The sequence below is a fragment of the Chanodichthys erythropterus genome, chromosome 10 (assembly GCF_024489055.1).
Source record: "Chanodichthys erythropterus isolate Z2021 chromosome 10, ASM2448905v1, whole genome shotgun sequence".
NCBI classification, from domain to species: domain Eukaryota; kingdom Metazoa; phylum Chordata; class Actinopteri; order Cypriniformes; family Xenocyprididae; genus Chanodichthys; species Chanodichthys erythropterus.
In genome coordinates this window covers 46714250-46786338 of record NC_090230.1, presented here as the reverse complement: position 1 = coordinate 46786338, position 72089 = coordinate 46714250, and the positions used below count along the sequence as shown (strand labels likewise).

Here is a 72089-nt window from a genome sequence, read left to right as displayed (position 1 = left end):
GAAGACTAGAATAATGAAGCTGAAAATTCAGCATTGTCATCACAGAAATAAACTGCATATATACAATAATACATAAAACAATTTTTAAATTGTAATAATATTTCAGAATATTACACTTTTTAACAATACTTTTGATCAAATAAATGCATAATGAGAGAATTCTTTCAAAAAATTAAAAAAATAAATCTTACAAACTTTTGAATGGTAGTGTACATATAAAATCAAATTATTATATAATCTACTTATGTTTGTAATTATTACTTTTTTATTTGTATTTTTATTTAAGAGTCACTATGTTGGCTGAGAGTCTGGGTAGGGGTCTATGGTTGTCCTCTCGCTGCTTTCTTTCTCAAAGAGAGAACAGTTCTTAGGATAGAGTAGTTTGAGCAGTACAGCTCTTAGTAATTTGATACTCGTGTAGTTTTTCCTTGGTTTCACTTGTGTTTGTGGGTCAATGACAATCCATTGTGCTTTAAACTGAACTTGACTTTCACAGATTTTCATTTTCTAATGGACATTACTGACCATTGATGTTTGTAATCTAACTCTAAAATCTTAAGAAACAATGAGAAATCCACACCCAAAGAATGTTTTTTCACTGCAATACTCTGTAACATGGATCTCTCAACTTGTGATGGGATGCACAGAAACTTCACAGAGAACTGAGACTGTTTAATTCTGTTCTTGTTCACAGTTCCACTAAATCAGTTCCACATATCATGTCAGCAAACGTTTTTTCCTGGCTCAAAATGAGGTGGAGGTGGTAAAATCCTGATCACGGCAGAAGAAAACACTTTTTACAAGCACATATTTTAGATATTTTAATATTAAAATAGTTAGATTTTTATTTTGAGAACACTATCATATAAATAGTGTTTCCCACAGGATTTTGTGTTTTCTTTGGTGGGTGTACCTCTATCCCTATAGGGGGTCCAGAGGCATACTCCCCCAGAAAATTTTACATTACATTTCCTTACTAGCCTAAACACAGGTTTTACTCCCTTCAAACTTAAATTGTCTCTGTTTCATTACATCATTGTTGAAAAAAAACACTCATCAGTACCATGGCATAGTTGAATAACAAGAGTTCAGTACATGTAAATGACATACAGTGAGTCTCAAACACGATTATTTCCTCCTTCTTATATAAATCTCATTTGTTTAAAAGACCTCCAAAAAACAGGCGAATCTCAACATAACACTGACTGTTACGTAAGGCATTACACAAGGGCAGGCAGTAAAGTCTGGATGTGCACAGCTGAAGCATCAGACTAGGTAAGCAAGCAAGGACAACAGTGAAAAATGGCAGATGGAGCAATAATAACTGACATGATCCATAATTTCATGATATTTGTAAATTGTCTTTCTAAATGTTTCGTTAGCATGTTGCTAATGTACTGTTAAATGTGGTTAAAGTTACCATCGTTTCTTACTGTATTCACGGAGACAAGACTGTCGTTATTTTCATTTTTTAAACACTTGCAGTCTATATAATTCATAAACAACTTCATTCTTTATAAATCTCTCCAACAGTGCGTAATGTTAGCTTTAGCCACGGAACACCATCAAACTCATTCAGAATCAAATGTAAACATCCAAATAAATACCATACTTACGCAATTAGACATGCTGCATGACGAACAGTTTGTAAAGATCCATTTCGAGGGTTATATTATCTGTGTGAACTTTGTTTATGATGTTAAAGGCAAGCGTGAGCTCCGGGGGAGGGGAGCACGAGAATTTAAAGGGGCCACAGCATGTATCAGCGCATATTTAATGATGCCCCAAAATAGGCAGTTAAAAAAATGAATTAAAAAAAAAATATTTTTTAGCTGAAACTTCACAGACACATTCAGGGGACACCTTAGACTTATATTACATCTTTTGAAAACATGTTCTACGGCACCTTTAAGCAGTATCTCATGTGGGTTTTTTCCTTTTTGTTTTATATAATGACCACTAGGAGGTGCTCTAGGCAAATACTTTCCTTGATTGGTTTTCCCTGAGTAGAAATATGTTGTTGTTGAAAATGAAAGAAAAAGAGTTATGCACGTTCATTGCGTTTTAACAAATGAGAGTTTTGTCTTAAAATCAGCACATTCATGATTTATCTCTTATCCACCCGCGACCCACCTGCAATTAATTGGAATGTTATGTTGTACTACTTTGCCCACCCGTTCGAAGCGGGAATGAAACTAATCTTTCCGGCCCTGAACCGCATTTTCTGCGGTAGAGATGGGCGGAACGGTTCAAGAATGGGCACAGGCCAGGAAGCCGCAATAGAACCATGGAAAAGGGGTATCTGAGCATGTGAGTGACTGCCTGCCTGTCTGAGTTTTGTTGTCACTGCACGGAGGCAGCACTAAATTTGATGGAGGCGGCCACCTTGTAATTCTACAAACAGTGCAAAAAACAAACAGTGAACTTGTATTTTGCAATCACTGGTTAACACTGAGTAATGAACGTCTGTGGAAATGAATCTAGAGCAAAGCTTATAACTAACTATACATCATTTTCTCTTGCATAATAGACAGGAATAGACACTCTGGAAAACCCCACAGTTGTAGAAACCAAGATTAGTGGGAAACTTCTCCTTTCTGTTCCTTACCATGACACTCTTGCTGTTGAGATAATGCCGAGGAATCATCGGCTCCAGTGTGTGCAGGAAAGCCATTCCACACGCTATATCCAGGGCGAACTTTACTGCTTGCGTCTGATCCACAACAAAGTCTAAATGGACGAGAGAAAGAGGAAGATACAAGAGAAGACTTGAGTAAGACATTTGAATTTACTTATGCTGAGTCAGGGAAAAAAAATCCAGTATGTCCAGAATTTAAAGAGCATGTAAGCATAATTTCAACATTAAATGTTTAATAACATTTAAATGAACCAGACAAACTCATGAACATGAAAACACCAAATGATTTGTGTCAGACAGTAATGTGTGTTTTACTCACTGGTCCCCTCGTGAAGCACATTGTAGAGGGAGCCATAGGGCATCCAGTGTGTAATTATGACTGGATGAGGGGCGGGAGGAGCCTGACACGCCCCCAACACAGGCAACACGTTTGGGTGGGAGAAGATTCTACAGCAGGGGAAACATCAAGGTGGAGAGGGACGCATGAACACACAGATACAACAGACCGCTAACATGATGGAGACATTTCACAGATTAAAGGTAACAGATCAGGACTGTCTTCTCTTTTGGAATAAAATAGTTCACCTAGAATTTTCCTTTTTTTCAGTTTTGACATTCTAGTGTCTCTGCTTTGAATCTTTAAAGGGTTAGTGAACCCAAAAATGAAATTTCTGTCAGTAATTACTCACTCTCATGTTGTTCCAAAACCGTAAGACCTTCATTCATCTTTGGAACACAAATTAAGATATTTTTTATGAACTAACTACTATTCAGGAAATTTTTTTCTTCAAAACATGTATTTTTAAATGATTAAACAGCTTGTTGTCAAAGTTAGTATTGGCCTTATGGTCAGACTTGCATGCGTCATTAAGCCGAGTTCAGACTGCATGATTTTGGCTCGCCGACAGGCTTTGAGAAATCGCAGACAAATGCCCGAAATCACAGGCAAATCGGTGCTTGTTCACGCGAGTGAATGAGCAAAGACGCAATCTGAGAGAGTCGCCGACACCCGTGAGATATTTGGCATGCTAAATATCTGGACCTGTCGGCGATTCAAAATCCTGCTGTGTGAAAAGTGTTCTGACTGAAAACTACATCGGCGATGACCGACAGCCAATGAAAGAGCAAGATACAGAGCAGTGGGGAGTTCGGGGAGGAGTTATAGACCACAACATCAGCAAGCATGGCTTCATTCACATAAACATTACAATTCTATCAAACGGAAACAAAACACAAACATTTGCTTGACCATCCGCAACAGCAGCACATTGAAAAGTTATGTATTTACCTCCAACTCTTGTTGCAGAACACACAATCCACAGTCTCCCCAACCATTTCCTCCTCCATATTTTTCTTTTCTTTTCTCTTTCTTGTTTTCGCTGCAAATCAGCGCACCGGCAATTCGTATTGCAAGCTTCTTGCGGGCTACCGTTTTTAATATAATAACAACAACTCCGGTGCTGCACGCGTGATATCGCGTTGCTTCCTTGTCACATCTCATGTGTGTTTGGTTGTGAAACGTAGTTTGTGCTTATTCAAAGAACCTGTTTTTATTTACCCTTATACTGCAAACAAGCAGAGAAGGTCTCCAAATTGCATGCAGGACTTCATTCATGATTGAGACTTGTATGAGGTGTAAGAGGTTTTGCTGCTGTATGAGGTTTGCTGACAGTTTAAGGATCTACTCGAGTTACGAGGTTTATTCACAAGCTCTTAGTATAAAGTTCAGTTCAAGCTCTGGAATTAAAGTAAAGGCTATATATCCCCATGATCGAAAGGTGCGTTTCATTTGAACGCAAAAGGACTGCGAAGTGGACTGAGATTCCATTCCGAAGGGAGCGAACACGTTAGTTCGAAGGGCACTGCGAACGGCATAGGGAATAAGGGAACATCAATACATCACTTCACAGGAAGTAGAGGTAAAATCACCCAACTGTCATTGCGCACCGCGTCACCAGTGAGAACTACGGTGGAGCAGAGCCGTTGAAAGAGTTTTTTTAACGGCTCTCCGTTCTCTTGGGATTTTCATTAAGCCAAGTTCAGACTGCACGATTTTCAAAGTAGTCGGGTCACTGATCTTTTCACACTGCATGACTATCTTGGCCAGCATTCAGTCGCTGCTGTGTTCAAACTGCACGATGGATCGGCGACAGAAGGTTTCACACTGCATGACTTTACAATAGGAAGAATTGCCGACAACTCTGTCTGGCACGCAAACTATGTTTCACAACCAAATACACGCGAGATGTGACAAGGAAACAACGCGATATCACGCGTGCAAGACCGGAGTTATTATTTTTATTAAAAATGGTAGCCGGCAAGAAGCTTGCAATATGAATTGCCGGTGCGCTGATTTGCTATAAGAAAAAGAAAAGAAATATATGAATATAAGAAAAAGAAAAGAAAAATATGGAGGAGGAAATGGTTGGGGAGACTGTGGATTGTGTGTTCTGCAATGAGAGTTGGAGGTAAATAAATAACTTGTGCTGCTGTTGCGGATGTTTGTGTTTTGTTTCTGTTTGATAGAATTGTAATGTTTATGTGAATGAAGCCATGCTTGCTGACGTTGTGGTCTATAACTCCTCCCCGAACTCCCCGCGCTCTGTATCTTGCTCTCTCATTGGCTGTCAGTCATCGCCGATGTAGTTTTCAGTCAGAACACTTTTCACACAGCAAGATTTTGAATCGCGACTCATCTGCGATTTTCTCAGATCGCGTCTTTGCTCATTCACACTGCGTGATTGTCACTCGTGTGAACAACCACCGATTTGCCTGTGATTTCGGGTATTTGTCGGCGATTTCTCAAAACCTGTCGGCGAGCCAAAATCGGGGCTAAAATCGTGCAGTCTGAACTCAGCATTAGTTGTCAGTTATAATCATCAAAATAAGAAGAAATAAACATTTGAAATATATCAGTCTGTGTGTAGTGAATGAATATAATATACAAGTTTCACTTTTTGAATGGAATTAGTGAAATAAATCAACTTTTTGATTATATTCTAATTATATGACCAGCATCTGTATATAAAAAGTATGTTTTTCTAAATCATTTCCATGTGTTAACAGCAGTATGAACTGACAGCATATTTATGTACTTTTAAGGTAATCAGTGAAACTACCTAGTTCACATTGGTATTGGTGTTTTATTCTATTAAATATGTAAACATTAGTGTGAAGAAAAATGAAAAAATTTTAAATATCAATTTGCATATGCGGGGGACATCAGTTATGCTCATCTTTGCTCGCTCCTATTAAGTTAACTTGAATAAAACAGCAAATTTTTTCATGAAGCAAATACAAAAGACCTAAACCAGAAGCGGTCTGATCTGTTTTACAGAATACGGAAGTTATATTGCACATAACCCCTATTAGGACCTTCTCTAAACATCTATGTGTTCCACAAAAGAAAACGTCATACAGATTTGGAATATTGCCATTGTAGTATCAATGATAAAAAATTAGACAAAATTAGTTTTTATTTTAATATTTTTTGTTTTCATTTTAATTTCAGTTAAAGCTTTAATAAATTTAGTTGTGTGTTTTTGTCATTTTTATTAAGTTTTTTTTTTTTTTATATATACAGTTTTTATGAATTTCTATTTCAGATTTAGTTTTGGTTATTTTAGTACATCAAGTTAAACTAAAATGAGAAAGGTTTCCTTGACAATTAACTGAAATAAAATAAGTTTCTTTTATTTTTTAATATTTTCTTTTATAATTATATAATTTTTTATTAAGTAATGGAATTTTTTTTTTATTGATTTTGATTTGAGGTAACTATAATAACCCTGATCTGGAACAAAATGGAACAGTACATGATGACAGAATTCATTTCTGGGCAAACTGTCCCTTTAATCTGTGTAATCTGGGAACACTGGACTCACCTTAGTTTAGGATACTCCTCATTGAAGTCACGGCTCTTTCTAGTAGTCCAGTCCCGCACATGAAGCATCTTGACCACAATCTCTGTGCCCTGCCAGCGGCCCTGCCACAGCTGCCAGACAGAGAGAGAGAGAGAGAGAGAGAGAGAGAGAGGAGAGAGGAGAGACATCAGTGTTTCCATAAAGAGACATGGTTTGGGTAGCTACTGTGGTTTGGTAAATGAGCTCACCTCCCCAGAGTGATTCTCGTTGATCTTGGCCAGCATGGAGAGCTGCTTATAATCTATGCCAGCGGTTTTGTTTAGTGTGCCATTACCTGCAGCCATTATGAAAAAAAAATACAACAATCAAACCATGGTTGTGGATAATTCATATAATCTTATATGACAACCTATACACAGTTACACTGAATGACAATAAAATGCTTGTTTGCCAAAGCATCTGCGTTATGAATGTAAATGAGAATCAGATGTTCTGAGGGCGCTTACGTGGTCTAGTTCGAGTGGTTCCCTTCCAGAAAGTGTCCTTGAAAGGAACTTTGGTCAGGCTCTGTCCCTGTTTCTCCGCCAGCTCTGATTCACAAACACAACAGAATTATTAGGGCTGATGCAACATTAGGGCTGATGAAACAGTTCTCTGAAGCTTCACAATGTCAGCAAACAGTCCTCCAACAAATCCACTGCTGACGTCACATTTGCTACATTGCTACAAAGAAGAGTTTACCTTTCAGATTTGCAGCAAGCGGTGGTTTGGCCTTGTCCAGTGGAGTTTCTCCATATTTGTTGCAGATGCTCACCTGAGCACCATTATTGACCAGATCCTAGAGAGATGATGTACGATAACATATCTGGTACAACGGAAACTAAATTCAGGGTTCCTACATTTTCAATTTAAAAATTCCATACTTTTCCATACTCAAATCTCCAAACCAAAAGTAGATTTTTAAGACCATATTTAACACAAATTGTTCATACAGCATTATATTTAGTATATAGTACAAGCATCTGTAAAGGTTTTTTTCAGTGGTTTTCTTGAAGTGATAACGTGCTCACATGATGAGAAGAAACCTAAAAAGCTTTATAACGTGCATATATCCACATCTGACACATTAGTTTGATACTGTAATCATAGTTTAATGTTGCACGATCACTAAACAGCAAAGTACCGTATGAATAAAATGATGGTTTGACCCTTTATCTGTTGCTGGTTTGAGTGGCATATACACATTCCTTTAGTGAAGTTCAAAAGAGACTTGCTTATGTTAAAGTCAAACAGTTTTGTGTCAAGAAAATGTGCGCTTTGAATTCATTCAGTTGTGTTCGACAAGCACTAAACGATCAGTAAACTTTTGCCATAGAATTACTCTGCTTGTATAATACATTTATTTAATAGAAACTCTAATTTGATCTTTTAGAAAACTGAATAGGGGAAGTAGTCTGGAAACAATATTTTCCCATACTTTTCCAGACCTGCAAATTACTCAAATCAAATTCCATACTTTTCCAAAATGCATAGGAACCCTGTAAATTACCTTTTGAAACCACTGAATGCCAATGTTTAAAACATTTCCAAGTTAATTCTGCTCAAATGTTAAAAGAAAAAAAAAAAATATATAAAGTGGCTGCATTTTTCAATCAGTGTTATTTTAGGTTTATTTATGTACTATTGCAATATTTTTAATGTATTTTATTTAATATGTACTTTTTAAAATCGTTTTCATTTAAATTTTTATTTTAGTCATTTTGTTAAGTGCATTTGTCATTTATTACGTTTTTTTTTTAATCCATTTACTTTCGTTTTTATTTACTTCAATTTATTTATTTCAGTTGCAAAGTCAACATTTTTTGATTTTTAATTTTAATGTAAGTTTTTCAAGTTTAAGTTTTTCATCTTTTCATCTATTATATATTTTATAATGAAAAAACAAACAAAACAATTTTAATAGTTTTAGATAACAATAACACAGTTTTTGATGCAATAAAAATGAAGTGGCACTACAGAGGACCACTTGTGGAGCGCTTGTTCGTCAAATATGATCAATGTTGAAAATATTCAAATTAATATTCATACGTATTTTTATCAGTTTATTTTTATTTTAAAAAATTATGGTTTTGTGTGAAAAGTTCAGGGTCTAAGCTTTGTAATGAAACCACACATGACTGTTAATGTTCTATCAGGACTTTTTTATATCAAAGGATTTTTAAAAGTCCTGTAACTACATAATTACAGATGAGTTACCGGGTATGACCTTAAGAGGTTAATGACAATTTTATGGTGCTTTTCAAAGCTCTTGTCCCCATTCACTATAATTACATGGATAACAGCCATTTATTTCCCTTCTAACAACTGAAAGGTTTTCTAAACAATCTAGAATTTCTCATTTTTCCCAGCAGAGGGCACTTCAGACTAACCTCAGCTACCAGGTCATGGGCCCAGAAGCAAGCATAATGGAGAGGGGTGTTGCCGTGCTCGTTTGCCGCATTGGTATCTGCTTTACACTGGATCAGCTAGACAACACAAACCACAATATGATTCAATATCCAGAACAGCAAACACAAATCATTCATTTAAAATCTGTTTTATAGAACTAAAATGTATTGTCAGTTCCTTTATCCCTTCTTAAGAGTGTTTAAAGTGTGTGAGAGTATTTATAACTCTGGGAGCTTCAGTTTGTAGCTGTGTGTTTGTTTACACCTTTCCATGACCGTTGTGGTCACTGTGGTTGTTCAGGTGCAGATGTGTGTGTGTTAGTGAGCATTTATCCGCTACGATCTGATCGCACCTTGGCCAGAATGTCACGGTGCCCGTGGCTGGCAGCCAGGTGCAGGGGTGTGTCGTCGCCGCGGTTCATGACATTGATGCGCGCCCCTCTCATGATGAGCATATCCACGACGCCCGAACGACCCTCACGGCACGCCCAGTGCAACGGACTGAACCCGTGATCATCCCTGCGAGAAACAAACACAAACAAAAACGCACATGAGTCAGTAGCATATAATTATCGCATGAATACTTAATATATTTTTTTGACTTTTATGTCTAAATTTAAGATTGATGTATTTAAATTGCATTTAAAATTTCCATGTATTCAGATTACACAGTTTAACAATCTGATATTAGTTTGTTTAAACTGTCTAATATCTTACCGTTTCATTTATGTATGACTGACAGATATAGCTCACATTAAGTTTATTTGTTCGTTAAAACTGGTTAAACTAATCCAAATGGATGGAAATTTTATATGCAAGTTAAATGGATATATCTGCATACGGGTTTAGAAATGATAACAGAAATTTCATTTTTTGGGTGAGTTGTCCCTTTAAATCAGCACTTTTTTTAAAGCAGTGGTTGGTGGTAAACTGTCTCCAGTCAGGCTAGTGTTCTCTCTCTCAGCTGTCTGTCTCCAGCCAGTTAAATATAAACAGCCGTTAACTGGCCCTTTCCTCTAGATTATGTATATCCCCCTACCCCCTTCTGTTTGAGTCCAAGATCCGTTCTCCGGCCTTCCTATTTCCTTTTCAAAACCACAGTAAAACTCACACTTACTTCAAGTCAATGGTGACGCTAAAGTTACAATAACAACACAGTGATCAGATCAGAGCCTGTGCATTAGCGCTACTGTCAGCACACGTGACTGATCCACATGAGGTTCTTACTATTTAAACCACTGAATGCAACTGCTGTGAAAGTATTATATAGGTAAAGTCTGCGGTTGGTGCTTATGCTCATCCCCACAGAGATTAGTTGTAAAGTCTGCAGTAATGAAGTGTTTGTTGAAGAGCTGGGTGTGTGCAGTAGAGTAGGAAGCCTCTGGATAAATAGTCAGGCCAGTAGCATGGCTAAACTTAGGATAGCTGCTGAAACTTCTCACAAGGTCCTGCCGGAACAGATCAGACCAGACCACACACACACAAACAAACACACACACTTACTGAGTCAAATGGTGGTTTGGTCACAGCTGAAAGGACTAGAGACAAAAACTTGTATAAAATAAAAAAATAAAAATAAAAAATAAAAAAAATAAAGACAAAATATAGCTGCGAGCAGCGATGGCGGGCCCAAGCCCGGTGGCACCGCCACCCCGGTGGCTTCAGGGCAACTGTGCACAGCGGGCAATAGGCACTTAAAACGGTTAAACATCAAAGGACTATGTCAAATTCACTCCACATTTACTGCACTACAAGGTGCCGCTATAGAGCCCCTCCTCCCTGCCCATTTTCAAAGGATTACATGTGCCAAGTTTTAACATTATTCTGATGAATTTTGAAGCAAATCAGGTAAAAATAAGAGGGTGATCTCAATGTATGCTGAAAGTGACACATTTTCTGCTTCCAGTTGGTGGCGCTATGACTTTGAATCACAATACTCAAATCCATGTGATCAGCCTTGTACAACGAAGACTAAGCCAAAGTTTCATCAAAATCAATTAATGTATGCAGAAGTTATAACACTTTGTTTCCCTTTTCTCGCCATAAATTCGTTGCCTCGCCACGGCCAAACCGTTTGAGATATCCAAAATCCGTTTGCAATTAAACAACTTCAATGTGTTAGCAACAAGTTAAAAAAAGCTTGGTGTAAATTGGATAAACCCTGTAGGAGTAGTAGTATAAAATTCATAGCCTGTTTTTTCAAAAAATTAACATTCAAACCAAAATAGCTGACTTCCTGTTGGTCGGAGCTAATGAATGTAAATTAGAAAATTGTCCGGCTTGATGAGAATAATATGTGTACCGAGTTTGGTGACTGTAGGAAAAACTAACCCCCCCACTTTTGTCAAAAGGTGGCGCTACTGAGCCCCTCCACCACGCCCTTTTCTATGGCTTTGTCCATGTCTACTGGTTGACAATATTGATGTGTGTGTCGAGTTTCATGCAATTTGAAGCATGTTAAGAGCCTCAAAAACACTCAAGAATATTATTACAGTTTGACCTGTTGCCATGGCAACAATATTTCAAATATCAAAAATCCTGTCATAGGTCTACATCTGCTGTGTATTGACATTACACTGATGAAGTTTGAAGCAAATCAGGTAAAAATAAGAGGGTGATCTCAAAGCATTTTAAAAGTGATACACTTCTTGCTGCCATTTGGTGGCGCTATAACTTTGACTCACAATAGTTACATCCATGTGATCAGACTACTACAACCAACACACTCCTGAAGTTTCATAAACATCAATCAATGTATGCAGAAGTTATAACACATTTCCTGTTTCCCTTTTCTCGCCATAAATTCGTTGCCTCGCCACGGCCAAACCGTTTGAGATATCCAAAATCCCCTGGCAATTTTTAATCATCAGTGTCTTGACTTCATGCTGACCGAGTTTGGTGGCGATCGGATTAATCGTCTAGGAGGAGTATATCAAATTCCAGAGCATGCGTTTTTCAAACAACCCTTAATAGCTGACTTCCTGTTGGCGTGGCGATTAACTTAGAGCGCGAAAGTTGTTCGGCCCGATGAGGTCTATATGTGTACCGAGTTTCATACTAATACGTGCAAGCATGTTTAATATATGGACCAAATTTTCAGACTTTTTTCAAGGGGGCGCTGTCGAGCCCCCCTGCCACGCCCGGGTACCAGCCTCTCCGGCGTCCTAATGGCCGCGGATTCCAATGTGTGTGCCAATTTTCAAGAGTTTTTGAGCATGTTAAGGCCCCCAAAAAGCCCCGGAAGACGAAAAAAAAAAAAAAAAAAAAAAAAAAATAATAATAAATATAGCTGCGAGCAGCGATGGCGGGCCCAAGCCCGGTGGCACCGCCACCCCGGTGGCTTCAGGGCAACTGTGCACAGCGGGCAATAGGCACTTAAAACGGTTAAACATCAAAGGACTATGTCAAATTCACTCTACATTTACTGCACTACAAGGTGCCGTTATAGAGCCCCTCCTCCCTGCCCATTTTCAAAGGATTACATGTGCCAAGTTTTAACATTATTCTGATTAATTTTGAAGCAAATCAGGTAAAAATAAGAGGGTGATCTCAATGTATGCTGAAAGTGACACATTTTCTGCTTCCAGTTGGTGGCGCTATGACTTTGAATCACAATAGTCAAATCCATGTGATCAGCCTTGTACAACGAAGACTGAGCCAAAGTTTCATCAAAATCAATTAATGTATGCAGAAGTTATAACACTTTGTTGCCCTTTTCTTGCCATAAATTCGTTGCCTCGCCACGGCCAAACCGTTTGAGATATCCAAAATCCGTTTGCAATTAAACAACTTCAATGTGTTAGCAACAAGTTAAAAAAAGCTTGGTGTAAATTGGATAAACCCTGTAGGAGTAGTAGTATAAAATTCATAGCCTGTTTTTTCAAAAAATTAACATTCAAACCAAAATAGCTGACTTCCTGTTGGTCGGAGCTAATGAATGTAAATTAGAAAATTGTCCGGCTTGATGAGAATAATATATGTACCGAGTTTGGTGACTGTAGGAAAAACTAACCCCCCCACTTTTGTCAAAAGGTGGCGCTACTGAGCCCCTCCACCACGCCCATTTCTATGGCTTTGTCCATGTCTACTGGTTGACAATATTGATGTGTGTGTCGAGTTTCATGCAATTTGAAGCATGTTAAGAGCCTCAAAAACACTCAAGAATATTATTACAGTTTGACCTGTTGCCATGGCAACAATATTTCAAATATCAAAAATCCTGTCATAGGTCTACATCTGCTGTGTATTGACATTACACTGATGAAGTTTGAAGCAAATCAGGTAAAAATAAGAGGGTGATCTCAAAGCATTTTAAAAGTGATACACTTCTTGCTGCCATTTGGTGGCGCTATAACTTTGACTCACAATAGTTACATCCATGTGATCAGACTACTACAACCAACACACTCCTGAAGTTTCATAAACATCAATCAATGTATGTAGAAGTTATAACACATTTCCTGTTTCCCTTTTTCTCGCCATAAATTCGTTGCCTCGCCACGGACAAACCGTTTGAGATATCCAAAATCCGTTTGCAATTAAACAACTTCAATGTGTTCGCAACAAGTTAAAAAAAGCTTGGTGTAAATTGGATAAACCCTGTAGGAGTAGTAGTATAAAATTCATAGCCTGTTTTTTCAAAAAATTAACATTCAAACCAAAATAGCTGACTTCCTGTTGGTCGGAGCTAATGAATGTAAATTAGAAAATTGTCCGGCTTGATGAGAATAATATGTGTACCGAGTTTGGTGACTGTAGGAAAAACTAACCCCCCACTTTTGTCAAAAGGTGGCGCTACTGAGCCCCTCCACCACGCCCATTTCTATGGCTTTGTCCATGTCTACTGGTTGACAATATTGATGTGTGTGTCGAGTTTCATGCAATTTGAAGCATGTTAAGAGCCTCAAAAACACTCAAGAATATTATTACAGTTTGACCTGTTGCCATGGCAACAATATTTCAAATATCAAAAATCCTGTCATAGGTCTACATCTGCTGTGTATTGACATTACACTGATGAAGTTTGAAGCAAATCAGGTAAAAATAAGAGGGTGATCTCAAAACATTTCAAAAAGTGATACACTTCCTGCTGCCAGTTGGTGGCGCTATAACTTTGACTCACAATAGTCACATCCATGTGATCAGACTCCTATAACGAACACACTCGTGAAGTTTCATAAAGATCAATATATGTATTAAGACGTTATAACACATTTCCTGTTTCCTTTTTCTCGCCATAAATTCGTTGCCTCGCCACGGCCAAACCGTTCGAGATATCAAAAATCCCCTGGCAATTTTTAATCATCAGTGTCTTGACTTCATGCTGACCGAGTTTGGTGGCGATCGGATTAATCGTCTAGGAGGAGTATATCAAATTCCAGAGCATGCGTTTTTCAAACAACCCTTAATAGCGGACTTCCTGTTGGTGTGGCGATTAACTTAGAGCGCGAAAGTTGTTCGGCCCGATGAGGTCTATATGTGTACCGAGTTTCATACTAATACGTGCAAGCATGTTTAATATATGGACCAAATTTTCAGACTTTTTTCAAGGGGGCGCTGTCGAGCCCCCCTGCCACGCCCGGGTACCAGCCTCTCCGGCGTCCTAATGGCCGCGGATTCCAATGTGTGTGCCAATTTTCAAGAGTTTTTGAGCATGTTAAGGCCCCCAAAAAGCCCCGGAAGACGGAAAAAAAAAAAATAAATAAATAATAATAATAATCCTTAGAAGAACAAGAGGGCCCTGCGCGAATTTTCGCTTGGGCCCTAAATATAGCTGCGAGCAGCGATGGCGGGCCCAAGCCCGGTGGCACCGCCACCCCGGTGGCTTCAGGGCAACTGTGCACAGCGGGCAATAGGCACTTAAAACGGTTAAACATCAAAGGACTATGTCAAATTCACTCCACATTTACTGCACTACAAGGTGCCGCTATAGAGCCCCTCCTCCCTTCCCATTTTCAAAGGATTACATGTGCCAAGTTTTAACATTATTCTGATGAATTTTGAAGCAAATCAGGTAAAAATAAGAGGGTGATCTGAATGTATGCTGAAAGTGACACATTTTCTGCTTCCAGTTGGTGGCGCTATGACTTTGAATCACAATAGTCAAATCCATGTGATCAGCCTTGTACAACGAAGGCTAAGCCAAAGTTTCATCAAAATCAATTAATGTATGCAGAAGTTATAACACATTTCCTGTTTCCCTTTTCTTGCCATAAATTCGTTGCCTCGCCACGGCCAAACCGTTTGAGATATCCAAAATCCGTTTGCAATTAAACAACTTCAATGTGTTAGCAACAAGTTAAAAAAAGCTTGGTGTAAATTGGATAAACCCTGTAGGAGTAGTAGTATAAAATTCATAGCCTGTTTTTTCAAAAAATTAACATTCAAACCAAAATAGCTGACTTCCTGTTGGTCGGAGCTAATGAATGTAAATTAGAAAATTGTCCGGCTTGATGAGAATAATATGTGTACCGAGTTTGGTGACTGTAGGAAAAACTAACCCCCCCACTTTTGTCAAAGGTGGCGCTACTGAGCCCCTCCACCACGCCCATTTCTATGGCTTTGTCCATGTCTACTGGTTGACAATATTGATGTGTGTGTCGAGTTTCATGCAATTTGAAGCATGTTAAGAGCCTCAAAAACACTCAAGAATATTATTACAGTTTGACCTGTTGCCATGGCAACAATATTTCAAATATCAAAAATCCTGTCATAGGTCTACATCTGCTGTGTATTGACATTACACTGATGAAGTTTGAAGCAAATCAGGTAAAAATAAGAGGGTGATCTCAAAGCATTTTAAAAGTGATACACTTCTTGCTGCCATTTGGTGGCGCTATAACTTTGACTCACAATAGTTACATCCATGTGATCAGACTACTACAACCAACACACTCCTGAAGTTTCATAAACATCAATCAATGTATGCAGAAGTTATAACACATTTCCTGTTTCCCTTTTCTCGCCATAAATTCGTTGCCTCGCCACGGCCAAACCGTTTGAGATATCCAAAATCCGTTTGCAATTAAACAACTTCAATGTGTTCGCAACAAGTTAAAAAAAGCTTGGTGTAAATTGGATAAACCCTGTAGGAGTAGTAGTATAAAATTCATAGCCTGTTTTTTCAAAAAATTAACATTCAAACCAAAATAGCTGACTTCCTGTTGGTCGGAGCTAATGAATGTAAATTAGAAAATTGTCCGGCTTGATGAGAATAATATGTGTACCGAGTTTGGTGACTGTAGGAAAAACTAACCCCCCCACTTTTGTCAAAAGGTGGCGCTACTGAGCCCCTCCACCACGCCCATTTCTATGGCTTTGTCCATGTCTACTGGTTGACAATATTGATGTGTGTGTCGAGTTTCATGCAATTTGAAGCATGTTAAGAGCCTCAAAAACACTCAAGAATATTATTACAGTTTGACCTGTTGCCATGGCAACAATATTTCAAATATCAAAAATCCTGTCATAGGTCTACATCTGCTGTGTATTGACATTACACTGATGAAGTTTGAAGCAAATCAGGTACAAATAAGAGGGTGATCTCAAAACATTTCAAAAAGTGATACACTTCCTGCTGCCAGTTGGTGGCGCTATAACAAAGACTCACAATAGTCACATCCATGTGATCAGACTCCTATAACGAACACACTCGTGAAGTTTCATAAAGATCAATATATGTATTAAGACGTTATAACACATTTCCTGTTTCCTTTTTCTCGCCATAAATTCGTTGCCTCGCCACGGCCAAACCGTTCGAGATATCAAAAATCCCCTGGCAATTTTTAATCATCAGTGTCTTGACTTCATGCTGACCGAGTTTGGTGGCGATCGGATTAATCGTCTAGGAGGAGTATATCAAATTCCAGAGCATGCGTTTTTCAAACAACCCTTAATAGCTGACTTCCTGTTGGCGTGGCGATTAACTTAGAGCGCGAAAGTTGTTCGGCCCAATGAGGTCTATATGTGTACCGAGTTTCATACTAATACGTGCAAGCATGTTTAATATATGGACCAAATTTTCAGACTTTTTTCAAGGGGGCGCTGTCGAGCCCCCCTGCCACGCCCGGGTACCAGCCTCTCCGGCGTCCTAATGGCCGCGGATTCCAATGTGTGTGCCAATTTTCAAGAGTTTTTGAGCATGTTAAGGCCCCCCAAAAGCCCCGGAAGACGGGAAAAAAAAAAAAAAAAAAAAAAAAAAATAATAATAATCCTTAGAAGAACAAGAGGGCCCTGCGCGAATTTTCGCTTGGGCCCTAATAATCCTTAGAAGAACAAGAGGGCCCTGCGCGAATTTTCGCTTGGGCCCTAATAAAGAGGAAGACCCACTTCCCCAACATATAAAATTAATTAAATGAGACAGTGAATCATAAGCTTCCCAATGCGAATTCCGGAATGTTCATTATTTCTGGCCAAGTGGTACATTTCAAGGAAGGAAGGAGGGGGGAAAAAAAAGAATGCAAGAAAGGAAAATGTCAAACAAAGCAGGAAAGAAATCAGCAAAGAAAGGAAGCTTAAAAGAAAAAAAAAGGAAATAAAAAGGAAGGAATAAAGAAAGTACTGAAAAATAAAGCAGAAAGAAAGAAAGAAGGAGGCCAACAAAAATGAAAGGAAAGGAAGAATCATAAAAAGAATCAAAAAAAGAAACTGGGAAAGACAGGAAGAAAGTTGGAAAGATGAAAGGAAGGAATTAACAAATTGTGGAAAAAGTGGAAAAGGAAGAAAATGGGACAAAAAGAAAGCCAGTGGAAGGAAGGAAGGAAGGAAGGAAGGAAGGAAAGAAAGAAAGAAACAAAGAAAGAAAGAAAGAAAGAAAGAAAGAAAAGTTGGAAAGATGAAAGGAAGGAATAAAGAAACTGAGGAAGATGTGGAAAATGGGACAAAAAGAAAGCCAGTGGGAAAGAATGGAAGGAAGCAAAAAGAAAAAAAGAAAGGAAAAACAAAGTGGCAAACAAAGCAGTAAAGAAAGAGGCAAACAAAGGAAGCGTGAAAGGAAGAATCATAAAAGAAAGAAACTGGGAACGGCAGGAAAAATGTTGAAAAGAAAAAAGGAAGGAATTAAGAAAGTGGGGAAGAAAAACAAAGCAGAAAAGGAAGAAAAAGGGACAAAAAGGAAGGAAGAATGGAAGGAAGCGATTCATGCAAAATGAAAGGAAGGAAAAATGGAAGGAAGTGAAGAAAGGGCAAGATATTAGGACATTAACAAGAAAAATACAAGGAAGCAGGAAAGAAAGCAAAGAGAAAGAAAAAGAAAAAGAACGTAGGCCAATGAAAGAAGGACAGCTGGTAAGAGAGCTTTCTGTGGTCAGAGCGTCAGAGCTCACTCTTATCACATCCTTCAGAAGCTCAATCATACAAATGAAGCAGCAGAGGGCTGCACTGAGGAAACCAGAGCGGGAACGACAGGAAATTATATTCAACGCTCTCTCTTCCACTGTTAGCAGCTCCCTTCCTTTGCCTGTGTGAGTCTGAGCCCTCTGGTCAATTCATACCCAGTTAGTTTCTCTTGTCCTTGTAAGGACGTGAAGTATGCGCTGTTAACAAGCACACACACAGAGAGAGAGAGAGAGAGAGAGAGAGAGAGAGAGAGAGAAAGGAACGTTTACACTAACAGACTTACAAACGTACAAAGACAGACTACGTAAACATTGATACTAGAGTCACACAGCTGAAAGATTACGTCTTGAGTCTGCGGTTATACCATCGAAGAGATGAAGGGCTCTCATATTAAGGCCAAAAACCATTCAGAGGTTGTGTTGGTGATGATTTAAATGTACCACTCCACATCTGAGCTCAGGTTTACCTTTCAGCACCAATCAGGTTGAGTGAAATCTCAGACTGAATTAGATCATAAGCCACACATCAGTGAGGCGCCACAAACTATAAACATCTGAGCTAGCAGGCTAGTGAAGTGGGCCAAATTGAGGCATGTTACGGGAAATGTAACTGAAACAGGTCAAATAATATCGCTGGACATCTAAAAGGTACTTTCTGATTCAAACCGCACATCAAAACGGACGTACAAGTGATATATTTTTAGACAGTGCGGTTAAAATTAAGGAAGTATTTTAATAGTAATTGATTTTAAATGTACTTCTGAATGGCTTTGAGCTGCAGCAGCTTCAATGTCTGTTTTAAAGCCACAGAGACAAACACGGCTGTAAACTGGCATTTTGTTTGCTTCAGTCTTCTGCTCTTCTACTATCATTAGTATCTCTGAGTCCTGTCCAGAAAAACAACCACAAAATGTCTCAGTTCCTCTTTGATTCAAAATTTGAGAGCAGACTCAGACAACTTGAAATGTCATTCGCTACTACAGAAGCACAGATGCAAAATTTGGTGCTGATACGGACATCCGATCTTCAAAACAATTTGCACACAAGGTCCCTACAGGAAGATCATTTCAAAAGTGGAGTAAGTTTAGATGAAACTTTGAGTACTAATAAATCATAGTAAGTTAGGTAAATATTTTTTAATTACATGTTGACTTTAAAGCTTAACGGATAAAACCAATCATTTCAAAACTGAGGCTTCAGGCGTAATGGTCAAAATTTCAGGACATTGCACATTCTAGATAAGTTTAGATAGACATTTAACAAAGTTCAGTTTGCTGACTGACATGCTGTAATGCAAAGCATAAACAACACCCATGTATGTCTGCAATTTCCTGTCTCCTCCCACAAAAGCGTAAGGTCGTGACATCTGAAGCCATACTGAAACTCGTCATGGCCCTTAAGAAAAACTGAATCACACAGCACCACTCCTCATTGGCCCTTTTCATAGCAGCAAAATCATTTTATTAGGCAAACCTCAACAGGCTGAAGCGAAAGGCAAATCCCTTAGCTGGAGTTTTTCTATTTCTGGAAAAGGAAAACACTTTGAGACGGGTAAGAAGGGAGGGAGAAACAGAGAGAGAGAGAGAGAGAGAGAGAGAGAGAGAGAGAGAGAGATGACACAGAGAGGGCTGGTATGGATCAAGTCAGCATGCTTTGCTTGGTGAGCTCATCGTATGGAAACTATTCGTCCCAACCATTTCATTTTAGCCCAGACTGCTCTCTCCTCCCCCTCTTCCAAGTCACAAATGAGACATAGACTCCTACTCACACAGATTTGTAAAAGATCAGCTGTTGTTTAGAGTAGGGAATTGACATTTAGCAGACAACGTGTGCGCTAACATAAATAAAAATGAAGGGTATTGTCTTTTTTTCCTCTATCTGAGTTGGCATTTTCCCCTGCTGGCTGTTTTACAAGCCAGTAAGTCAAACATTTCCTTACACATAGTCACAAAGTCATAACTTCAGCCACGTGAAGAGCGCAGGAAATGCCTAGATAGCGATCTACATCGGACATGATGGCACGCCTCCCTAAATGTTTCATCCAAACTAGCCACTGCCTGCAATCTGCTGATTTCGTGCTGATTCGGCACTGGCAAACCATTCGTCTCCGAGCCGCTCCTTTCAGGTAATAATTCTTGTGGCTGACAGCAAGAAAGCAAATCCAGAACAGATTCCTTGCAGGTTCTTGGAGATCTACCTGAACGTTTTCCTCTCTTTTGTGCGTTCCAGCTGTTCTGGGATGTGTTAGTGAAGGAAGGCAGGCCAAGGCTGCTTGTGAGAAGGAGCTTGGCAGGGGTGGAGGTATTTGAAGAGGGTGCATGGATCAACTCTGTGTATGCTTTGCACCATATAGGGCTAGAAGTGGAATTCTGGACTTTAACGCATGTGGAATGTTTTTTATTTCGTTTATAAGACATAGATGGGATATTTCAGGTCATATTTTCTTTAAACCTAGGCTAACAATGATGAGTTTTCCACAAAAGGCATGCACAATGTAGAGTATGAAAAATTGATCTTGTTATTACATTTTTAGTGTTTTAATAAATGAGCGTTAGATGTGTAGAAATGTAAAAATAAGGTAAATTGCCACAAACGAATATCAAATATCAACAAGTGATGCTTCGATCGAATGGCCGCAGATCGGTATCGGCTGATAATCAAATTCTTTGACTCGATCGTGAGTTCGTAAATTTAGCCGATCTTTTGAACCGATCGCAATTTGATGAGGTATCATGACGCACTTTTTTCCAGCATCATTTGAAAGTTCAACCAATAGAAAATGGAAGTGTCGAGACCAATCGGACACTTTTACAGCCGGAGTGCATTTGAATTGGATTAATCGCTCATATTGACAGGTCTTGATTTAGAATAGGAGTGCAGAGCTGAAACAGTGTTTGATTTTTTGGTTAAAAGTGACAGTCAACAGAGAGCTTACATTTCACTTATATTAAGCTTTAATGATCAGGATCGGGCGATCACGATGAAAAAATAAAGAAAAATAAATAAATAAATAAAACAAATCGGTAGTCGTATTAGCTGCAAAAATCCTGATCAGAGCATACCTAACATCGAAAACACTGATAAATTACAGAAAATAAATATATTGGCCAATCATTAAATTGAATGCATTAGCATCCTATTTTAAGCTTTGGAATACTTAATACTATATTATAATAAACATTTTTAAACACTTTAGTGAAAATTATTTTAGAAAATTAATTTTAATACAAACAGACTTATAAACATACAACAACCTGGCAACATGGCGGTACGTTTTGCATTTGTATCAAGAATATAAAGAAAGTATAAAAGAGTAAATCTCCTTTAAGGGATAGTTCACTCAAAAATGAAAATTCTGTCATTTATTTACTCCCCCTCAAGTTGTTCCAAACCTGTATGAGTTTCTTTTACACAAAGGAAAATATTTTTAAGAATGTCAGTAACCAAACAGATCTCGCCCCCCATTGACTACCATAGTATTTATTTTTCCTACTATGGTAGTAAATGGGGGGCGAGATCTGTTTAGTTACTGATATTCTTCCAAATATCTTCCTTTGTGTTCAACAGAACAAAGAAATTCATACAGGTTTGGAACTACTTGAGAGTGAGTAAATGATGAAAATTCTCATCTTTAGGTGAACTATCCCTTTAAAGCTTCCAAACCATCTGATTGAAATATATAAGCGGTTTATGCCACAACAGGCCAAATAACTGGATGAAATCCATGACAGATGAAAAGTGATAAAATCTACCCTCTTCGTCTTTCTGAGTCACTACTCCACTGCGCCCAGGGATTAGAAGACAGATAAAAGTGTGAGGGGTGAACTAAGGGACAAGCCTTGACAGAATATCCATCTCCATGTGTACACAAACAGGACATTTTCTTTATAATACAATCAAAGTTAGTAGGGGGTGTGACCTCCAGGGATCCGCCCCCTACAGAGAGCATCAGTTCATCTTTGAATGAGAAAATAAGGCAACTGCTAAACCAAGACTGTACAAAAACGCAAATAAGCAGTCTCTACAACCACACTGCAATCAACCCAATAACAACTCTGACTAAATTCATACTCACCCCTGGTTTAGGTCATTTTCTGTGTTGTCCAACCAGAGGCGGACAGCTACCGCGTTGCCTTCACGGCACTGAGTGAAGATGTCATCCATCTTGGCACTCTCTCTCCTCTCACAATACCGGAATCTGGGAGACGCCTAGGAGAGGCGTCTGATGCAGCTGTACCCTGAAGATGACAGGCGAGGGCTGACAGAACATCCAGCCAGGGGAATCGTGCGTTGAGACAGTCTCTTCTCAGCCTCAGGGCAAGTGTCTGGTGTCTGCGCTGCACTGCAGAGAAACGAGAAGGAAGCTCAGATGAGCTGTCCTGAACATAGCTTGCAAAAAACACACAGACCACGTTGCTAGGGAACAATGACTAAAACTGAAAAATAAGTTGTCACCCAAAAATAAAAGGGTCAATAACATGATGCTCAGTCTTATTTATTAATGTATTAAAAATAAATAAATGCAATGCAAACATTGACGATATGACGTCTCTCTGTTTTTTTTTCTGAATTAAAAAACAAGTTAATTTTCTTAAGTCAACATGTCAGGGAGATACAACTGTCCTGAATATAATGAAAAAAAAATTATGCTATTTGACAGTAACCACGTTATTTTTAGAGTCATTAAATTATTTAGTTCTTAAACACATCAAAACCACATAAAACCAAAGTAAATAGCAAGAGTACAATTTTATGTGCATTTTTAGAACTAAAGGGATAGTTCACCCAAAAATGAAAATTTGATGTTTATCTGCTTAACCCCAGCGCATCCAAGATGTAGGTGACTTTGTTTCTTCAGTAGAACACAAATGGTGATTTTTATCTACAGCCGTTGCCGTCTGTCAGTCAAATAATGCGAGTGAATGGGAACTCGACAATGCTTGCATAGACAAATCCAAATTAAACCCTGCGGCTCGTGACGACACATTGATGTCTTAAGACACGAAACGATCGGTTTGTGCGAGAAACCGAACAGTATTTATATCACTTTTTACCTCTAATACACCACTATGTCCAACTGCGTTCAGCATTCTCTTAGTAAGTTCTGATCGCGCTCTGACAACGGCAGTGATGTCTTGCACTTATTGAAGGCAAGGCAAGGCAAGGCAATTTTATTTATGCGCGAGACATCACTGCCGTTGTCAGAGCGCGATCAGACCTCACTAAGCGAGTGCTGAACGCAGTTGGACATAGTGGTGTATTAGAGGTAAAAAATTATATAAATACTGTTCGGTTTCTCACATAAACCAATCGTCAATGTGTCGTCACGAGCCGCAGGGTTTAATTTGGATTTGTCTATGCAAGTTTTTTCAAATCTTATTGTTCGAGTTCCCATTCACTCCCATTATTTGACTGACAGACGGCAATGGTTGGAGTTAAAAATAATCATTTGTGTTCTACTAAAGAAAAAAGTCACCTACATCTTGGATGCGCTGGGGGTAAGCAGATAAACATCAAATTTTCATTTTTGGGTTAACTATCCTTTTATGCGCATCTTGGCGTTTCCATCCAGCACTTTTTTATGCGATATCCCAAAATGCACATAAAAATAGGGGGATGCAAACATAGCTAATGATCCTTATTCTGCCAAATATCTTCTTTTATGTTCCACAAATATGAGTCACAGGTTTTGAATGACATGAGGGTGAATAAACAACATAAGTCAATTTTGGTCTTTAATTCACCATACAGATTTAAGCAATGAGTTCAAAATTTGTTCATTAACTGCTGATAGCCAAGGTGATGAACACCCATGTCATCATGCAGGTCTCAGCTTGTTATAACATACATAACACTACCTTACTGAGTCCAAAACAACCCTCTGCCAACAGAATGTGCTGCTTTAATACTCTGACATCACTCTAACTCATATTTTAGTTAAACACGTCTTTGCAAAGACCCGTCATACTCATGAAAAGCTACTTCTGTGTTTGTGTGCCTGTTTTTTTAGAGAATTAAAGAAAGGTCACATTGCAATTATTAAAACACAAAACAGAAATGGGTCTTAAATACATTTATGAAGCTATTTCTTATATTTCTTATATATTATTATATATAATAATTCTTATATATTATATTATAAACTATTATGCACTGCATATACTTTGCTGAGTGTGTCTGAGTTGGGATACTGGAGAGATTAAAAAAAAAACAGCATACACAGTCGGAAATGGAAACAAATGTGTTCACTTACAGAAAATGACAGACAAATTAAATAAGACAGAGAGAAAAAAGCAGACTGATATTGATTCAGTTAAATATGAATTCAATCACAAAGACATTAAAAGTAAACATGATAGTAAGACTCAGAAAGATGAGAAGAATTAGACAGACACACAGAATAGTGTTGCACGATATACCGGTACTAGAAAGGTATCGCGATACCCTGCTTTTAGAAACGGTACGGTTCTTCATTTTATTAGTACCGGTACTTTGAGTGCCAGCTGTATTTCCTAATGTGCGACAGCAGGGAGCAGTGTGTGTGCAGCGCGCTGCTTCTGAGGCACATTGAGTGCGTGTTTATTCCTGTCAACTGCGCAACGGCAGATGCACAAAGCAAAATATGGCATTATTTTGCTTACATTGCCGACAGTCAGGGCAAGCCCACGGACACCACAAAGCCCGTCTGCAAAATACGTTACAAAATAACGCAAGCGAAGGGAGCATCCAACTTGCCAAACATCCCGATTTGTACAGAGAATTTAAAGAGCGACAGGTTAGTGAATGTGATACCAGCGTTATGTTTATGCTCTCAAAAATTAAATGAGTGTTATTTATATTACTCATGCAAGCAGACATCCGCAAAGAGGTGTATTATTGAGTCTAATAAGTGATATCTGGTTGCTAAAATAAAATTAATTTTAAAAAACAAATATGTGAAGGGACTATACAATTATATTAAACCAATTTATGCTTTAATAACATTGCTCTAATTATTTACAGTAATCAATATTCTCACTGTCAAAACACTTACATGCAGGGCTTGATGACAGCCACTCCCACTAGCCACTTTGGCGAGTTGAATATAATTTAAGTTTACAGCCAAATGGTCGTCGAAGATCGTCGTAGCACAAAATTACAATCCAATCACACAATTCGTTATTTACATGCAGTTAGTGAAGGAGGGATAGGCGGAATTGCGCTGAATGACACACAACAGAAGCGCTCTCGCTCTCTCTCTCTCTCTCTGTCTGTCGCGCGCGCGATCAGTTTTCCACGCGTCTGAATAGTCAAATACACGTGCACACAGATGTCTAAATGTCCATCATGTGGAGTATCTCGCGTGAATACAGTCGGTTATGGCTTAAGTGGACGTAAACAGGTGGGTAATAACTGGATATTTGTCAGTTACGTCCATGCATTCAGCAGCCCAATTAAATAGGCCTGTCCATCATTAATGTTAATCAAACAACAAAACCTGTTAAATATGTTAAATAAACTTAGTGTATCTGAAAAAAGATTATTTTTAATTTACTACTGTTTTTGTAATTTGCTTCTTTGTTCTTTTATATAGCATAACACAAATAACTTGTTCTCATACTAGCTCATGCTCATACATTGTCCACCTCTTGCCCACCTGTACATACCAGCTGATATAAAATGTAATCTTGATTTGGGTGGTCAGTCTGCATTTAAAAGTTTGAAAGTGTTTTAAATCTTCTAAATCAAGTAAAATGACTCAAAAGTAATTTAAGCATAAGAAAGTCAGCTTTAATCATATAAAATGTAATTTACCAACATCAAAATTGTGGCCAATAAAAATGCTAGCCACAGTTCTGTCATATGTTATTTATTTACTTTTCCTACTGTTTTAGGTTTTTGCCATAGTATCGTTTAAGTATCGGTATCGTGATACTGAAGTTGGGTATCGTATCGAAGTCAAAATTTTGGTATCGTGACAACACTAACACAGAACATATAACTGTCTTTTTCAATATAGACCTAACAGATGACAGGTATATGTCAGACAGATTTTATTTAAACTGATGACAGATAGCAAAATAGACAGAAGAAAAACAGACAAAGTTAGAGACAGACAGTATGCATTTAGACAGATTGCAAAGTTCAAACAGGCAGGCAGACATTTAGAAAGATAGAGAGTAAACAGACAGAAAGTTATGTTCAGACAACAGAATGGGACAGATAGATACAGTTCAAATCTATTGATATATATATGTGTTCAAACACAAACAGATGGATATTTATTCAAATGACAGAGCAAGGAAGATAGATAGATAGATAGATAGATAGATAGATAGATAGATAGATAGATAGATAGATAGATAGATAGATAGATAGATAGATAGATAGGCGGACAGACAGACATTCAGACAGACAGGCAGGTATGTTCTCTCAGTCAGAGTGACATTAGCCGCGGAGCTAACGGACGCTCCATTCAAAGAGAGTCTAAAGACTCCTAATTTTGAGTGAACCAAAAGTAAAAGAAAAAAAACACGATATGAAATAAAATGTACTTAACCATGCACAATGAATTTATTTTCACTCTAGACTTTATTTGTGGCTATTCGGCAGTAGTTTTGTCCTGCCGTGAGCTAGTACGCTAATTGAGCTAGCAGACATATATACGCCCACAGTCACTGAACTTTACGATCAACACACGATTCATGCTTCCCACACACTCAATCGATCATAACAACCATCATTACCTGTTTATGTGGCCGCTTTCAGCTGGAGTGGACCAACGGTAATGACTGGGACAGTTCGGACCGACACTCTTCCAGCGTCCACACCCTACTATAGCCCGAGTCTGTGATCTTCTCCTCCCCGCCGACAGGCACTCACTCATTCCCCGCAGATCACGTCACTGCAGCGCCCCCGGCTGGAGAATGAGGAGAATGAGGAAAACATGCGCCTCGGGACACGGTTTTAGAACTGTGTCTGAGGTTGTGAATATTTCATTATATACAATGCCCGTCCAAAATAAAAATGGATTTAAAAATGGAATTAAATAGGCAAAAACCTAAGTATTATGGTTCTATGTTACATGTTTGGCAACAGTTCTTTTTACCCTAATTGATGGAGTGTGTAGCTTTCATTTCTTAAACAACCATGTAGGAGGACGTATAATGGCTATATTCCAGGATGACAAATCCAAGATTCATCAGGCTCAAATTTTCACACATGCACTGGCACCTCTGAGTCCCAGACCTTAAAGTCTTTGGGAAGTGCTGGAATAGATTTTACAGAGTGATCGACTCTTGCATTGTCAATACAAGATCTTGACCAAAAATGTATGCATCTCTTGATGGAAATAACATCACAAAATATATTTATTTCCATCAAGAGGTGCATCAATTTTTAGTCAAGATCTTGTATTGACAATGCAATTGTCAAGTACTCTGTAAAATCTATTCCAGCACCTATCAAGAGGACTAACATCCCAATCATTCTTTCACAATTTGAGCCTGATGAATCTTGGCTTTGTCATCCTGGAATATGGACATGATGTGTCTTCCTACATGGTTGTTTAAGAAATGAAAAGCTACACACTCCATCAATTATGGTTAAAAGAACTGTTGCCAAACATAAAACATAGAAACATATTCACAGCAATAATGATCCAGTCATAGACTCATGAGTATTTGCCTATTTAAATCCAAATGGCGACCTATTATGGCTGGGCTGTGTACTTGAATTTACCAAACAAAGTAAATGTTCATAGTCCTTTCTGTTACATCAGTATTAGAGGCAAATAAAGGTCCTCTACTCTTCTACACATACAGAAACATACCATAGCAACCATAAAGCCTGCTAAAATAAGAGTTACTGCAGTAAAAGGTAATTTGTATAGCCACTTCTATCATCAAATATGTATTAATGAATGAATGAATGAAATATATAAACATCCCTATATTCTGAAAAAAAGACAACTTAAAACAGGGTTATAATAGTTAAATGAAACTAAATACTTAAAAACCATTACTTAAAACAAATTCAACATTACCTGAAATAAAAAAAACTTCAATTCATTTTTTAGCTCGTTTACAAAGCAAAATTATTCATTTTCATTGTTTAACTCTATGCACTAAAATAACTAAAACTGATATAAAATTAATAATAACAAAAATTATATATGACAGAAACGCAACAAAATTACTAAAACTACAATGGAAACAGTAAATGTATTTAATGCATAAAATATTTTAAGCTGGTTGTGTGGTTGTCTCTAAAATGCTTATAATCACAAATTTGTTTCAATTACTTAAAATATATTTAAATAAAAAAAAAATGTTTTATATAAAAAAATAATTAATAAAATTCTAATTTACTAAAAGAAATATTCATCACTATCAGCATGATTTCAGTTATGTAATGATAAAGTAAAATTCTCATTACAAAGTTATCTATACGTGCAAATAATTATAAAACGTTCATATGATTATGTGACAAAATATGCCTTGTACATATAATTAGGGAAACAAACATTTTAGAAAAAATATTTCAGTGTGGACTTAATAAATCTGTATTTAGCTATCCTATTAATAAAAAATAAAGGCAAATGAATTATCTTCAGTTTTCACATGACGCATTTTATTAAAAGAGAGAGAGATCACATGTTAGCCAGCAGTACATAATTATTCAATGTTGTAATAGAGGTATTTAAATATTTATGAAGTCCATTCCACTGAAATTGCTCAACTGTCATAAAAGGCGTCTGTGATATTTGGCTAAGACTGAATATGCAACATAAACAACATCTCCTAGACCTATCATCTCTGCAATGTCTCTTTTCTGCACATCGCCATCAAGATGGAGTTTGAGGCGTCTGTCCTGCTGCAGACTGCGTTTCAAGGACTGATGTGGATGTTACACTGCTGGGCTTCAGATTGAGTTTATCCTCTTCACTTGATACGGGACCTACACCTATTTTAGGTACACTAGAAGATGTTGAGATCACTGCTGATTGTGCTACTAGTCCCTCTGACTGCATTTCTCCAAAAGCTGAGGCAATTGTCGATGATGATGTCTTAATATCTGATGGATTATTGAGAGATGAAGGTATCTGTGGGCTTTCAAGCATTGGTGTTGTGGTTAAGGGCATCCCCACCACTGGAGAGGATGTGGCTGGGATTCCCAGGGTTGATGGAGACACTGTTGAAGTGTCTGTGATGGCAGTGGATGGGTTTTCTAATGCCGCTGCAGCTTCAGCTTTAGCTACTTCTGCAGCCTTGCTCTCCATCTCCTGCATCCGCTTCTGCACCATCGCAGGCATCAACTGCACATATGTGCCCATTAAACGGTGATTGGTCCTGATTAATTTACCAGCACAACTGTCTGCACAGCGCTCCTGAAAAAAAAGGAGAAAAAAAGAATTAAAGAAAGGAGAAAAAGAATAAAAAATTGAATTTACCTCGGCATAATTGAATAACAAGAGTTGAGTACATGGAAATGACATACAGTGAGTCTCAAACTCCATTGTTTCCTCCTCCTTATATAAATCTCATTTGTTTAAAAGACCTCCGAAGAATCTCAACATAACACTGACTGTTACGTAACAGTCGGGATCATTAATATGTACGCCCCCAATATTTGCATATGCCAGCTCATGTTCAAGGCATTACACAAGCCAGTATTAACGTCTGGATGTGCACAACTGAATCATCAGACTAGGTAAGCAAGCAAGAACAATAGCGAAAAAATGGCAGATGGAGCAATATTAACTGACATGATCCATGATATCATGATATTTTTAGTGATATTTGTAAATTGTCTTTCTAAATGTTTCATTAGCATGTTGCTAATGTAGGCTACTGTTGGTTAAAGTTACCATCGTTTATTACTGTATTCGCAGAGACAAGAGCCGTCGCTATTTTCATTTTTAAACACTTGCAGTCTGTATAATTCATAAACACATCTTCATTCTTTATAAATCTCTCCAACAGTGTGTAATGTTAGCTTTAGCCACAGAGCACAGCCTCAAACTCATTCAGAATCAGTGTTGGTCACGTTGCTTTAAAAAAGTAATTAGTTATAGTTACTAGTTACTTCTCACAAATAGTAACGGAGTTAGTAACTGAGTTACATCATTATAAAAGTAACTAATTACCAGGGAAAGTAATTATTGCGTTACTTTAAAAAATAAAATAAAAATATGCCAAATAAATTGAATGCCCCCAATATTACATATAAGTCTAAGAATAAATTATTCTTGATGCGACTCCTGACTCATGATCCGCTCTTGCTCACGACATGAAATTTCTCTGTACTGTGTTGGTAGTCATTAAAGAAAACGTAGTTTCATATTTATGTTTAAATAGTCCTATGTTATGTTTTAAATCCATTTATTCGATTATGAAAAGTTAGTGAACAGCATGACTAAGATGCATCATAAGACGCGCAAATATATCGGGAGACATGGAGTGGGTCAGATAAGATTGACCACTTCATTAAGTTGCTTTGTAGAAAGCCTTTCTTTAAAGTGAATTTCGTTTTGTAAAAATTGTATCTTCATTTTAATCAATGTTTCATCTACCAATTGCTTTGATTTAATATATAACAAGCAAATATAGCAGACAATAAAATCATGACATGGAGGCGCGGACGCGATCACTGGCGCGTGAACTGGAGTGCGTCTCATTGGCTAAATGAACCGAAACTCAGAGGCTGCTTGCCTTGCAGACATGAGAAATATATCTATAGAATGCTTGAAATATCTACTTTAACGAAAATGAAGTTATTAAAAACGAAAAGAAAGAGGCTACTCTGATTATGTAGCCTAATCCGAATGAAATGTGCATTATCTCACTAGGCGCGTCCATATGAGAAGATTATCAGCAATGAGAATCAGCAATGTCAACTTCATCTTTGCAGCCGACACTGATTCAGAAATCATTACTTTATTAATAAACAATTAAAATGTCTCCTTACTGTTTTTGTCACACTCATAATCATTACTTTTGCCGGTTCTTTATGGCAATTATGCGTGCCATTGAGTGCTATATTGCCTTTATTATGTAAACGCTCCTTATTATGGTTTATTCTCTCCAGTATTTAAGAAATTTAATTAACATAAATGTGATTAGTCAACTAATAGCTTAAATGAACAACTACTAGTCGACTAGAAAAAAAAAAAAACTCATTTCACATATTTTCGATCAAGCATCAAAAAGGGTATTCTGGTTTGAGCTCGTGCTTCGCGCGCATGCTCTGACAGACACACACACAGCGCATTGTACATTATTATCAGTTTAAAATTATATTTGTGTATGACTTACCGCAGCACACACCAGAGAAAGAAACTTTGCAGGTCCTATGGCTGAGAGAGAGCTTACTCGGATGAAAACCACTTCAGTGAGCTCAATTATAGTAACGCAGCATTTTTTTTGTCAGTAACGGTAACGGCGTTGTAACGGGAGAAAAAGTAATCCGTTTGATTACTCGTTACTAAAAAAAGTAACGGCGTTAGTAACCGTTTATTTATAACGCCATTATTCCCATCACTGTTCAGAATCAAATGTAAACATCCAAATAAATACCATACTTAGACGATTAGACATGCTGCATGATGAACACTTTGTAAAAATCCATTTTGAGGGTTATATTAGCTGTGTGAACTTTGTTTATGCACTATTTAAGGTAAGCGTGAGCTCTGTGGGCGGGGAGCACGAGATTTAAAGGGGCCGCGCAGCCTGAATCGGCACATATTTAATGATGCCCCAAAATAGGCAGTTAAAAAACTGAATAAAAAAAAAAAAAAATCTAAGGGGTATTTTGAGCTGAAACTTTACAGACACATTCAGGGAACACCTTAGACTTATATTACATTTTTTTAAAAGACGTTCTATGGCACCTTTAAAGGGATGTACCAAAACATTTCACCCAAAAATGAAAATTCTGTCATCATTTACACCTCCTCAAGTTGTTCCAAACCTGTATGATTTTTTTTTTTGTTCTGCTGTACACAAAGGAATATATTTGGAAGAATTTTTGTAACCAAGCCATTGACTACCATAGTATTTTTCCCCCCTACTATTGTAGTCAATGAGGAGCGAGATTTGCTTGGGTACAAAAATTCTTCCAAATATCTTCCTTGAATATGGAAGGTGTAGAGTTTTGAACTGCGAGAGGGGTTACACTTTGAGTAAGGAAGACAGTCTGGCGGAGGCTAGATATTTTACTGTATAACTTGTTAAATATGGACATTTTTCTTGTACAAACGTTTCACTGTCTGACAGAAGTTTGACATTTTACTTTATAACATGTTAAATATGGATATTTTTCATCGCTTCACTTCAGAAGGCCTTTAGATAAGCTTGGATAAGTCAGGATATTTATTATAACTCAGACCGTGTTCAGCAGAAAGAAGAAAGTCATATACATCTTAGGATGGCTTGAGGGTGAGTAAAGCTTGGGGTTATTTTTATTTTAAAGTGAACTAATCCTTTAAGCATAAAAGGCTTCTTGTTCTATTATCAAAATATGAACTATTTTAGTGCTGTCCTGATTTACTTTTCTTTTCCTGCTCATGAGTCTTATCTCAAATTTTGCTTCTTTTCGTTTTGTGACTGATGATGTTGTTATGTTCTCTAAATTAATGATATGAATGAATGATCTCTCATATTCCCAATACACACCAATTAAGGTATTTTTAAAAACATTTCATATATCAAAAGCTATTTTGTATTAAAACCCAAAGTAGACTAAATCATATTTGCCTCACCTCATCCATTGTCAGATTTCTGTAGTTGAAATTGCTTGTGCATCGCTGGAAGCAGATTTCCGTCATGCGATTGTAAACGAGGAGGAAGTCCCGCAACTAGATCACAAAAACAGTACAATAAAATCATAAACATATACAAGCATACAACAAAATTAAACATATAGCCAAAAACAATTGTCACATTCACAAATACGTGAAAGGACTTTTATACTTACATTTCGTAGCTGACCGTCGGGATCCATGACAAAATTGTTGACAGTATATGTCAAGAGAAACGTCTATATAAGTGCAAATATATTACAACTGAAAGAGATTAAAATAAGAAACGACATACAAGAGCGATCGCATGACTTTCAGCAGCGCGCGGCCATGTTTATAATCACGTGACTAAAGGAGCAATACGTCATGATTAGTTGCGGCGGAAGTTTGCAAGAAATCCTCATCACCACTGTAGCGAGTTTGTGCTGCTGCATTTTTCCTGTTTTTGATGTCGGTACGTGAAGTGAGCAAAAACACTTAAACCAAAATGATTTCCTTTTTTATTTACAAAGGTAGCTAACAAGTGTAAGCTTTCAGCTTTCACTAGCTTTCAGAATCTTTCTGCTATTTCTTGACAGTTTATAGCAAAGTGAGATTTTTATGGTAATTATATGGTAAAAGTTATGGTATTTTATGGTAAATTTTTACATCTTCAGACATTCTTAAAAGCTTTCAAAGAAAAAAAAAAGTCAGATACAAAAATAAAGTCACAAAAATCAAGAAATACATTACATCTCTATGAATAACAGCTATTATATGTTAAACAGTCCTTTTTTTGTGCGTAGGTACATCAAATTACTCGAGTCATCAATCAGTCTTTGCACAAACAGACTTTTATTGGTTGTCCTCAAAATCTAAAAGATAGCAAGAAACAAGCAGATTAAATATTTTAACATATTCTTAATATATGTAGAACAATATAACAGACCAACAGTGTAAGCCTTCAAAGGCAAGAAACAAGAAAGCACATTTAAGATGGTAAACTCATTTAAATGTGTCTTGATTGGATGCATCCTCAGAACAGACAGCTGCTCTCCTTTGCATGCTTTTGCACAGACAGAAATGCTAATTTGGCGTGTAACCCATGTCTGTTGACAGCACCACCCCACAGTATCCTGTGTTTCATCTTTTATGATGCTAAAGGTTTTTTTTAACTCTCAAAATGTTAACTGTCCTGTTCTAGACTTTGTCTTGATCTACCGAGGGAGTGATCATAGCCTTCGTGCAAATTTCTGCGCATGTCGAACTCCCTCTCTGCATTATCATCTCTTTCCATTTCCATCATTCTTTCTCTCTCCCTCTCTCTCTCCCTCTCCCTCTCTTCTGCCTCCAGGGCTACTTGATGACTGTTGAGGTAGATACTGTGACGTGAAACCATGAGGCTGCTGCTCCGAGACGGGAGGGTGACATCAGCCTCGTTATCCTCGTCCATGCAATTCTGCTGGGATGCGGGTTGTGGATGCGTCTGGGCCTGGTGAGCTTGTTGCTGTTTTTGGTATTTTCTCTTTTTCTTACGCTTCTTATTGACAGTCAGATCCAGAGAGGCGTAGGACACGTCCCCCTGCTGGACCTGTGAGAAAATGACATACCTATGCTGTATTTTCATGATCTAACACATTTAATGCAGTGGAAAAAAATTACTTACTGTACCTTGCCTCATTTTGGCATTCAGGTTAAATTGCATCATAACAAAGGACATCAAAAGAATTTAGCAATAGGTTGCGCAATACTGGTAAAAAAAGCTTTCTCTAAGTCTCTTATCATAACTGCGTTATGATATCTTGCATCTCTGATTTTAGTTTTGAAATAGTGTAAAACAGTGTAAAATTGTGTTTTAAAGTCAGCATGAAACAGAAGTTCCAGTTGTCTTTTCTTCCCAATTGTGATGTATATCCAAGTGAAATGGCTTCCTGAACATAAAAAAAAAGGAGGGCAGGACATTTTTTTCCATAGAGTGCAACAGTGCCCGTCCACTTTTTCGTTATTCATTACTCCCATAGGGATTTATTTTTTCCCAAAGGTTTTTTTTTTTATAGCATTTTAAGCCACAAACCAAGCCAGCTAGCTACGGAGTGAACCAACAATGCAAACTTTGATTTGAAGCAAAAAGTTTTTGAAAATCAAACAAAAATACAAAGGTACTTAACTTTAGTGAGAGAAAGAACTACAATCCCATGAAGCCCTACGGACAGCATAATCAAATTAAAAAAGATGGAGAAATATAAAACTACTAATCTATTTAAAAGAACTCATGCATATATATATTTAAATATTTTAGTATTTTGAAAGCATAGGGTCTCGATTATGTCATTTGTGACGCTTCATGGGAGTGGGAGGAGCTAAAGCACTCTTCTGGCTCATTTTGCTTGTAGCAACTCTCTGATTGGTGGAATTTTCTGTACAGAATCATGGGTAATGTAGTTTTTCACCATGAATTCCACTGTTAAACATGATTATTTTAAACTGAAATAATGCAGGCTAACGGCTTCAACAGAGGCAAATACTATCTATTACTATCTATTGTCTTTAAAGGTTTATACATTTTTACTTCCTGAACCCGACTGTTGCACTCTTTTGGGAACTGATTGGATCATTGTCGCCCTTATATCGATGCACAGCATCAGTTTTTGATGAAAGATTATGAGGACACATGAATTAAAAAAAGGATATGCACGAATAAATCATTTATAATAAACACTGCAATATTCCATTAAAAAATATGAATTGTCAATTTTGATATTTAACTTATCAAAAGGCTCAATATCTTGCAGAAGCATCTATATTGCCGCTTAAACCCGAACATTTAGCTAGCGAGCTATTAATGTGGCATTACAATGAAGCCTTTGACACACATACTGCAGAAGAGTGGTCTGAGAACTCTGACCACAGCTGGGCTCATTAAAAGACCTACTGCTACACACGTGTCTTTTTTCTGTAAAATGCGTGGGAGTGCGTGCCTAAAATAGTTATCGTGTGTACATTCTCACGCAGCCTCTGTGAATGTTTTGATATGTAATAATAAGCTTCGGACCATTGAAGTGATTATGAAAAATGTCACACAACGCAGTACCGCTGCTGTCTAATTTTGAGTGTCTTTTTTCAATGTTGAAAATACTTACAACGCATGCAATAAGCAGCAGATATTACTTAAGAAGTATATTATTTAATAGTTGCTGCATAAAACAAGATAAAAATAACAATAAATAATAAAAATACCCAAATATAAAACCCACATTTTAAATGTTACAATACTGTTAAGAGTTTAATGTGCAATTTGTTACTGGTTGGCTATCTAATAACCAACCGTAGCCAGCTGACCAACTAATAATCAAATAAACAAATAAATAGATGGATAAATACATAAATATAAATAAATGCATAAGTAAAAATAAATAAATAAAGGGCAGGAGCATCACTTTGGATGGATTTTTGCACGTTTTTCATAAAAACACAGATGAAGCATAGAGAAGATCCATTCTACGGCTAATGGGTGAATACCTTGTTTTTAAAAGATATTTCACGCATACTAAAATAAAGTAGTGGCCAAAAGTGATGTCCGGCATAGGACAATTGACTTTTTATTTTTTAATATTATTAAAAATTAGTTAAAGATTTGTAAACATATTGTGTAGTTGTGCTTGAAATCATTTTGCCGGACATTTTTTTTGGCCATGATTTCATACAAAGAAATTATGAACACATGCAAAAACAAGAGAGAACCAATGAAATAACAATGGCTGATTGTTGTAGTCAAAGTATGCTTTTTACTGTTTTTTGTTTTTCTATGCATTTTTGTTTTGCATGTTTTATTTCATTTATTGCAAAATGAAACCTGTAGCTGTAGTTTGCCTTTTTTTTGGCCAGATAATTTTATCAGATAAATGCCTTAACCAGGTTTAGTGATTTGTTCTTCCCTCATATTTAAAATATATTTATGTAATTTAAATTATACTCATTTTGATGGATTCAGTCAACTTGTAGTGTCATTAAAAACAAATATGGACATCACTTTTGGCCACTACTGTAGATCAAATAACAGCAATTTCCATGTAATTTGTTGGAAGACCATACCTTTAATCCCTGCTTTAATGTGCTTGCCTGTGACATTTGTTCATAGCACACCTCCGGAGACATTTCGAAAGCTCCTGAACAAGCATTAAATGCATAGCAATGTCATCATGACAGCTTAATTATGAGCAATAAATAGCAGACATACTTTGGATTACTTAAAGGGATTGGTGCATTTGTGAGCTAAACATACCTCCTCCATCTATACAGATATTCCCATAAATAGGATTTTCCTGTCTTTCCATCTCGTCATCCTCAAACCTGCACAACACATAACCAAAATGTATTTACATGATTCATAGGGTTGTGGATGTGGAAAAAGGATTATAACATGTTAAAGCATTTTTTCTTTTCTTTTTTCTTTTTGTCAGAATACACACATAAAAGATGACCTTAATTCAAACAATGTGCAGATCATCACCTGTAAGACTGAAGTGAATCTCGACGTAATGGCTCCTCTCCATAATCAAACATGTTTTCATTAGCTGATTAAAAAAAGATACAGTTTGTAACTGTGAACTAAAGTTGTTATACATTTTGTAAAATGCATATTTTTATATGTTCTTTAAAAGTCAAATGTGTGAAGCATACCTGCAGAGTTTCTTTCCTTTCTTCTTAATAAATAGAATGCAACATTTAAACACACAGATATCATCAGTGCAATAGATATCAGACCAATAGCCACATATGCAGTTGTGCATGAATCTAAATAGAGAGAGTTAAATGACAGATCATGATTTGATGAATATTGGATTAGCTTCACATTAACTTCACATTATCTAAAACGTATATTAAAAAGTTTTTTAATCATTTAAATTCTTAAACCTTTATATAAATATTTTAAATATTTTAATATTTACATAAAATTTCTTTAGACAGATTTAATCTCAAATAGTGTATAAGCACAAATCATTCTTGTAAGATGTTTGAGTTTCCGGATAACACTGAAGTGAAGAATTTTTATAAATCTACTAATATTATCATTATCAGCTATCATTAATGCACTTCTCTAATCTGGATCAATTTACAAATTTGTATTATTAATCCCTGTTTAGTGAAGATCATTTGCTGTATTATTCAAAAGAAGGTTTAATATATCAGGGTTTAATTTCAATTAATAACTCTTCTAAGCCTTAAGAACAAAAAACAAAAAAAAACAAAACTGAGAACTATAAAGAAAACATGCAAAAATACAATTAAAAAAACAAAATGCAGTTTTATCCTGACATTATACAATAACCTCTACTAAGACAATGAAACAGCTTTCATTTAAACACAATGTGTTAGAAATGCCTTCAGCAGCGAACATTCACATACAGAAGTAATAAAGCATTTGTCCTCTTACCTGACATCCTGATTTTTTAGGGTCAAATGTCCGATAAAGCCTTGTCTGTTAAAACCTTTCACCTGTACGTGAGCATGTTCAACAAGAAGTGCTCCAGAGTTGTGCTATTTTTATCGTCTTTAGACGTTTTCGGTTACAAACAGGAAACGTGGCGGCTACCTTATTCGTTGCAAACATACACATCACAAGAGACACACACTGAGTCTACATTGTGTAGTGTCATAAACCACTCACTGTTGTTGAAATGTACATTGAAAGCATTTAATCCATATGGTTATTACTGTATTTATTCAAACAAATGATGTATAAAATGCTTTTAAATGCTTTTCTTAAAATTTGCATTTGAAAGTTTCCTTATCGCTTGTTGCATTTTGTAAAATTTGTAAAATCAGTTAAATTTGATCTCTGATTTTTATTAAATATTGTATTGCTCATACATTTCTAATAATTTTGTTGTTTTTTTTGTAAGCAAAATCTTGCTGTTATTTTAAAAAGTAGGTGAAAAGTAATGATTCTAAGAGGGCCGTTTGGGATTCAAAACATTGAGTGGGCTGAGTCCCCACCAATATTTAGATTAGCGGGTGATCAATATGGGTTTTTCAATGGCCAGTTCTTATTTTAACTTTGGTCACCCCTATCTTGAATAATTGGTTAAATCCTCGAAATTAAGTTAAAATGTAGTTGTAAAGCAATCAGTGTTATTCTTATTTGTACAAAGTAATGTGTAACAAATCCCTGCATTTACAAATTATAGTATAGAACTAAAATATTGATACAATGTCGAAGACAAATTACAAACACTTACAAACGTAACTGCTCTTATAATTACTTTTTATAATATTCATAATATAAAAAAAGTTATTAGAGTGCTATTTTTCAAAAGAAGCACTATAGTGAACTCAACTTTCACACACTGTACTTGATTCAGTGATTCAACAGTAAATATATATATATTATTAGTATTATTATTATTTTTCTCATTCATCATTGGAAAAATACTCAACATAATGAAGTACAATAATATATTGGATGCATGATTATACAGTGCAGGATACAGGTGATCTAAACACTGAAACAATCAATCCTTTTTTCTGAATTTTCCATTTCCGACCACAATAGCGAGAGCAGGAAACGTCCTTCTGCGTGAACGTGTCGCTTCTGTTGTAGCAAAGAACCACAATGCACAAAACTGTACAAAAAGCATCTCTGTGCTCTCTCTCTCACTCTCTCTCTCTTGTTTTCTCTCTGTTTAAACACATGAACACTCTCTATCAGGTATATGCCTCTGTTCATTGATCAGAAATGCCTTTCGTTTCCATCTTCTCCCTCAGTGAATGAAGGCTTTTTCTCAGGGCTAAACTGCATTTTAAAATGCAGAACTTTGTGTAAGCAGCGTAAACAGAACCAGAAATGCAGCCTAAGTTGCTTTACGCACCATATAAACAAACACCATCTGTGCTGTTATTGCAAGTTATGATAAATGGTGACCAGTGTTGGCTTTTGTTTTTGTAGATTAGACCTGTAAGGTGAAGGATACATACTGTCTCTGTTGGTCACTGTCTGATGTGGTTTTGGCAGTTGGTTTGTCTCGACTATCTGAGGTGTAAACTGAGGTTTTATGGGGCCTGAAACAATGCTAGCCTTTGCATTGTTAACAGAACATTCAGCCACAACATGAGGTCAACATTAATATGCAGGCTTTATTTCAAAGGTATCTGATTCTGATAGCACTCGCTTTTATCCTTTGCATGTATTGTAATGGTATTAAAAGGCAACATAACTACCTGATCTATTGAACATAATAGATGATTTTATGATTAAACTCTAAAGTTTCCTATAGGGACTAGTCATATTTCATATTTCTGGAATTTACCCAGTTTTTGACCCCACATACACCCACCCTCACACGTTGTTTTCTTTTAAAAAATCACACATTTCAGGGAAAATGTTCACATTGCTACTATGTAGGAGTAGAGATAAGCAAGTAAAACTCAAGCTATTCAATAATATATTTAATGTTTGTAAAGCACAGTTAAACAAAATTCAATCACAATTTTCACATTTTTAAAAGTTACAAAAAATGAAAAAATCCAAATGATTTATAAGAGTAACAGGTTTTATATACAAGCTATTCAGAAAGACACAAATACAGAGAAAATAAGCACTTAAAATCACATAAAAACATGATCTCATATTTTTACAAAATAAAAGGTTTAAGGGTTAATGAAAATGAAAATTCTAAACCCTTAAACTAATTTGATTCATCATTTAAAGTGACCGATTTGTCATAATTAGACTGCTTGATTCATGTGGATTACATTTTAGTAATTCATGGATTACTTAAATTTTGGTTGCATCGACTTTCAGTGAAGGAACAGAAATCTCTAAGATTTCATTAAAAATAGCTTAATTTGTGTTTTGAAGATGAACGGAACTCGGAACAGGTTCATTCTCATGTCATTCAGGTTTGGATTTTGGAATGACATGAGAACCAGTCATTTTTAATTTTTGGGTGAAGCTTTTAGGCAAAAACCTTCCAGTCAGTATATTTGTGGCCCACGGTTTGTGAGCACTAAAGTGCATGACACATTCATACAAGAATATCAGTCATGAGGACATCATGGTTCCTCACTGATGTGTATTTGACTGGTGGTGGAGGAGGTTTGAAAGGGGGTGGCATATCCATTCTGAAAAAGAACAAGTAAAAACGTAGATAAATGGACTGAAAATGTGTAGGATGCAATTATGTAAAAGGACAGTGGATGTGTTGATGATTTTGGTGTGTCTCACTTTTTTTGGTTCTGGTGTCTTTTGTATAGAAGCGCAGCCAACGCGAGCAACAGCAACACAATCGGAACGGCGATATATGCTGTGCTTTTTGACTCTGAAAGAGAAACAAGAGATATATGCAAGGAAAAGTCAACCAAAAATAGTCGTACAATTAGCTCAGGTCTTGGCCCAAATTCATATCCTGTCTGTACTGTGCATGTCTTTTTGCAAACAGCTCACTGATATCAATCATAGATCACACACTTTAAATCAAACAGCATCTTATATGTGTGTCTGAGGGTGTTGTTTCCCTGTTACAGCCAAAAACATCAGGTGACTATTGTATGGATTAAATTTGTTTAAACAAAACATAAAACATTAGCAACCAATTTTAATTCCTTAAACAGTTTAATTCATGAAACATTAAAATTCAGTGAGAATATTCCAGTTATAGCCTAATACTGTTATGATATAGACACGGAGGCAGAGATAAAAGCAATCCAGGTGAGTTTATTGGAACAATATGTGGAACACAGAGTGGTAATGGCTGTTATCAGGTTCTTGAGAGATGAATATAAAGTAATACTGTCCTTGTGTGGTTTGTGGATCCAGGAGTTGAGCTGAGATGGAGGGAGACGTTGGAGACACTCACACACACAGATGGGCAAGCACACGAAGGGACCAGGAGACGAAGGAGATGAAGGAGATCGCTGGAGCAGGTAAGTATGTTGAAGGGGAGTCCTTAAGGTAAGCATATACATGGCGTAGTGCAAACGAGACCGGACAGTGAGTGTGTGTGAGAGTGGTGGCTTTGTAGTGCTGGTGATTGCAGAGTGAATGAGGTGCAGGTGGCGGTGATTAATAAGCTGGTGATTGAGTGCGTGGGTACTGTGGTGAGGTGGAGCCTGGCGTGTCTGTGACAGTACCCCCTCCCACGGCCCGCTCCTGAGGCCGCGGACCCTGACGTCGTGGTGGTCTTCCCCTGGGTCGTGGGGCAGGTCTGTCTGGATGGTTGGTATGGAAGTTCTGTAACAGAAGAGGATCAAGGATATCGTTCCTGGGAATCCATGAGCGTTCCTCGGGACCATAGTCCTCCCAGTCCACGAGGTATTCGAGTTTACCACCACGGCGCCGGGAATCCAAGATCTCGTGGACCACGTAGGCTGTGCCGTCTTCTAGGAGAAGTGGAAGGGGGGCTCGGCGGCTGCCACGTCAGGCTCTGTGGAGGGAACAACAGAAGGGTGGTGAGGTTTAAGTAGAGACACGTGAAATGTAGGATGGATTCTACTATACTGTGCCGGGAGTTGGAGACGATAGGTGACGGGGTTGATCTGCCGAAGGATGGTGAACGGGCCAATGAAGCGGGGACTCAGCTTTTTGCAGGGCAGACGCATCCTGATGTCCCGGGTGGACAGCCAGACCTTCTGCCCCGGCTGGTAGACAGGAGCCTCGGAGCGTCGAAGGTCGGCTGCCATCTTGCGTCTGCGCAGGGCCCTCTGCAGCTGGTGGTGAGCTGAGTCCCACACCCTCTCGCTCTCCCGGAACCAGTAGTCGACTGCCGGAACGTTGGAGGGTTCCCCGTCCCAGGGGAACATCGGGGGTTGGTAGCCGAGTACGCACTGGAAGGGTGTTAGTCCCGTTGAGGCTTGGCGGAGAGAGTTTTGTGCGTACTCGGCCCAACCCAGGTACTGGTTCCAGGAGTTCTGGTGGCCGTGACAGAAGGTACGCAGGAAGCGGCCGATCTCCTGGATCTTCCGTTCCGTCTGCCCGTTCGACTGAGGATGGTATCCAGACGATAGGCTGACGGTCACACCCAGGAGGGAGAAGAAGGCTTTCCAGACGTGTGAGACAAACTGGGGTCCTCTGTCGGAGACGATGTCTTCAGGTAATCCATAATAGCGAAAAACATGATTAAACATTAGTTCTGCGGTGGCCATGGCGGTAGGTAGACCCTCCAGGGGTATCAGACGGCAGGACTTTGAGAAGCGGTCCACCACCACCAGGATGCATGTGTGACCGTCAGACTCGGGGAGATCGGTGACGAAGTCCACTCCCAGGTGTGACCAGGGTCTCTCAGGAACGGGCAGAGGAAAGAGCTTGCCGGTGGGAAGATGGCGTGGGCTCTTGGAGATGGCACACTCCCTGCAGCCCTGCACGTACCTCCTGACGTCGTTGGCCATGTTGGGCCACCAGAAGCGTTGTTTGAGCAACGAGAGGGTCTCCTTGACCCCCGGGTGACCAGTGCCAAGTGAAGAGTGAACGTTGTGCAGGAGTGGAGTGCGACGTGTCCGTGTGATGTACTGCAAGCCCGGTGGGCAACCCGGCGGAGTGCGTGTGGAGGCATTGGCGGAGGGAATGGTTTCTTCGGACCACTGGATGGGGCTCACGAAGATGGACTCCGGCAGAATAGTATCAGGTTTTTCGGGCTTTTCCTCAGGAGCATAGAGGCGAGATAAGGCGTCAGCCTTCGTATTCTTTGAACCAGGACGGTAGGAGATGGAGAAGTTGAATCTAGAGAAGAACATAGCCCAGCGAGCTTGGCGAGGATTGAGTCTCTTTGCGGCCTTCAGATATTCGAGATTCTTGTGATCAGTGAGGACTTGAAATGGGTGAGTAGCTCCCTCCAACCAATGCCTCCACTCCTCAAGGGCAAGCTTGACGGCCAGGAGTTCGCGGTCACCGATGTCGTAGTTGACCTCCGCCGGGTTGAGCTTGCGGGAGAAGAAGGCGCATGGATGGAGTCTACTTGGTGTCCCCTGCTGCTGTGAAAGGACCGCTCCCACTCCGGTGGTAGATGCGTCCACCTCTACTATGAACGGGAGGTCCGGGTTAGGGTGGACGAGGAGGGGAGCGGTGGTGAAGGCCTTCTTCAGGGTCTCAAAGGCGTCGGTGGCTAATGGAGACCAGGACAGAGACTTGGGCTGGTGACGGAGGAGGTTGGTGAGTGGACTGACGATTGTGCTGTAGTTTTTGATGAACCGGCGATAGAAATTGGAGAAACCTAGGAATCTTTGGAGTTCTTTGATGGTGGTAGGAGTGGGCCAGGACTGTATGGCGGAGACCTTCCCCTCGTCCATCCGGATGCCACTGTGATCAATCACGTACCCCAGGAACTGGACGGAGGGTTGGTGGAATGAGCATTTTTCAGCCTTGAGGAAGAGATGGAACTGCCGTAAGCGCTGGAGGACCTCCGCAACGTGGTGGCGATGTTCGGCCAAGCTCCGGGAGTAGATGAGGATGTCATCTATATAAACCAGAACGGACTTATGGAGAAACTCCCGGAGCACCTCGTGGATGAAATCCTGGAATACGGAGGGGGCGTTGACCAGGCCATACGGCATCACGAGGTACTCGTAGTGTCCAGTGGGCGTGACGAAGGCGGTCTTCCACTCGTCCCCCTCACGTATCCGGATGAGGTTATACGCGCTGCGGAGGTCCAACTTGGTGAACACAGTGGCACCGCGGAGATGTTCCAGGGCCGCTGGGACGAGGGGAAGTGGGTATCGGAACTTGATGGTGATCTTGTTGAGTGCACGGTAATCGATGCATGGCCTCAAGCCTCCGTCCTTCTTTGCCACGAAGAAGAAGCTTGAAGCAGCAGGGGAAGTAGACGGGCGGATGTAACCTTGTTCGAGTGCCTCCTTGATGTATTCCTCCATGGCCTTCTCCTCCGGTATGGACAGGGGGTATATGCGTCCCCTGGGGCACTGGTTCACCCGGCAGCAGATCGATGGCGCAGTCCCATGGCCGGTGTGGAGGAAGCTTGGAGGCGCGTTGCGGGCAGAAGACGTCGCTGAAGGGGGCGTAGTCAGGGGGAACATCCACCGAGCGCTTCTCAACAGGGCTCTCGATGGACGTGGCATTCACGAGAAGAGACTTGGAGAGTGGAGATTTAGGAACAGGAAGCGCTGGGAAGCAGTCTGGGAAGCAGTGATCGCCCCACTTCAGGACTTCGCCCGTGCGCCAGGAGATGTTGGGGTTGTGTTGTTCCAGCCACGGGCGCCCTAGAACCACGTCAGCGGTGGATTCCTCCAGAACCAGCAAATGGATGTGTTCAGTGTGCAGGATACCGATGCTGAGTTGTAGTGGACCCACGCAGTGACGGATGTGTCTGCGGCTTAGGGGTTTGCCCGTGATGGAGTGGATTTGATAGCTCGTCGGTGAAGGAGAGATCTTAAGGTTGAGTTGTCTACAGAGGGTGCCTGAGATGAAGTTTCCGGCTGACCCTGAATCAAGGAGCGCCACCACTGGAACAGAGATGTTAGCAGCAGTAAGAGTTACAGTTGTAGTGAGGGGTTTCATTTTCTGAATGGAGGGAAATATTGCACTCACCACGGGTCGAGGAGGACGGATTGGGCATGTGGAGAGATTATGCCCCATTGTTCCGCAATAGAGACAGAGATTCAGGGCCAGCCTTCTTTGTCTTTCGTTAGGGGTGAGACGAGAGTGATCAATTTGCATGGGTTCGTTGGCTGGTTCTGGGGAGCTGACGGGTTCGGACCGACGGAGGAGGTTAGTGGTGGATGACTGGCCCTGGTGTTCTTGAATGCACGACTGCATACGGGACCCCACGCGGATGGCGAGTTGGATGAAGCGTTCTAATCCCATGGAGTCCTCGTATGCAGCGAGATGCAGCCGCACGGAGGGTTCCAGCCCCTGACGGAACGTGGTGATGAGGGCTTGCTCGTTCCATCCGCTGGTGGCGGCTAGCGTTCGAAACTGCAAGGCATATTCGTTAACAGATAGGTTTCTTTGCTTTAGATTATAAAGTTTCTCACCAGTCGAGGAATCAGTCAGAGGTTTCCCGAATACTTCCCGGAAGTGGGAGACGAACGCCGTATAGGATTGGACGACTGGGCCTTTCTGGGTCCACAACGAATCTGCCCATTGCAGAGCCTTCCCTTGCAGTTGTGAAATAATGAACGCTATTTTAGCCGTGTCTGTGGTGTAGAGGTGCGGCTGCATCTCCAGGACCAGCTCACATTGGAGAAGAAACTGCTGCATTCCTCCGCCGATCCAGAGTAGGGCGCCGGTTTGGCCACGGGACTGGCGGTGAATGCAGGTGAAGGAGTGGTGCTGGTGGGTGCGGAGACAGCCGTGTTGTGGGATGACGATGTTGAGGGCTGTGGTGTGAGTGCTCGACGCAGCACGTCCACGAGTTCCTGGAATGGATCGTTTGTACTCATGCCGTTAGTTGTTATGGTCCGGTCTTCTGTTATGATATAGACACGGAGGCAGAGATAAAAGCAATCCAGGTGAGTTTATTGGAACAATATGTGGAACACAGAGTGGTAATGGCTGTTATCAGGTTCTTGAGAGATGAATATAAAGTAATACTGTCCTTGTGTGGTTTGTGGATCCAGGAGTTGAGCTGAGATGGAGGGAGACGTTGGAGACACTCACACACACAGATGGGCAAGCACACGAAGGGACCAGGAGACGAAGGAGATGAAGGAGATCGCTGGAGCAGGTAAGTATGTTGAAGGGGAGTCCTTAAGGTAAGCATATACATGGCGTAGTGCAAACGAGACCGGACAGTGAGTGTGTGTGAGAGTGGTGGCTTTGTAGTGCTGGTGATTGCAGAGTGAATGAGGTGCAGGTGGCGGTGATTAATAAGCTGGTGATTGAGTGCGTGGGTACTGTGGTGAGGTGGAGCCTGGCGTGTCTGTGACAAATACATGACCTATGACTTGATTTTAATTTAATTTATATAAAAAGTATTGAAGCATATGTGGTGTTCGTAATGTGATTTATTTCTGAGGGTAAATTAAATAAATTTTTTTTTATTATTATTAATTAACTTAGGGTACCATACTTAGGGTAACCGTAGGGTAACTGCCGGATGCTTATGATGCATTGCCGTTGGGCCCAATTTCGACTTCTTGCCAAATTATGACCACCCTCACTGAAGGCACTATGTGATTGCCTAATCCTAACCCTACTCCCTAATCTTAACCCCACCCCCACACATAATCCTAAACCTACCTACACTGGGGATTTAGGGGGGTAATAATCGGGTGGGGGGGTCAGAATTCAGTGTTGTACAGAAACCTTACTCCCTGTGAAATATTGACTCCCCTGCATCTTTTTGGTCCATTTGGTTGGAGGCTGCTACCTGAGTGGTCTCTATTTTTCCAAACCCACCACTCACATCTAATCCTTTATCATAGGAAGATGCAGGGGAGTCATAATCTCAGGGGGTATCAGATTTTGATACCACACCTCTGTTTGCATGAATGCCAAATTGATGCGGTTGATTGTGGAGGTCTGTTTGAGTGGGATGGGGATTGTGGAGATCAAGTTCACCCCAGAGAACATCTCGATGTGGTAAAGCTTCTTTTTTAAAACACTCATTATTTGTTATTACTGCCATAACATTTCAATGAGTGTTAACCACATTAACAAACATTTCCAGCAGTAGTGATGGGGGGAAACAAAAATGTTCGAACTCTGAATCATTTGAACCAATTGGTTTGCAAAATGATTCACTGTTATTACTGTAAATGCAACAACAACAAAAAAAACCTTTTACAAACCTTTTTTTTTTTTCTTCCATAAAAGGGCTATCCATTAAATGTAATATTACAAACAGGCTAATTAAATACCATTAAATATGGATGTTCTGTAAAATTCTTTTTTTTTTTTTTTTTAAGTGTGACTTGTGTGTTAGGCAGAGCTTGGCATACACACAGGGTAACACTTTACAATAAGGTTCATTAGTTAACATAAGTTAACTACATTAGATAACATGTAGGTAAGTAATAATGAACTGCACTTCTACAGCATTTATTCATTTTTGTTAATGCTAATTTCAACACTTACTAATACATTATTAAAATCAAGAGTTGTATTTGTTAACATTAGTTAATGGATTGTGAAGTAACATGAACAAACAACAAACTGCTGTATTTTTATGAACTAACATTAACAAAGATTAACAAGTAATGTATTGCTTATGGTTAGTTCATGTTAGTTAATGCATTAACTAATGTTAACAAATTAACCTATTGTAAAGTGTTACCCACACAGTAGTATTAAAAAATAAATAAATAAATCAATGCCATCTAGCAATTTTGAAATCTTTCTAAACCAGTCAACGTACAACAACGTTATAAAAATCACATATAACTTGGAAAGTTTGATACAAGCTCTGAACCACTGGTTTAATGTTAATGTTTCAAAAATCCACAAATGCTCCTTACTATCCTACACAAACCAAAGGACAGCACAACCTAAGTTACGTCATCAGAAAATTTTATTTGTTTTACGGGCGTTCCAAGTTTTTACATTTTGTTAAAAGATTGAAAATTTTTTCTTTGGAATAACATTCCAGGAGTGTGTGTATTAAAAAGTGAATATGGTCAGTTTTGATCTCATATTGCTTAATTGTGTGTGTGTTGTACCTTTCGATGATGTCACAGTGGTGGTGATGTTTTTCTTTGTTATAACAGAGGTAACTATTTTTCTTTCAGTAACTGGATCTGGACTTGTGCTTGGATTTTCTGTACAAGAGGTGCCTGTAGATTTTACAGTGGTTGCATGTAATGTAGATACATTGCCAACAGGTGGAGCAGAAGAGCTGCCAGTGAGAGGAGTGTGATGGCTGGTGTTTCTGGGTTGTAGGTTTGTCATAGTAGCATTTGGTTTTGATGTGCTGGTTAGGAAGTGACCAGATTCTGTTGTTGCCTCCATAGCACCAGTGTTCCATGAGCTCATCCCCATGGAGGTAAAGTTCCTCAGATTTTTGGTGGTTCTTTCTGGGGAAGATGTTGTCATTCCTTCAACAGCAATCATTATAGGGAAAATGAAATGTATAAAGAATGTATATTAGGAAATGTTCAGCAACATCTTTTTGTATACAGTTCTAATAAATGTCTCCAGCATCCTGCATAGGTTAAGCAGTTTGGAAAATTAATATTACAATAAATTATATTATAAAACTTGTTTGCACAATGATTTTATTCACTGCCATAATTAGTCTGACGTGGTAGAGGAAGTACTTATTAAAGGGTTAGTTCATCCAAAAATAAAATTTATTTCTCACCCTCATGTTGTTTTACACCCGTAAGACCTTCATTAATCTTCAGAACACAAATTAAGATATTTTTGATGAAATCTGATGGCTCAGTGAGGCCTCTATTGCCAGCAATGTTACTGAAGCTACTAAAGACATTTAAAACAGCTCATGTGAGTACAGTGGTTCTACCTTAATATTATAAAGCGATGAGAATACTTTTTGTGTGCCAAAAAACAAAATAATGACTTTTCAACAATATCTTGACAGCCGATTTCAAAACAAGCTTTACAAATCTTTTTTTTCGAATCAGTGGTTCGGATCGCATAAACAAACCCTCGTTTACTGAAATCACATGACTTGGGCGCTCCGAACCACTGATCCGAAACAAAAGATTCGTAAAGCTTCAAAGCAGTGTTTTGAAATCTCCCCTCACAAGATAAGAACTGTTTTAACCCTTTGAGCGGTATGGTCCCACATATGGGATTTTTATTTCTGTGCCCCTGGGTGTACGGTCCCACATATGGGATTTATGTTCAACAACGTCTCATAACTGCCAGATTCAAACTGCGCTTTGGCTATGAGACTGATGCATTCAGCGCTTGTCATATATCACAGCTATGCAGTGTTTTCAGCCACATAACGTTTTTTACAATACATTTAGAGTTTATAAAATACACAGTGATATCAGACATCCGTTGAAGCGGCAATAACAATCCATTAAAATATAATTTGCCGCAGGGATGTGCACAAACATTTTGGGGGGCAGGGGCTCAAGTGGAAAAAAGGGCACTTCTCATAATTATTTATTTAAAAAAATAATAAAATGGTTAATATGTTAACACAACTCTGACTTCCTTACCAATTTATTTGAATTCCCTCACACTCACGCAATTGTTTCATACTCCACAGATTTCTACAAAATAATCAGTTCACACAGAGACCACTGTCCTCTTTAGTATTCATTAGGCAAAGGACACTATGCCACATTGTGCATGTTTTCTACACTACTATTTTCAAGTAGCTATATATTCAGAATAAATGACTGCACCAAGGAGAGGGACATAGTTTCACTAATAATTTGTTTATTTTGCACAAATCAGTAAATCGTTTTAATTCTTTTAGTGTTATTGGAATACTACTTTCATGTATTTCATCTACTTTTGCTTCCATGTCTTCTTTTACTCTAATGGAAAGAAAACTTACAAAATACATATTTAGATGGTGTTTATTTTAATCCATCTGTGTGCATCTGTAGATTTCTTCTAAATTAACCAAAACAAGCTAATCTGCATATTTAAACACATCTAGAGTCGTTTCCCCTGAAATGCTACAAGTAGGCTTACATAATATATATTTTAACAAATACCTGCAGAGGGTGCCAAAAGCCTGCTGATTGTTGTTGTTACACAGCACAATCAAATTCTTGTTTTTGGCCAACCAGCATAATTAAAAAATATGATATTAGTAAAATAATACATAAAAATGTAATTCTTCAACAAGAATATGTGGACATCAAAACATGCACACTCAGAGCAATGGATTAAACTTTTATTGATGTATTCTCCCGTGTAAGCGTAGATTTAAGAATGATAAGAATGCGGTATTATGATTTTTTAAATGGTTTTAAATCCTGCATCCGTAGAAACTGTCTAATAACTGTCTCTGTGGAATGCTCCATTTCCGGTATTGACAGTTGACAGCCCTACAGATATCTTTACCATGGTTCAAAATGCAATGCGTGGCACATTAAAATAATTGAAATTATAATATGATACCTATCAAATCAGGCAAATGCACTGCTGGTGGTCAAATTATTAACGCGTTTTTAAACTAAATAATCTCACCCTTAAATAGGCAAAAATTTCACATATTTGTGAACATACATAGGTTACCTGAAAGAAATGCACAGGATTCATTTAGGGCTTTTTTTCTTTTTCACTTCTCATCGCCAGACACCAGTTGTATTTTCCCGGGCCTAGTTGTCAGAAGTTGTCAAAAGTTGTCAGTCAGCGGCAAACACGAGGTGGGGCGGGGCGCGTGCATGCGGGAATGAATAGCGTGTCACGGAGGGAGGACATCTGAACTCGACAGAGCCGACCTGATATACAGTATTTTTTGTTTTATTCAGTAAATATATTTGTTTAACAGGGAAGCTGTGTGCAAACAGGAATATATATTCATTAATAAAAAAAAAAAAGCACCCCAGAAAAAAGGGCAGGTGCTCAAGCCCCCGACATTTATTTATATCACATAAAGGGCCCAAATAACTGTAAAGTTTACTCTGTTGTTCTTCAAGTTCACCAGCCATGTATTTCGGGAGAAACTGATGTATTCACCTGCTAAATCGACTGACAGGACTCTGCGAACTGAGGGGCAAACTAAGATGGTGGCACCCATCTCACATTATAGATCAAGATAAAGATCATTTATAAACTTACACATATTTGAGAATCGGAATATCAGATAGTTGATGACGTGGTAAGCAAGTTTGTGAATATTTTAAATAAAAAATGAAAAACAATACTGTTTTATTGTGGCTGCTTTCAGCGTACATGACATGCATGTTGCGTCGCCATGGAAACAATAAGGGCAAACGTTTTAAAATAACACTTACCTAAAAAAAACTAATTCTGGGGGGTCAGTTATAATATGGGCTGTGTATTGCCAAAAATCTGGTGATATGATACGTATCACGATAAAGGGGTTACGATACAATATATTGTGATATATTGCGATACCTACTTTAAGAAAAGCAATATATTGCGATATTTCTTGTTTTTTTTTAGAAAAAGGATGTAATTTTAGAAAAAAATGGTCATAAAGAACACACCACCATATGCTTAAAACCTTACAAACAACTTTATTTTATTTAATCGATACAGTATCATATGCATTTATATCACTTATCACTATTTTGTGCAATCTAAGGGAAAATAGTAAAGCGGATGTTAAGTGAGCTCTCATATTCAATGTGTTTTGGATTTTAACATAGCCTATTTTGCAAACAACTGACTCTTGTCCATCTCCTTAGTGGGTTCTTTATAGTTGAAGCCAAAATGAGTCTACACACTTCAGCTCTGTATGCTGAATAAAAATTCTATCATCTTGTGAGCTGGGTTTGCTAATGCTAACGCTAGTGATGCACCTCGTGCTTCTCCGCCTACGCGTCAATTTACGTTCATGGATAACGCTGACATCAAGCGGTTGGGTTTTATACAGTCTGTGGTTTAAACCGAACACAAAGCCACAAATCTTGGATGTAAATAATAAATATCGATAAAGTGTTTTTGAGAATCGTTATAGTATCGCCAAACATAATATCGTGATATTCATGTATATCGATATTTTCTTACACCCTTAGTTCGAATATTTTAAACTCATGCTTGAAAGGGTTAAATATGTCATTACCTTTCTGGATCTTGAAAGGAACAGGGACATTGCTGGCAATAGAGGCCTCACTGAGCCATCAGATTTCATCAAAAATATCTTAATTTAACCCTTTAATTCTAACCCTTTAATGATACTTGTACTCAAATGTGTGTCAGTAGCATATGACGCGCACACATGTTTATGAGCTATGTTTATTCACTAACCATAAACCTAACCATCTGCATTTTTACATTAGATTACTTTATTTATGTTTTCCTTATGGGGACCATTGGCTGGTTACAATGTAGATGATTTCAGGTTTCACTATCCTTGTGGGGACATTTAGTTCCCACAATGTAGGCAAAGACCTACACACAGAAACACCCCAACAGCCTTTCCTAAAACAATAAGTCCGTGAGGGCTTCAACAGAGGTAAATTGATCAATTAACCTTTGTTCCAAAATGTATAATTAATTCCCAGGGGCTTCAGTGGTATTCTTATGTTTTTGCATTGTTTGCACTGTAGTGTGCCTCTGCTTTGGGCAAACTGGGATTTAATCCTTTAATATTCAGTTAAAAAGCTGTTCTTTTTTACAATTTTGAAGTGCCATATGATGGCTATTACAAAAAAGAAGAAGCTTTTTCTTACCTTCGCTTTGCTTTAAGAGAACATGGATAGAAAACTCTCTGTCTCTCTGGAGCTGGTTGTTCTGAAAGACAGCTGTCAGTTTGTATGTTCCTGACTGGTTAGATGTCATGGAAGTCAGAGACAAAGTGTCTGAGAGAGACAGTGTTGTGTCACCCTAAAAATCATCACATGGATTTGTCATTTTAAACAATTTAATATACCACAAATTATGTATTTAAAACAATACTGCTTAAATATTTAACTTCAATCTCCTAATATTTCACAGTCTTACCCTCGTCCACTTATATTGCAATTGCTGAGATGCCTTTGCGATACAAGAAATCGCCACATCCTCACCAAAACTGATGTTTAAAGAGCTGCTTGTGTTACACTCAATGTCATCAATAACTGTTTGGAAGAAAAGGATATATTTGAAATGGATTTGTGTTATATGAGCTTTAATTCGACAGACAATTATAAAGATTCATTCAAAAACCTTTTTGTATGCAATTGATCTGCATTCTCAGTTTAAACACTCACAATTCACAGTCAGTTCCATTGTGGTATTGAGATTTTGCTGATTTTGGACAACTGATTCCCATTCAGGTAAACAGATGTACAGATCGCTGTTGTCTCTGGTGACGTTTGGTAAAATGAACTCTCCGTTCAGGCTTTCCGTCGATAATAGCTTGTCCTGATGAGGAGAATGAGATCAACACAACAGCTGTATAGACTGTGGCATATAGAAATGTGTATTTTTCCATCTGACTCACCTTTGACCGTCTAAGTTTATAACGGAGTGGTGGAGGAGTTGCTGAACAAGTTATTTTCACTTCATCTCCCTCTTTTATGAATCTGTATGGATGTGACATCTTCACTGATGCTGGAGCCTCTGAAATGAGCAGATAGATGCTGCTTATTCACTTTTAAACTTGAGTGTATGACAATGTAGGTTAGCAGTGAGCAGTTTACCTGTGACCTGCAGCTTTGTAGTTCTTTTAATCGAGCCATTAGGATAAGAAGTAATCTCACAAATATAGTTTCCACTGTCTTTCATGGTAACTTTATACAGGGTCAGGATAGAGCCATGTAGCTTTCCAGTTTTTGAACTGGTCATCTTCTTCAGAAGAGGACCAGATCGAAAGTAAAATGTTTCCATTGAAGGATGGAACACCACAATCTTCTGATCTTCCATCTTCTCATTTCCTTTTGGCTGTTTAGTCCATTCCAGCTGGATAACTGTGATTTCATGCTCCTCTCCCACATAGCACGGCAGGCTGATGTTCTGTCCCTCCACAGCAGTTACGGACACGTTATGATGTATAAGCACTCCATACGTTCCTGATAAACCATTTTCATGAGTGATAATCAGTTTCTTTCATGAAACCACAGATTACATCATTAGTCAAGATGTTCAGTGGTACCTAAGAGATGAGTTATTGACATGTGTTCACCTTTAAAGGGTTAGTTCACCCCAAAATTAAAATTCCGTCATTAATTACAATTAATTACCGTCATGTCGTTCCAAACTTGTAAGACTTTCATTCATCTTCAGAACACAAATGAATACATTTTTAATGAAATCTGAGAGCTTTTTGACAGCCTATGCAAGCCTATTCAACCTCAATTTTATGAAGTGATTCGAGTGCTTTGTTTGCGCGAAAACAAAACAAAAATAAAGAACATAAGTTATCACTTTAATTTCAAAATATTGAAGGGTCACCCAAAAATGAAAATTCTCTTATTAATTACTCACCCTCTTGTCATTCCACACCCATAAGACTTTTGTTGATCTTCGGAACACAAATTACAATATTTTTTATGAATTCCAAGTTTTTTTTTAATCCTCTATATAGACAGCAATTTAACCACCACTTTCAAGGTCCAGAAAGGTACTGAAGACATTGTTAAAATAGTCAAACGCTTAATTTTATGAAGCGACGAGAATACTTTTTGTGTGCAAAAACAAAATAAAAATAACAACTTCTCCATATAACCATAAAAAATAAATGATTGATAAAAAAAATTATGATTCTCTTACGTTTTTACGTTCAGTGCTTCCAGGTTCTACGTCAGAACGCAGACTCTGTATTAGCCAACGCTGTTCACGTGAGCAGCATGACGCATGTGTACAGCATCGGCTAATAATGAGTCGCCATTCTGATGCAGAACCTGGAAGTGCTGAACGTAAACAACTTAGGAGAATCATTATTTTTTATCAATCATTATTATTTTTATTTTTTTTATGGTTATTTTATTGAGAAGCTGTTATTTTTGTTTTGTTTTTGTGCACAAAAAATATTCTTGTCGCTTCATAATATTAAGGTTGAACCACTGCAGTCACTTTGACTATTAACAATGTCTTTATTATCTCTCTGGACCTTGAAAGTCATGGTTAAATTGCTTTCTATGGGGGATGGAAAAAAAAAAAACCCTCTCGGATTCCATCAAAATATCTTAATCTGTGTTCTCAAGATAAACGAAGATCTTAGGGTGTGGAACGACATGAGGGTGAGTAATAAATGACAGAAATTTCATTTTTGGGTGAACTAACCCTTTAATTTTCAACACACATTCATGAGAGCACCACGACCCATCCATGTTGCGTTTATGCAAGAGCAGATGGTGTTGCGTGAATTTGCATTGGAAATTAATATTTTGTAAAAAAAAGTGGTAAATGATGTTGAATTACTTCAATGATGTCTTTACTACCTTTTTGGGGCTTGAAAGTGGTAGTTGCGTTGGCTGTCAATGGAGGGATAGAAAGTTCTCAGATTTCATTAAAAAGATCTTAATTTGTGTTCTGAAGATGAACAAAGGTCTTACGGGTGTGGAACGACATGTTGGTGAGTTAATGACAGAATTTTAATTTTTGGGTGAACTAACACTTTAAAGCCTGGGATATACTGCACAATTTTAGAAATCCTATAAGATCATTACAAATCACACTGTGCAACATGGATCTATTAAACTTGGGTACGACATGCATGTAGACTGTACGATGATGACACCTATAGAGTACCCGGAAGGTAGCGGCGCACGGGTTCCCTCGATTGAAAGCCCATGCATTTTTCCCATAGACTTTTGGAAAATCGCAGAAAATAAGCTCTGTGTTTAACAAAGGGTTATGACACTTACACGTTTTGTCTATCAAGATAATCTTTACAAGTTAACACAACATTTATCTAACAGTAGGCTATAAACGGACTACAGCACACCATGGTCATGGATCAACGTCACCACCACCAAGCTTCCTCAAAATGTATTTAGAAAACAACTTTAACATGCTCGCTGATTATGATCTGTGCTGTGTATGAATACTTATCCACTTTTTCATGAGAAATGCTGTCCAAATGTCCCGTTTGTCATGATGACGTCTAAAGTCCCCGCCAAAGGAAGTAGTCCCTTTTAGCAACTTCTTAGCAACCACCGATTTTAAGACACAGTAAAAGTTTTAAAAAATCACAAGTGGGTTATAACTGGTGTGTTTTATGTCATAGATCAAAACTTGAAAGTATTTAGAGGCTTTGTTAACCACAGACCTTATTTCAGGCGATTTAGCAAAAACCCATTCAAAAAACCCATAGGGCCCTTTAATACACCCGGCGCAATGCAACGCAAGGCGCAGCGCAAGTGTGTTTGCTAGTTTGCGTCCGGCCCCGTTCTCGTTTTCCCGTTCAGCGCCACGTCCTTAAATTAGTAAATGCATTTGCGCCAGTTAGTGCGCCCATGGGCGTGCTGGTCTAAAAAAGAGGTGTGTTCAGGCGCATTGCCGGCGCATTGCTATTTTAAGGAGCTGAAAATAGACTGCGCCATAGACCAACTCAAACCTGGTCTAAAGTCAATGGCGCAATATTTTTTTGTTAGAGCGCGTTGGTAGAAACTGCACCTCTGGGCGCGTCCACAGTGCGCATTGACTTTGCTTATTACACACAGGGATGCGCATCACACAAACATGCCAAATATTAAAAACAAAAGGATTACAGTGTAAAAGAATATTATTGTGTAGGCTACATAAATATAAAAATGTAATGACGAATAGTCATTGCATGTATTAGAATTAGGCTACCTATTTTCAATTCAGCCTATTACTACTTATAATGATGAACGAAATTGGCTAATTAATTGAACAATCGTGCCAATACACACACATATATTAACTGACTCATCGCCAACAAATTCCGCCATGTAAATAGCAATCCGCCATGACGCGAGTGCATCTCGCTCTTAAAGGGAATCGGAGATGACACTCTGATTGGTTTATTGAACATTACGCCCATTACTCATTAAGAGAATAGGGACAACCCATTTCAAAAATGTGCCCCGGCGCACGGACCGTTTTTCCGTCGCTAAAATAGCAAAAGTGGATTTGGACACGCCCTGAGTGCACCTGCGCCGTGCACTTTACACTTTGCATTTAGATCGTTAAAATTGGGCCCCATAGACTTGACGGCATTGGAGCCGAAAGTCCTGAAATGCTAACTCGCTTCCAGGTTTTGCCTACAAAAATGCGTCATCCCTGGGGCACTCTATTGACTCATGGGCTACGATGCAAGTTTCTATAGAAGAATAAAACGTCATCAGCATGCGCTAGTGGATAAGAAAAAGACCATGTTCAATCACACTTTGGCAGTTGTAGTTTTTATGTGTGCTGAAAAAAAAGGAAGTGGCAAAAGAAGAAGGGAAAAGAGCTTGAGGTAAACAGTTTTAAGTTTTAGCACCATGTCGCGTTGATTTCATGACACATTTTTATTGGCTGGTCAGAAGACGTAGGTCGTAGCAACAAACACACTGTGCGTTGATAATGCTGAATTTCTGACACTTTTAGAAAATGATCGTAGGCTATCTTTGGTCGCAAGACTGGGAAAACAACTGTCTTTTAACCTCTCTCACTGTATGACATATACCACCAATTAAGAGCCATGATCACAGAAATCGCCACGATTGTTTCATGATGGCAATCTTTCGTCTGGGACAGCCAAAAATTGTGCAGTGTGTGCCGGGCTTAAGGCATTAGAAATAAGTTCAGTGCCATCTGTGGTATAAATTTATTACATTTAGTTTAATTTTTAAATGTATTTCTTACATATATTAATACATTATGTTTTGTCATTACAATTTTTGTTGCACCACATGACATCTTACAACCTGAACTAACCTTGCCTTGTGATAAAATCACATTGTCTGATATTTTAATAGACTTATTGACATTTGTCTTCTATATGATATAATTTCCTGTATTTTTTTTTTTTTTTTGGGATGTTTCCACTTTTTGTTTGGACCAACAAGACTTTTATTTGCCAGATACATGTTTTTAAGATAAGCAGTGAAGCAGTTTTGTTAAACATTTTTTCCTAAGAAATAGATAATGCTAAGATAAAGATAATACTTGATAAATACTTTTTTTTTTTTTTTTTTTTTTTACTTTTACAATAATTCAATCTTTTAAAGATGCTTTTGTTCTTATTATGAAATTAGAACAATTGTATCATTCTGTTATTTTTGACTTCATTCATTTCCACTAGAAGATTTGCTTGAAGTCACTGTACATATGAATTTTGACTAAATTAATAAATAGAGCAAAAAGATCAGTGTCATGTCATTATGTCATTAACATGTCATGTCATTAACAACTATAATCACATGACCAGATCAGTTTAAAAGCCATTAAACATTTTCATTGTAGGTATAGATACAAGCCCCTCTTACCTCGTATCATGCATAAAACTATAAGAAGTTTGTAAGTTGCCTCTGTCATCAAAAACTCCATATCTGTGAGACGAACAGACGAAAGAGTCTCACAATAACAGCAGCAGGAGCAGAGATACAGGAAATGTGCTACACCACCAGAGAGACAGGAACTGGTTTACTTTCATAGTCTACCAAATCTTCGCTTGGTTTGGCTTAAGCTGTGCAGTATAGTTCTTTTCAACTGAACAGTAGAGGATACTTAATGGAGAGATGCTCTTATGTCTAGAGTAGATCAGATGGAGTGATGGAGTTTGGTCCTGATAAACACAATGCACTGCTTCAACAGAAAATTATGACCTGATTTCGATTGTGTCGACAGTCAGCATGTCTTTCTCGGTTTCCTGTCAGAATGCAATGTGACAAGCTGCGGCCACATTTTCTCAGATACAGCAGACACAGTAAATATCAAGATCACATCAAATTTTAAAGCTCCTGCTGGCATTAGATGTTATTGTTTGTGGATATTATATCGAACAATCAGGCTGCATGGTAAATATCCCAGTGTATCCCGCATGAATGTTTAGCTTCTTTCTTTTGTATTTTTAGAATTTACTGTTAGTTCACATCTTTAAATAAGACGTGACAGGAAACTACAGTGGAGAGAGCGTGAATGTTCAGTTCACAAGACAAACACAAGACATTTCAGCCCCATTTCAAACATTAAAACCCAGAAAATAAGACACAGAATACTGGTAATGACGTTACATACAGTAATCAGGATATATTAAAATGTGTATGAACCAATATTAAAATTCTGACTGATAATTATTTTCATGTTATGGCTGATATTAAAAATATACTATAAAATATAACCATTAAAGCCTATAATTACGTCACGGAATACAAGTAATGACGTTATGTACAGTAATCAATCAGGATACATTAAAGTAAAGACGCACCAATATTAAAATTCTTGTTGATCATTATTTTCATGTTCTGGCTGATATTTAAAATATAATATTTTGTCTTAAATAAATGATTAAAAAATAAAACAGTAAAATCTAAAATTGAGTCTAGTAATGATTACTAGTAATAAATGATGTTATGTAATCAGGATACATAAAAGTATGGAATGCACTGATATTAAAGCAACGCTGATAATTACTTTCTTTTTTATATGGTCAACATTAAAATTATATACTATTTTGCTAAATCATTAAAAAATAAAATACTAAAAATGAACACAGGTTTTTAATGCTACAAGTGATTTTGACATTGCGACATTATAGTGCACAGTATGTAAAATAGATATTTATTTTGAGATTCGCTAAAGATTACATTTAACTGTGTTATTAAGTACTTGTGTCAGGAATATGTTTAGTTTAGGTTGTCACTAGTTTTAATTTTGTTCTTGTGTTTCTGTTTCCAATGTTTATTTTTCTTGTACTTTTACAACGATGTACGAAAAAAACGGAAATTTTTGCCTTCGTGCCTTTCTCGTACAGACAACAACATTGTCAAAAGGATCTCCATTCACACGGATCTGAAAAAAAACAATTAAAAATGCTGTATTATGCCTGCCAGGCCAGTAGTTGTCGATGTCACTTTGGGCCTGTTTACACCTGGTCACTTCATGCATTTTCTCTGATCAGATAGCTATCCGATCGTGAAAAGGTCTAAATGCCTTCCGAAACACATTCAAGACGGAATTAAATCTGATCGCTCAAACCACTTCAGGAGGTGTTCTGGGACACATTCCAGTCAAAACTGAACAGGTCTAAATGCATCTAGTTGTTGAAACCACATATGTAAATTTTACTTCTCCCAAAAATACTAAAAAATAAACGTGTGAGAGCGTGTTATAGGCTAAGTAAATAACATGTTATAGCCAGATATGACAGTGCTACTGCGTCATGCGTCGCCACAGATGAGCAGCCGATGCACAAACCACTGCATATGAAACTTAAAGTTAGTCGCAGACGCTCAACACACAATTATCTAAATTAAAAGTAATGAGACTAAATGATCTTACCAGTGCTGTTGCCGCGCTTTCTCCTATTGTGGTCTTTGATTTTGAAAATAGCTGATGATCAGTAAAATGCAGCTCATATTTGTTGCTTTCGATGACGTGAACTTCATTAAATCTGCGTATAGCGCGGGAATTGAAATCGGATTTATATCCGTTTTGCGGAAACACATTTATGTGGCCAAGTGTAAATGAAATTGTTTTGATAAATCAGATAGACATCCGATCAGAGAAAAAGCATGAAGTATAAACAGGCCCTTTGTAAAGAAAAACTACATACCTGTAAACTAAACACATAATACACATGTGCACAAATTCACATCTGAGATAACGGTATCTTTTTCCAAAATGTTCATGTAGTACAGACAGTTCTTTAGTGTAGGAAGGAAGGGGACAGGGTCGGCGTTTAACTGCTGACTGAGCTTTATTTCGAAATTCAGAAATGTCAAACAAAAACTGTGCAAGGCACAAAAACAAAATAATCCCCAAAGGGCTTCACTCCAGTCACAGCATATACAATCCACAAAGGGCTTCACTCCTGGTCACGGCATATACAATCCACAAAGGGCTTCACTCCAGTTTGTCGTGCACCAGCGGCTCAGTCAGCAGTTCCCCTCTCTCTCACCAACTCCTGCTTCTCACGGCGTTTTAACCTGTCTCCGCACCAATTACTGAAATGAGAATCAGGTGTTTGTGATTTACATTTAACTCGCTCACTCACCAAAGATCTCCCGATGCTCTCTCCCGCTGCAGACCTTGCTGAACCACGGCCCCCTCGCCACAGTTCACTTTGAAGTTTTATTTTTAAATATATTTCTTACATATATTTTATACATACATTATGTTTTGTCATTACAAATTTTGTTGCACCACATGACATCTTACAGCTTGAACTAACCTTGCCTTGTGATAAAATCACATTGTCTGATATTTTAAGAGACTTATTGACATTTATCTTCTATATGATATCATTTCCTATAATTTTTTTTTAGGATGTTTTTTCACTTTTTGTTTGGACCAACAAGACTTTTATTTAACAGTTTTGTTAAACATTTTTTCCTAAGAAATAATAATAAAAGGTAATGCTTGATAAATACTTGTTTGTTTGTTTGTTTGTTTGTTTGTTCTTTTTAACTTTTTTCAATCTTTTAAAGATGCTTTTGTCCTTATTATGAAATTAGGAAAATTATATAATTCTGTTATTTTTGACTTCATTTTCACACTTGTAATAGAAGATGTGCTTGAAGTCACTGTACATATGAATTTTGACTAAATTAATAAATAGAGTAAAAATGATCTTACCAGTGCTGTTGCTGCACTTTCTCCTATTGTGGTCTTTGATTTTGAAAATAGCTGATGATCAGTAAAATGCAGCTCATATTTGTTGCTTTCGATGACGTGAACTTCATTAAATCTGCATATAGCGCGGCAATTGAAATCGGATTTACATCCGTTTTGCAGAAACGCATTTATGTGGCCAAGTGTAAATGAAATTGTTTTGATAAATCAGATCAGATCAGAGAAAAAGCGTGAAGTATAAACAGGCCCTTTGTAAAGAAAAACTACGTACCTGTAAACTAAACACATAATACACATGTGCACAAATTCACATCTGAGATAACGGTATCTTTTTCCAAAATGTTCACTTTGAAACCCGTTTTTAGAAGTTTGCATTTTGAGGCCCTCAAAATGTGTTGTGTAAATAAATAGCCAAAACACTTAAAAATAAAACTGTGATGTGTAAATGGCCTCTTAGTTTAGTCTCTGATTTACCCTGGTTAGTTTCCATTGTTACTGATTAGAGTCAACTGTGTCTCATTTAGTTCCCTTGTTTGCCCAGCCCTAAGTTTTCAGTTGTGTTTGTTGGTTCTCATCTGCTTTATGTGTGGTCTGAGTTACTTCCGTACATCTCCAGCAAGCTCCTATGTTTGTGGTTTTGTAAACAAAGACTTTATTGTTTGGATTACCTCTTGGTCTTTTTCGTGCATGTTGGCAACCACACCTCTCCTGACAGTTAGATGACTGCAGAAGTAATCTAAATGTAAAATTTGAATCAATATGAATCCAATATGAATCAATAACCTAATTTTTTTGGCAGATAACTGGTATGGTACCATATCAAGCAGCATCTCTATTTTTTGTTTGTTTTTTTACAAGCATCAGTGACTTCAGAAGAGCAGAGAGACCTTATAGATTTAACTCACAGATGTCTCACACTTACCTGTTACTCAGAGAACATTCACACGTGCCATATCCATTCCTCACGGCCTCTGGGGTCTGAAGCTCATTATCATTGTCTTGTAGAATAAGATCAAAATCACATTCTATCAAATAATAATGAAGCAATGAGTGCTGTAAAAAGAGAGGTAATTGATGGCTCAATTGGATTCTTTTTGTTGCGTCTCTGGACGGGATATAAGGGAGGTTAATAGATCCAAGAATGTAGCAGCTGATAGCAGCATGGGGAAATATAAGCTGTAAAATATAAAATCAAAGCAGCATCTTGGTGATTATGGAGGAAATGTGAAACACGGTGAGGGCACACATACTTAAATATAGACATAGAGATGTAGTATTAAGAGAGACAAGCGGATGATACAGAGTAGACAGAGAAGATAGAATAGGAAATTATTTGATCTGTGTAAGGGGTCTGATGTCCTCAAGTCAAATTACTTCCAAAGGTCAATAGTCTGTAATATTTGCCTGTCAAATGAACACGCATTTTAGAAATTGTATTCAGCCAAAGGAATAAAATATTCAGTCAGCAAAGCATTTGATTCTGAAATTGAGTAAGTGTCTGATGTAATCCATATACATAACCTCTAAAAAGTGTGCTGTTTGTGCCACTTGTGTGTGTTTGTACTTCTGAGGCAAAGATTCTGGGACAAATTCACTGAGGCTGAATATCATAAATGCAGCCTGCATCATTTTAATGAATAATTTGATGAATAAAATTCTGCAAATCAGGTAATCAGGCAGCCATGCACAATATATTCTTGCTTGTCGTTATCAGCAATGACATGAATGTCTTTGAGCTTGTAAACAAACAGAAACTGCACCCAGACAAGAGTAGTGAAACAAATGATGTTTTGATGTGTTTCATCAGATGTTCAAATAGGAACAATCATTATGAATACACAAAATCATGTTTAATAAAATTTATGTTTATGTTCCTCATACATACTATGTACTTATTAAAGTAATTACAATAACTGGGTAATAACTAGGTGCTAACCCTGAACCTACCCCTAAACCTAACCTTAACCCATGTAGTTATTATATTAACCAGTACTTTCTTACACTGTAAGTACACATAAGTGCATATGTTGTAAAATAAATTGCAACTGCAAATTTGTATGAATTCTTGATTCATTCTTGCTTTTTACTAAAAATCTATATGAATCATCATATAAATTCATCCGAAATCACCACTTTGTGAAAGATTTATGTTTTCAAATGAGATCGGGGTTAGTTGCCTCAGCCAGTAGAATCACATAGGGGAAATGGGATCTTGCATGACCTCAGAGTTTTAAAAGTAATAATAGTTTTTTAAAAAAGTATAAAAGTTGCCCAAAACTGTTAGTCCAAAATGTACACAAGAACCCAATCTACATACATTTTGAATGATTCATGAAAATTGTCTTTGTTTTTATAAAACAAACCCAAGTTTGAATTTTATCAACACTAGTAAACATTAACGTGACGACCCAAGAGTGATTCGGGTGTGACATTTTAACTTCCTGGAGTCACTTTTTTTTTCTTACCAGTGCAAAAGAGACTCAAAATTCTCGATTTTGGTCATGCAGATAAGTGTTATACATCATTTGAAACTGTTAAGTGTCTACTATTATTTGTGTACACTCACAATGTGCCTTTTTGGACTTTATGTATATTTGGATTATGTTGTGTTGTAAATAAAATACAATCAATCAAAAATCCATTCTTTTAAATCCACATTCTTTGTTCTAATTCTCTCACAGTTCCACCTGATAGGGCCATTAAGGGAAACACTAACACATTAAGGGGAACACATCTGTCCAGGTGTGAAACACATCATTATTCATCACCGCATACAGCCTCCTGACACAAAACATGTCTTACAAATTTTAAATCAATATATTGTTTTATGTGAATGATTTTCACATTGTGTTGAAGCAAAAATTCTAGGCTACCACATACATTTTTCATAAGTCTTGTGAACAAATATTCAGTATGAGTTTTATGGCCTTATTTCAGTGACTAAAAATATTCACATAAAACAATATATTGACATATTTTTATATAAATATATAATATAAATATATTTTTTCACAAACCATGCACAAAATGTAATTTTCTCAAAACTACAAACTTTTACATACACGATGCTAACATATTATATAAAGGTTATGCTGAATGCAGTGTAATCAGACTTTAGCCATGAAAATATTATAAGTAACAGAAATACGCACAAATGTCAGGCATGTCAAAACACCTCCAGGGCCCAGAAAACACCTCAGACCCCAGAGGGTTAAGCTATCTGGCACATCTCCATTGTATGGTGTTGTGTATTCACTTGTGATTTGTTATTGCAGAGCAGGGTATACAGGGCTCTTTTGAAAATAGCTCACTCTCTCTCTATATGCATGTCCATCATTTATATCTGAATTTGGCACACAATCATTGCACCAACAACCCCAATAATGATGCACTGCCTCTAATGGGATATCTATTAGCGTTACGTGAAGATGAGTGAAAGTGACCTTTTCTCAAGTCTTTTTCTCAATGAAGATATCACACATAAGCAGCACTTGTGTTCCTTTAATCACTGTTTCTTTAGGCCACACATTATCATTGATTAAATTAGGGCAGCTAAATTCAGGTTGGTAAATAACTGTGGTATATGCAGGTCACAAAATTTACTTATTGTGCTAGTGGAGGTGAAATAAGAAAATTTACTAGACATAAATATTTCTTACTGTACATAAGATGTAAAACATGTACAAGAATACTTACAACATGTATTATGTTGCACTTTCTAATAAAGTTACAGGCCTCACAAGTTTTATTTCCTCAACAAAGCCAATTTTTAATTCCAATTGCAAGAGCATTTAATTGGAATAATGCTATTAAAGGTTATTAACAAACTGGTGGATACTAAACAAATATCTTGGGCAAAGATGCAGTACATTACTAGTCTTTAGAAAGTATATTGTGGTGTCTTGGGTGAAAGATGCTGCGTCTCTTATCCGACAGAGAGGTCATACTTTAGTATAAGGCTTTTCCCCTGGAGCAGAAATGGTTTAAGTGGTTTGCTTAAGGGCACGCTAGCGGTACACAGTGAGCATCTCAAGGAGATGTCACAGAACTAGCATGCCGGCAGCACTGCTCAAACTCCCGACCTTCTGGATGGCAGCCCACTTCTTCCTGTTCTTGCATAGTGCACTGTGACATTAGCAAGCCAGTACTTTTAAGAGTACGACTGAAAGTTGTGAAGCTTGACACTGCTTCAGCTCTGAAGGTCATTCAGATGAGTTAATGATGGAGAGAAACGAGATGTTCTACAGCGCTCTTTTGTCCTCTGATCTCGCCATGCACCACCAGTTGCCTTCACCATTCACTGTTCGCACCCACATTCTGTTATGTCACTCTCCCTGACTATCTGTCATTATTTTTTATCTTAAAATGATAGTTCACATGAAAAATTCATTATTTAATCAGTTACTCAATTAAAGGGATAGTTCACTCAAAAATTTCTGTCATCATTTACTCGCCTTCAAGTTGTTCTAAACCTGATTTGGAACAACTTGAGGGTGAGCAAATGATGACAGAATTTTCATTTTTGGGTGAACTATCCCTTTAATATAATTAAAATGATGTATACACTGTACAACAATTTGGGGTTGGTAAGATTTTTTTTTTTTTTAATAAGTTTCTTATGGCTGTATTTAATCAGAAATACAGTAACCTACAGTAGCCTAATATTGTGAAATATTATCACAATTTAAAATAACGATTTTCTATTTTAATATAAATAAAATAATATTTATTCCAGTGTTGGAAAAGCTGAGTTTTCAGCAGCCATTCCTCCAGTCTTCAGTGTCACATGATCCTTCAGAACTCATTCTAAAATGCTGATTTGGTTTTTACACCCTATTGTAGTTGCTCAGTCAATTATTCTCCTTCTCCGAAATGAATCGCATTTTTGAGGGCCTAAACATGCTCGAAAACTTTGCACACGCGTCAGAAGTGGTGAAAACTTACGTCAGATATGGGTTTCTGAATTAGGTGTGGCAAAATGGCTCGATAGCGCCACCTACAAAATTTCAATTAAGCGTCTTTCACGCTACGTTTCATGTACAGGTATGAAATTCGGTAGACACATGTAACAGCCCAATACCTACAAAAAAGTCCCATGGTGCAAAATCTGTAAACCAAACAGGAAGTGAGATAGTTTGAATTTTCTCTGCAAAATTCTCTAGTTTTTGCAATTTCCAGATGTTGTATTTTAACAAACTCATCCTAGAGCTTTAATCAGAAAAACATCATATTTGGTCAGTCTAATCTGTTCTCAATCAGTCTAAAGGCCTTGGTGACGTTAAATTGCGAAGATCTTGAGTTTTCACTAAAGGTCGTGTCTGTGGCGGCCTGACAAAATTTTATGTTTCGCCATGAAACAGGAAGTTGTTGCAACTCAAGCATGCAGTGTCCTATCTGCCCCAAACTTCACATGTTTTATTAGAGTCCTGGCCTGAAGACATCTGCATGGCAATATTCAATTACAGTAGTAGCACCACCTGCTGGCAACAAGCATGTTTTACACTCTGATTAACTCCTCGTAGAGATTTAACCAGATCAAAATTTGGTCAGTCTAATCTTAAGGCCTTAGCAATGTTAACTTGTGAAGGTCTTGAGTTTTCACTGAAGGGCGTGTCCATGGAGGCTTGACAAAGTCTGATGTTTCGGCAGAGATTGTATATAATAGGGAGATAAGAGGGTCTGTATCTCTTGCCATTGGAGAAAGCGTAACGGCTAATTTACTTACGTGTGTCACCTCTCAGCCTATCGTGTAATGGCAGTGACATCAGTCACAACATTCTCTAGTCTGCCTTCTCTTGAAAAAATACATTTTTATCAAGCTAAAATTTACATATAGTTCCCAGAGAAAGTATTGTTTAGTGTAAAACATGCTGAAGATTAGCAAACAGGCTGTTGATTAATTAAATGATTAGCTATTTCCCCACAAAAGTTGTTTAATCAGCATAGTGAAGCCTCTCATCCATTGACATCCTTTCAAAAAACAGCCTCTGGTCTCCTTCTCTGCGTACCGCCGGGAGCGGAGCATTAGCATTAGCCGTTACTCTTTTTTGGCTAAAGGTTGCAGGCTTGCCTTCCAGTGGCTTTGGTTTCACCATGAAAGAGGAAGCTGTTTTAACTCAGGCATACAGTGTCCGACCTGCCCCAAACTTCACGTGTGTGATAAGAGTCCTGGCCAGAAGACATCTACATGCCAATATATAGTTAGTCATAGTGCCACCTGCTGGCAACAGGAAATGGCATTCTTTGCACTGTAATTCACTCCCAGAAACACATTTGTATATGCCATGAAGTACCAAACATGCTAGAAATATGTTAAATCAACACTTGGCTAAGTGCTAATGTATGCCCTTAATGCCACGAAACAGGAAGTTGTTGTAACTCAGGCATACAATGTTCGATCTGCTCCAAACTTCAAATTTTTTTATCTAAATGTTTATTTTATTTGCAAACTTTGTGATATGACGAATTGGACCATAAGGAATACTTTAAAAACGTGACAACATTGTTAATATTGAGGAAGAAGTTAAACTGACATTGACCTGTCAACAACCGTGTCCCACTCAGCCCACTGAGCTGCTATATTGTTTGAGTACATAAGCCTTGATGGATAACCTGGTCATGTCTGTTAAGCTCTGACTCATTGTCTACATCAAATACTCTGACACGCGTGGTTGTTGTGGACCTTTTCATCAGGCTGTATAGGTAGTGCTCTATTCACAGCAGGATTGCAGTTCCTCCAACATTCCAACACTCTGTTTGACCCGAAGAGAAAGGCCAATAAAACTCTCTTTCTCTCAGACAGGTCAGTCTCTAGGGGGCTCTAGCATCTCTCTGCAGAGAGCTTGAGGACCGTTCTGCTGTCAGAGACTGAGTGGCCCACTGGCTATCATGCCTTTCCGCACACTGAATCCGATCAAACCTACAGCAGTGTGTGCCGATATTCTTTGTGGTCCACTCACTGTATTCTAATAATAATAATAATAATATAACTAAAATAAAATAATAAATAAAATAATAAATAATTTATTTGTATATAATAGTGATAATATAATAATGATTTAATGTTTTCTTGTTTAAAGATAACAATAATAAATTATTATTATTATTCAATTGTTTTTATTTAATAACAATAATAATTGAACATTCATTAATATGTAATTATGTATTTGTTTTCTGATTTATTAATAATAGTAATATTTATTTATTGTTTTCTTATTTAGTAACAATAAATAATTTAATTAATTTTTTTTATTATTATTAGTAGTAGTAGTTTATTCCAATTTAATAATAATATAACAAATTATTAAATAAAAATATATACTACATTATTATTAAATAAAAAAACAAATACATAAAATTAATATTAATTATCATAATTATAATTACAATATATAATAACAATTCTTTATATTTGTTATTGTTTGTATGTGTGGTATTGAGTTTGTGAATCATTACTTGTGAAAATGTTTGCATACAAGCTTTACACTCTGGCTAGCGAATGAGACCCATAGACACATGAATACCAATGATGTTTGATGTCATTGACGTCATGCAGGTTTTATACTGATATTTCTGGGAATTCAGGATTGAGTGTTGAAAGTACTGAAACTGATATATAAATCTTGTCCAGGTTAATGTTGCCCTTACACAAATCCTCATGCAGCTCAGCTAAAGCTAGTTCTGGCCCTTAGCCAGATATAGCTGGCAGGCGTTGGGTGTAGCGGGCTGATGCAAGCTGGACAGGCTGGTCTCTGGGTGTCAGTGAGGCTCTGAAGTCCTTTTTAACTGGCGTGTAAAGAGAGGATTCATTTACAGTCTCTGTCTCTTTAGCGGCTGACAGCGGGAGCTCAGGGGAGGATCAGAGAGCAGTGCTCCCTCTGCTTAGCCTCTTAATCACATCCCATAACTATAAAAGACTAGAGTAGACACACTTTCTCAGTAGCCAAGAACACTTGGACACACTTGAATACAACCACTCAGAAAAGCATATTCACACACTTGTATTACACAATCACATTGCCCCAATGAAGGGGAGCCCGGGGCTAGTTGTCACACAGCTGTCTCAATGTCAAAAATGTATATATCAGTAACTATGGTTTTGAATAAAAAATGCTGTCTCTTGAAGAGGTTTGTATGTTGTTTTTAACACATTGTCTTAAAATACTTCAGCTATATAACTAAGATCTATTTGTAAGTAAAAGGGGGAACACCATCTCTTCAACAAACTTTTATTAAAGGGTCAGTTAACCCAAAATTAAAAATTCTGTCATTGAGTACTCCCCCTCATGTCTTTCCAAACCCGTAAAACCTTTGTTCATCTTCAGAACACAAATTAAGATATTTTTGATGAAATCAAAACCTTACTTTTTTATAAGCGATGAGAATACTGTGGTTCAGCATCCCCCAGATTTCATAAAAAAATATCTTAATTTGTTTTTCCGAAGATGAACGAAGGTCATGAGGGTGAGTACTGACAGAAATTTCATTTTTGGGTGAACCCTTTAATGTTCTGTCCAGCTTTTTTTTTTTCTTTTTTTCTTTTTTAAAGCCAATTGTTTATTCCGTTTATTATTTTTTACAGAATGCAATTCTATTGGCAACAGCTTATACTTGATCATTAATTGTATCATATTACTTTACATTACATTACGTTACATTACATTACATTTTGGCCAAATCTTTAATGTAAATGATTATACATAAAGTGGCCTTTTATATTAATGCAACCTGATGAATAGTCACTGAAGTAAAAATTATGAAAACTAGTGTCAGCCTCCAGTTCACACACATCTTTGTCCATAGACCAACTGTATAATTCTGATAAATTCTGCTTCTTTATCATCTTCTGTTTTTCACTTCCTGTCCTTTAACATGCCTTTTTTTTGCATTTCTTTCTCTCATTCTTCCTTCCTCCAGGCGCTCTGGTGCTGTGAAGTGAATCTACTTAAATGAACACTTCATTAAATGACCGGACGTCTCTCTGTCTCGTGCCATCCCCGAACCCATGTTTTAATATCGACACCTCGACCCATTGTTTCATCTTCTGTCCGACTGCCGAATGTTCATTTCGTTTTAATCGTAAGAAACTGAAATTGCATTAAAACATGATTTCATAGGCTATTATGTTTTTCACGCCTCACTCTCTGTGTAATTGGCTTGTTTATATGCAGGCTTTAATAATGAGTTTGTCTTCGTTAATTCAAGAGAAGTTTGGAAATTAAATTTCATTCCTAATTAAACCCCTGATGCTGCTTCCAGCTTGCTTTGGAGATTAAATTGAACCTCCCTCCAGATGTGTAATGCTACCTTTGAAAGTCTGAGCATTGTTCCCCCTGTACTATCTGTAATTGAATGTTAACGTTGGACTCTATGTCGTCCACTAGTCTGAACACGTCTGCGGTGCGCAAGTAAAACGTTCTTGACTTTTGTTTACTTTGAATAGAGGGTTGAAAAGCTGTTCTCAGTATCTTGTCATTGAGTGTCCACAGGAGACTGTTTTAATCTCAGCCTATATCATTGATTTTCTTCCAAAACTGTAATTTCTGGTGGTGTTTAGCCCTCCATTTCACACTGTGTTGTCAAGGTGACATGGATCATGCTGGTTGTTTTGATAATTGACTTTCAAACTGTATACTTTTGAAGAAAAATCTCCGACCTCAGTAAAATTGGTCATTTCAGGACACAAAATAACTAAAAAGAGATGATGCGTCCATTATGGAGAAACAAATGTGCATAAGGACCTCTTACACCATGTCAGAACCACTGCTCGGGGATGAACAGATTTCATCATGAAGAACAGCCTGTTGTGACATCTT

The 72089-nt window shown here is 37.8% G+C and overlaps 4 protein-coding genes across 7 annotated transcripts in view; all 4 read right to left on the bottom strand.

The window, feature by feature from the left end:
- The window catches only part of ilk (integrin-linked kinase), a 25256-nt gene extending 2764 nt beyond the window's left edge, over nt 1–22492 (bottom strand). Inside the window, exons 1-9 of the mRNA XM_067397952.1 lie at nt 22359–22492; nt 9302–9467; nt 8931–9026; nt 7243–7339; nt 7008–7091; nt 6750–6835; nt 6523–6632; nt 2958–3085; nt 2609–2730 (exon numbers count right to left, since the gene is read on the bottom strand). Coding sequence (XP_067254053.1) covers nt 2609–2730; nt 2958–3085; nt 6523–6632; nt 6750–6835; nt 7008–7091; nt 7243–7339; nt 8931–9026; nt 9302–9467; nt 22359–22447 — 978 coding nt within the window. The 5' untranslated portion in view covers nt 22448–22492. The remainder of the gene's footprint in view (nt 1–2608; nt 2731–2957; nt 3086–6522; nt 6633–6749; nt 6836–7007; nt 7092–7242; nt 7340–8930; nt 9027–9301; nt 9468–22358) is intronic.
- A 6191-nt stretch (nt 22493–28683) lies between these two features.
- timm10b (translocase of inner mitochondrial membrane 10 homolog B (yeast)) lies at nt 28684–33421 on the bottom strand. Its single transcript, XM_067397955.1, has 3 exons — nt 33239–33421; nt 33024–33119; nt 28684–29651 (listed from the first exon to the last, which is right to left on the bottom strand). Exons 1-3 carry the CDS (start codon nt 33263–33265, stop codon nt 29109–29111), a joined length of 666 nt encoding a protein of 221 aa, XP_067254056.1. The 5' UTR covers nt 33266–33421; the 3' UTR covers nt 28684–29108.
- An 805-nt stretch (nt 33422–34226) lies between these two features.
- LOC137028753 (RNA-binding protein 25) lies at nt 34227–38713 on the bottom strand. Of its 2 annotated transcripts, none has more exons than XM_067397953.1 (6): nt 38476–38713; nt 37722–37835; nt 37552–37615; nt 37324–37391; nt 37134–37207; nt 34227–34632 (listed from the first exon to the last, which is right to left on the bottom strand). In XM_067397953.1, exons 1-6 carry the CDS (start codon nt 38480–38482, stop codon nt 34228–34230), a joined length of 732 nt encoding a protein of 243 aa, XP_067254054.1. In that variant the 5' UTR covers nt 38483–38713; the 3' UTR covers nt 34227. The 2 variants fall into 2 exon arrangements, with proteins under 2 accessions (XP_067254054.1, XP_067254055.1); XM_067397954.1 differs by having other exon boundaries at nt 37722–37741.
- Nucleotides 38714–40497: 1784 nt separating this feature from the next.
- On the bottom strand, nt 40498–59507 carry si:ch1073-15f19.2 (basal cell adhesion molecule). Of its 3 annotated transcripts, none has more exons than XM_067397948.1 (9): nt 58968–59504; nt 54231–54599; nt 54032–54150; nt 53799–53952; nt 53551–53666; nt 53280–53433; nt 48648–49022; nt 41266–41359; nt 40498–41162 (listed from the first exon to the last, which is right to left on the bottom strand). In XM_067397948.1, exons 1-9 carry the CDS (start codon nt 59026–59028, stop codon nt 41066–41068), a joined length of 1539 nt encoding a protein of 512 aa, XP_067254049.1. In that variant the 5' UTR covers nt 59029–59504; the 3' UTR covers nt 40498–41065. The 3 variants fall into 3 exon arrangements, with proteins under 3 accessions (XP_067254049.1, XP_067254051.1, XP_067254050.1); XM_067397950.1 differs by having other exon boundaries at nt 54231–54682; nt 58968–59503; XM_067397949.1 differs by lacking the exons at nt 40498–41162; nt 41266–41359 and adding an exon at nt 42289–42463 and having other exon boundaries at nt 58968–59507.
- Nucleotides 59508–72089: the final 12582 nt, after the last annotated feature.

What these genes read in the sequence shown, in the direction of transcription:
- timm10b (XM_067397955.1), bottom strand. Translation starts at nt 33,265, where the DNA reads ATGGATCCCGACGGTCAGCTACGAAAT. An exon ending in CCGACGGTCAGCTACGAAAT is followed by an intron (nt 33,120 to 33,238) that starts GTAAGTATAAAA and finishes TTTGTGATCTAG; the next exon opens with TTGCGGGACTTCCTCCTCGT. An exon ending in GAAATCTGACAATGGATGAG is followed by an intron (nt 29,652 to 33,023) that starts GTGAGGCAAATA and finishes CTTTTTTTTCAG; the next exon opens with GAGCGCTGTGCAGACAGTTG.
- LOC137028753 (XM_067397953.1), bottom strand. An exon ending in AAAGGAAAGAAACTCTGCAG is followed by an intron (nt 37,616 to 37,721) that starts GTATGCTTCACA and finishes TTTTTTAATCAG; the next exon opens with CTAATGAAAACATGTTTGAT. An exon ending in CATTAAAGCAGGGATTAAAG is followed by an intron (nt 34,633 to 37,133) that starts GTATGGTCTTCC and finishes ATTTTCTCACAG; the next exon opens with GTCCAGCAGGGGGACGTGTC.
- si:ch1073-15f19.2 (XM_067397948.1), bottom strand. Translation starts at nt 59,028, where the DNA reads ATGGAGTTTTTGATGACAGAGGCAACTTACAAACTTCTTATAGTTTTA. An exon ending in AGTTTTATGCATGATACGAG is followed by an intron (nt 54,600 to 58,967) that starts GTAAGAGGGGCT and finishes ATGGTTTATCAG; the next exon opens with GAACGTATGGAGTGCTTATA. An exon ending in CACTGTGACATCATCGAAAG is followed by an intron (nt 41,360 to 48,647) that starts GTACAACACACA and finishes TTTCTCTTTCAG; the next exon opens with AGTCAAAAAGCACAGCATAT.